General features: G+C 34.8%; 1 protein-coding gene across 1 annotated transcript; it reads left to right on the top strand.

The window, feature by feature from the left end:
* Positions 1-31608: 31608 nt before the first annotated feature.
* Positions 31609-38553, top strand: LOC110663870 (glutamine synthetase nodule isozyme). The gene is made up of 13 exons (XM_021823325.2): positions 31609-31786; positions 31866-31905; positions 32022-32125; positions 32301-32349; positions 32496-32602; positions 36678-36765; positions 36878-37006; positions 37093-37167; positions 37265-37318; positions 37397-37434; positions 37520-37679; positions 37815-37875; positions 38235-38553. Exons 1-13 carry the CDS (start codon positions 31713-31715, stop codon positions 38324-38326), a joined length of 1071 nt encoding a protein of 356 aa, XP_021679017.2. The 5' UTR covers positions 31609-31712; the 3' UTR covers positions 38327-38553.
* The last annotated feature ends 33536 nt before the right edge of the window (positions 38554-72089 follow it).

The following is a 72089-nucleotide window of genomic DNA, read 5'->3' as shown; positions in this document are numbered from 1 at the left end:
TCAACTCCTTCAATTCAGTGGATGCCATCCTATAAGGAGCAATAGAAATGGGTGTTGTACCCGGCATTACCTCAATAGCAAACTCGACTTCCCTTTCTGGTGGTAAACCAGGCAACTCTTCAGGAAATACATCTGGGAAGTCTCTTACTGTGGGTATATCACACAAGCTTGGCTTAACTTGCCTAGTATCAACCACATGTGCTAGGTAAGCTTCACAGCCTTTTCTCATCAATCTTCTTGCAACTGTGGCTGAGATAACATTGGACAGGAAATCTGTCCTTTCACCCACAACAGTGATCTCATTACCCTCAGAAGTTTTTAGAGAAATCCTATTCAATTTGCAATCAACTATTGCCTGATGATGTGACAACCAATCCATTCCCAAAATCACGTTAAACTCGTGGAAGGGCAATTCAATTAGGTCTGTCGAGAATTCATACCCCTGAATCCTCAACGGGCAACCTTTATACACCTTATTCACCACCACACTGTGGCCTAGTGGATTTGTGACCAGAATGTCTTGATCACTCTCCTCTACTGGAACTCCCCTCTCTACGGGTAGTTTGATGCAAATGTAGGAATGAGTGGATCTTGGATCCATTAATGCATGCACAGAAGTGTTGTAGAGGGAAAACGTACCCCTGATGACATCCGGGGCATCGTGCTCCTCCTGAGCTATAATGGCATAGGCCCTAGTTGGTATTCTAGTGTTTAGCCCCTCAGCTGACTCAGATGTAGGCCTCAGTGATGGACCACCTGCCTCAGGTTTACCAGGCTTCCTACCCCTTTGTGGTGCAGGAGCAGGTCTGTCAGTTTGTGTTGGAGCAACTGTAGTAGTCCTCTTTAGACAATTCTTGATCTGATGTTCTGTTGATCTACACCGTAAGCATGCACTGGTCACTCACCAACAATCCCCCTTATGCCACTTTTAACAGTACTGACAAGCAGAAGATGCAGGGGCTGGTCCCCTACACACCGTTCCTGGAGAGCTGCCCACTGATGGTGTGGACTGGCCTCTCCTAGGTGTGAACTATGGTGCAGGCCTCGAGACCGACCACGACCTGTGGTGGTCCTGAACTCTGAGCAGGAGGACCCTTACTCTTCTTACTGGGAGCAGAAAATGCACTGGACTGACCCGAACCCCTCTTCTGCTGTCTTTCCCTTATATTTTGTTCATTGATTCGGACCCTTTCCACTTTTGATGCAGCATCTACCAATTTAGCAAAAATCCGTGATCTCCAATGCTGTGATCATGACTTTGATGTTGTCATTGAGCCCTTCTTTAAACCTTCTGCACCTCTCTGCCTCAGTAGGGACTATCTCCCTCCCATATCTACTCAGTCTGACAAACTCACGCTCATATTCCACCACTGACAATTGCCTCTGTCTCAGACTGATAAATTCTCTTCTTCGCTCTTCTAAATACACTTTGCTCACATATTTCTTCCTGAACTCTGTGAGGAAGAATTCCCAGGTGATCCGTTCAGGTTGCACCTCACTGGTTACTGTGTCCCACCACTGATATGCATCATCCTGAAGTAGGGACACAGCACCCACCAGGTTCTGCTCGGGGGTGCAGTTTAGTTGTTTCAACACTCTGATGGTGCTATCCAACCAGTTCTCTGTGGTCATGGGATCATCCTCTCTCTTCCCAAAGAAGTCTACAGCCCCATGCTTTCTTAATTTCACCATATGGGACTTCTGTGGTACTGGTGGAGGTTGTGGCTGTGGTTGTGGTGGTGGTATTGCCCCCATCATTTGCCGATAGAATTCAGTCATTTGCTGAAATAGAGCAAACTGAGGTTGGGCAGGTGCCTCACCGGTGGAGAGCGCTTTCCCCTACCCCCAGATTCAGCCCTGGGTGGAGCACGACTCTCCACCTCTTCTTCAACTGCTCTTTGTGAAGCAGGATCCATATCCTATTCAAAATAAGAAAACAAACAGATCTGCATCAGTGTCACCTCAACGCTTACAAATGCAATGCAATGGTATGCACTCTATCTAGGCTCAGAAATGCCTAAACCGATGCTCTGATACCACTAAATGTGACACCCCTTACTCGTCTACAGTGTAGCCGAGCAAGTTATGCCATTCAGTGTGCCGGAGCATCAATTTATGTTTCCATTTACAATTTATCCCTTTTTAATTCATTTATTTACAATTTTGATAAATCTGAATTTTTTCACAAATTTTATAGAAAATCCGGCAGAGTGTCGACTATAAATTGGAAAAACAGTTCTTCTGAACTTGTTTAAAAGCACTTCCAATATAATTTCTAGATCCAAACTCCATTATACACATTTCAAGTCAAACTCAAAATCTCAATCTCAAATCACAATACTATTTTCAAAACTTTTCTGTTCACTTCATCACTTGAAGCATATTCATAAATAATTCACAACATTTCAGTTATCAACATACATTATGCAGAAAATTTCAATAATATGAAATTTCATATATTTACATTAATGCATAATTACAGGAGTTTATAGTTACAATTCAAACTAATACAAAATGCAAAATACAAAAGGGCCACCCATAGTCCTAATGTCCTACCATATGCAGTGCAGATGTGAGGTGACTCTGGACCCCAGATGCAACTCTGAAGGCTCACCGTCGATGTCTCTGGCTCCCCACTATCCGAAGACTGCGTGGCAAAAGCAACGCGCTAAGCAATTCTGCTTAGTGGTGACAATATAAAATAAAATAAAATAGAATAGAATAATTATGCAGAATGTATGATTTCATTTTTGGGTAGACTTAATTTCTGGTATTTATTGCAGTATTATTCGATTAAAATTTGATAAAAATTTATTATCATTGCCCAAGTAAACCATACTAGTTGACTGGACTGGATAAACAGGTAAACTGGCACTAGGTACTAAGTACCTCGGACCATCACACCATCGACACATTGTGTCTCCCAGTGTGCAACAGAACAGCTAATAAGCTGTGATAATCATCAGGGTTACAACCTGAGTATAACAACTCAAATAACATAGCCAAAGGCTATTATTTCATAGAATGGAATGGGAAGCCATGAAAAACAGAATGGCATGAAGCCATATGCAGTACTGCTAACAGAGCCCTATTGGCATGCCAAGCTATCCAAACCAATCTTGTTAGGTATACTAAGACATATTACACTTTTAAATTTCACAATTTTTGCAATTCAAGTTTTAGTGTTACTATTCCATTCCCAAGTCAACAAAAAAGTTGACTTTTACATAGGCAATAGGTACATTGGTTCTAATATCATCAACATACCACATTTTACATTCATAATTTGTTGGTATTGGTTGCCAATACCATTTCTAAGCTTAACGTTAGTTGGGCAGAATTTTCAGTTTTTATGTTTGTCTTTATTGTTTCATTGGTCAATTTTGCAGTGGGAATTTGGCAAACTGATCACATGAAAGTTGTTCCTTATTTTGTCTAGTTGCATTTCCTTTTTTGAATCACTCCATTTGGAGTTTTGTAGCTCAAGTTATGGTCCAAAACCCACAACTGGCCGGATTGAAATTTTGTCCAGAATTTCTAGACTGACCATATCTACAGTGTAATGAACAGTAACTGCAACCCAAACCTGCTGGACTCATGTCCAATTCTGTAGGTCAACCAAGGCAGCAACACTAACTTCAATTTTCACTAATCAAACCATCTCATTTCTTATTTACACATAACCAAATGGTCACTAATTGATCATTAAAACTTACTTTCATCATTACATGATCAAAGTCTCCATTTTATACCCAAACCCTAACATCTCAAATCATGCATTTAACTTGCATTTCATCATCCTAAACAATAGGTTAGTGTTAAGGGCAGCTAGGGTACCATTTTAATTCAAGAAAATCTTCAAAACCCTACCAAGCCCAAGGCTACTGGAATTTTAAGAAAAGTTTACACATGGTATATTTTTAATTTTCATGCAAATTTACATTCCACTCCACTCCTTTAACATGAATCAAAAGAGAATGAGTGAGTTTAGTCACTAACCTTTAATGAAGTAAATTCCAAGCTTATCAAAGCTCCTCCTTTCTATTTCTTTTTATTGTCTTTAGCTTGCCCAAGATGTATGAACAATTTTTTTGTGAAGACAAAATTGAGTTTCAAGGTAATTTAGTGGGTGATTTCAAGCTTTCCTAAGCTTACATGGAGTTTCTCTTCTCTTTCTCTTTCTCTAATATTCCCGTTGGTTTTGGAAAGAAAATGGCTGCTGGAATTTTCTTCTTTGTTTTTATCTTATTTTGTCTTATTTTGTGTCCCTTTTATCTCTTTAGTCATTTTGTTAAGTGGTGATTGGGTGGAAACTCCTAATTACATAAGCATGACATCATAATTCCCAATTTAACTCCTTTTTCTTGCTTTTCTTTTCTCCAAATTTTAATTTAATTTTTAGCAATATTTATTCATATTTTTTATCATAATAATTATTTACTTAACTAGACAAGTCAGCCAAAAATCACCTCTGAAGGCAAAATGACCAAAATGCCCTCCGTTTGGCTTAACAAACTAAAATTGTCTATACCAATTGAAAAATTTTTCTAAGCATTTTCTTGGCATTCTAATGCCATAGGAACCTCAATGACCCTTCTCTGGAGTCTCAATAATTATTTTATAATTTTTCCCCCCGGTCTAGGACTCCTAGTTGCGAGAACCGCAACTTCTCACTAGGTTACCCATCACTAGGGCACCGACTCATTTAACTTGGTTGTATTTTATTACTAAAATTTTTCCTAAATTTTTCTTATTAATATTTGAGTTAATTATGGTTCCTCACTTTAGTTTAAATATTTTTTCAGACTTTCTAGCTGTCCGGACCGACACTGGTCACTGGAACAGTAGACTATACGGACTAGCTAAAGTGAGGATGTTACATGGAGCTTGATCAAACCTCAATTAATCCCCTTCAAATTACCATCAATATCTTCCTTGTGATGTGGGTATTAAAGTTAATGAAGTGAGCCTTAGGTTTTGAGTTGAAAATGGTGGAGTTATGGAAGCTCTTAACATTTGGCCATGGAGGTTTTATGGGAGGAGTAATTCAGCACAATGGAGTGAGGTTGAAGATGAAGTTGAATTCTATCCACTTTGGCTTATATGTGTCCACTAATATCCCACTTAATGCTCCACTAACTTAGTTTAATAGAGTTTAATCATTAATTTTCAATTATCCCAATTTTCACCCCTTAATTTCCCTTAATCACATTTTATCTTTAATCTCATTTTTCATTCAATTTTCAAAATGTAATACTACTTACTTTTCACGGATATTTAGGTCAAAAGGCAACTCGGGGTGTCAATTGACCACAATGCCCCTATTCGGATTGCATTCCCTATTTTTTGGTAACACCGAGTTTTGTCGTTTTCTCGATTTCTTGTTTTTCTTTGTTCTAATTAATTAATTTTTCTTTGATATTTCTAATGACATTTACACTTCAATAGATGTTTATTTAAGTCTTAAAAATATTTTTCAGGGTTCCCTGTGGTCCAGGGCTAGTCAACGGTCCACGCTGTAACTTCCCAGTGCGGTCACCCATCGCTATGGTTTTCGGCTCGTTTAACTTGGTTACATTTCATTGCTATTATTTTTCCTTTGTTTTTTTTGTGTTTTCCTTTCTTGTATTTCATTATTTTATGTCTCCCCACTAACATTTAGATGTAGTTCTAGGCATCCTAGCTGTCCGGACAGACACTGGTCACCAGAACAGTAGAACGCACTACCGAACATAGGGGTGTTACATTACCAGCCATCTGTTGGAATATCGTGGCCATCTACTGAGCAAATTGCGCAGGGAACTGCGATACAGAGGGGGCCGATGCGGCTGATCCACTCACATTTTGAAAGGGCTGTGTAACACTCCTATTTGCATAGCCTGGTATATTTTACTGTTTCGATGATCGGAGTCGGTCCGGACAATTAAGGGGATTGGAACCACACTTAAGACAACTAGAAAAGCCATAAACACAAATAATTAGTAATTGTCAATTAGTTAAGTATAAATAAGAAAAACAGAACATAAGAAGTTAAACGAGCCGAGAGTCACAGCGATGGGTGACCTTCTCGGGAAGGACTGCGAAGTCAATTTAAACTCAAATTTCGAACCGTAAAATGTGACACCGCGGTCCTTAGAACCATTACGAACACAGTGAAAAAGAAAAAATCATGAAAAAGAATTGTTAAGCCAGTCAAATAATTAGGTCAGGGAGCCGGAAGAAATATTGAATTATTTGCAAACCGGGTTGAACCGGCGAGGGGCAAATTGGTCAATTGACTCCGAGACCCGACTCCTGACCTAACTGTCAAATAAAATCAGAGAAAAGAAAATTTTGGAGTCGGGAATTAAATTAAAGAACTAATAGAAAAATAAATACAAAAAAAAAGAAAAAGAAAAAGGTGTAGGGAGATGACATCATGCATGATGCCATAAGTATTTGAATTAAAATTTTATTTAATTGGAATTTATGGTCTTCCATAAGATACATATACATAAAAAGGAAAAGAAAAGAAAAATAAAACAAAGTCTTCTTCTACCCAAGGTTGCCGCCTCTCTCTTCTCTCCCTCACAAAACCTCCATTCAAGCTCTATTGTGAGCTTGAAGAAACAAAAAATTCCACCATAAAAAAAATAGTCTACCATAGATAAAACTTGTTTGGGCAACTAGAAAACAAGATCTAAGAGAAAGAAAGAAAAGAAAACTTGAAGGAAAGAAAGAAGAAAATTCTGCACACAAGGTTAGTAAACTAAACTTGATTTGTTAGTTGATTTAGTTGTGTTTATAGCTTAACTAACTTAGAAATAAACTTAAAATGAAATGAAATTAATTATGGAGGACCAAACTGAAATTTTGGCCAGCTTGAAGGGGAGTATGACTTGCATGGTTTGATGGATTTGAATGAGTTTATGGACCTCCATTAGTTGAATGATTATAGTTGAGAGCTTTGAAATTATCTAAATGCAACAAGTAGTGTGAATTAGGGTTTTGGACATTAGGGTTTAGAGACAAAAATGTGAGGAAGTGGTAAATGATGTCTTTGACCTAATATGAAGTGAGAAATGGTCATTTGTGACCTAATGAAGAGTGTTAGAATCAAAGCCAAATTCGGATTGAGTATGGTCATGCTACCTCCTTTGAGGGACCAAAAATGAAATTTTACAAGTCCAATTGGTATGAGACCAATTGGGAATGAAAATAGACACTAAATGACACAATTTTCATTTAGGAAGCATGCCCAAAAAGTGACTAAAACCTAGTGAACAAATTGACCAAAGTTGGAAAATTGCAGTCTGCCCTGTACAAACTGACCAAATGAATAGTTTTTGTTCATTTGGCCATAACTTGAGATAGGCAGGTCAAAATGACCTGAAATTTTACTAGTGGTTAGGTGAGATATAGACCTAAAACTTTCATGAAGAACACAAACCCAAATTATGCCATTAACCAAGACATTTGGCCACCCAAAGTTGGTGACCTAAAACTGCTAGAACCAAAAATTGCCCAGAAAATTGGGTTGAGTCCAATCCGGCAGTCATGGTTCAAATGGCTATAACTTGAGCTAAAAAACTCCAATTGGAGTGATTCAAAAAGGAGAATAAACTTAAGACAATAGGGAACATTTCCTATGGAGAAAGTTTTATCAAATTCTAACAGTAAAGTAACTAATGGAACAATGCAACTTAGGACACAAAAATTGAAAAATTGCAAATTTACCTAAAAGACTTAGAATTTGAGAAAATGACCAAAACCAACAAGTTTAGTAACCAAAGTAGGGTATGTGGGTGAAGTTGGAGTTCCCATACATATTAAGCCTTAGAAAGTCAACAAATTGACTTGAATAGTACCATGAATAGTAACTCCAAAATGAAAATTTCTAGGAATGTTAGTTTAAGCATATTTGGGCTAGAATTAAGTATTTATGAATTAATTATTGCATTTACTGTGAAATAAGGTACTGAAACACTATAAATTTTGTGTTTCAGCTGAAAAAGACCCGGAAGGCCTAGAGGCGATTAAGTCCAGGTTTGTGCACAATAACTTTACCATTGAAAACTTGATTTGTATGTATTGTGTTAATTATGGGTTTTGAGAACTATGCTATTGCCATTTGTTAATGGAAATTTGATTTTGAAAATTGATTGTGTTTGTGCACAAAAATTTTTAAATTATAGTTTTCATAATGGAAATTGATTTGTTATACATTGTGAATGTTTTTGTTCATTATGAATTTCGAGAGTGTTGTGTCGCCTATTTTACAATGGAAATTTGGAATGAAAATTAATTATTGATTTGTATGAAATATTTGAACAATATGGTTTTGAATTAAGTTATGGCTTTGAAAATCTTATTTGAAAAATAGTGTGTTGCCTACTTTGTAAATGAAAAGTTTAAAATGAAATATGATTTGTGAATTGTATAAAATATTTGAATAACTTAATTTAAATTGTTTTAATTCACACTTAGCATGGCAATACTAATATGTTCCTCCTCCACTTGTGGGGTGAGTATGATATTTGATCAGTTTCCTCCCTCTCTGGCTTCCCAGTCTGAGGAGTGAGTGTGGATGAGTACTCATTAGCTAGCTAGCCACCTCCCTCATTGATTTCGATTAGTGAGGGTGTTTGTCTTGTCGTGATGTACACACGGCATGTTCAGAAATTTTGTGTCATGGCCTAAGTTGTGTTATTGTTTGGCAACACTATGTTTGTTAAATTGTTTGATCAGGTTGTGCTCTAGATTAAGCTTTGATAATTATGATTTGTTATAAATGTGATTTGAGAAAAAAAAATTGTGAAATGCAATTACGAGATTTTTGAATGATGATTTATTCGTAAATGTTTTATATTATGCATTTTATGCTTTATTGTGCACCACTGAGTATTTATATACTCAGCGATAGCTTTAATTTGCTGTCGCAGATAGAGAAAAGGACATAGCAGCAGAGCGAGCTGCTACAATTAGAGAGGAGCATAACTGAAGAATTTTTGTACAGGTATTTATCTATACCCTGGTAGTTTAGTTTAATGTAAATATGATAATATGCATATGTATCTCTGTAATTTGAGCAGTTGTACAGGTAAAATTGTAATAATATTATTTTTGAGATTTTGCATTTGTAAATTAGTTTATGATTGTAAATTAATTATTTAAAATGCAATATGCATGAGTTATGAAATGTTTTGAGATATTAATTCTTGATTTGAAATTTAGATTTTGAGTTGAAGTGTTGCCATTGTTGTTGATTTGAAGTTTGGTGGTTGCAAATGGAGTTGTGAATTGAGAAATTTATTGGGAATATTTTTATTTTTAGGTTTTGAAGAACTGTTTTCTCAAAATACAAACGGCACTCTGCCGAAATTTTTATAAAATTGCAGAGATTTTAAATATCCAAAAATTTTATTTATGTTTGGACTCTAAATGAATGTTTTTAATATTTGAAAAAAAAATTTTACCCATCAATTCCAAAATGAACGAAAATTGTTTTAAAATCCCTTGTAGTATATTTAATGGGTTACCGGTAGGTGAAGTACGGTAATTCATTGGGTGTACTATGGGAACATGTTACATCTTACGAGGAGTAGGGTGTGACATGTTTAGTGGTATCAGAGCAAGGTTTAAAAATAAATTTTGAACTGTGAATTTGAAATATTTTGTCGGTAAATACAACTGCTCAAATGTTTGATATATATGACATATTTACATCATGAACATGCACTAACGGAGGTCAACCTCCTTGTGTTTGTTGTCAGAGAGTAGAAAATTTCTAGAAAACGGAATGGAAGAGGGAGATCATTCCGTAGAGCAATCAGTGTCACACCCTACCCCTCTGTAAGGCATAACATGATCCCGTAGTATACCTAATGAATTACCAACTCCGTCTACTGATAACCCATTAAATACACTACAAGGGATTTTAAAAACTTTTCTTACTTTTTTTGCAGTGGTGAGCACTATTTACAGGTGTTAAAGACTTTGGTGAACTGAAGTGAAATAACTAACTTATTTGGTTTATTTGGAATTTCTGTAAAAATTTTGGCAGAGTGCCATCTGTATTTTGGATAAAACAGTTCTTCAGAAAACCTGTAAAACAAAGCACTTCAATAATTTTCCAAATCTCAACTCCACATTTTTCTCAACACAATATATTTCTCAACACAACAATTTATCAACTCAATTTCATAGAAATTTTTCAAAGTCTGAGATAAGGAAATATAATATAGCTTTTACAAGTCAAAACAGCTCATAATTATTTTACAACTTCAAGGTACAATTTGAATTTACAACTGCTCAAAACCAAAAACAATATGTACATACAGTGTCATACATTACAGTACAAAATGCAAAATATTGGTATACTCATTATACAGAAAAATCATCATTTGGAGGTATATGCGGCCTAGTCTGCACATCTGTCTCTCTACTGCGATGACAATTAAAAGCTATCATTTGAGACAATGTCTCAGTGGTGCACAACATTAACCAAATACAATTTAAATCACAATTCATAAGTCATGTAAATAGTGGATACTTAAAATCATAGTTAAATTCAAGACAATAATGTCAACAAGAATTTAAACTCCATTTGTCAATATCACAATAATTTTCCATAAGTCAGATCATGTTTGAATTCAAAAGACAGTATATGTCAATGAGAGTTTAAATCAATTTCACAATCTCACAATACATAATAATGCAATTTAGTCGAATAATTTAAGAATACAATGTTGCCAATTCATTCACAACTTAAGCCATGACACAATTTTCCGATCAATGCCGTGTTGTACACCACGACAAAGCAATCACAACCTCACTAATAGAAATCAATGAGGAAGGGGAGCTAGCTATATAATGAGTACTCATCCGATCACCTCAACTGGTAAACCAGAGAGGGAAAAATAAATGATCACGACTCCATAAATGGAGAAGGAAATAAACGATCACAACCCCATAATTGGAGAAGGAATGATACGATACTATCATGCTAAGTGTGAACACAAAATCAATTCCAAACATTTTATTCAAATGATTCGTGAGAATCCAATAAATTTCCAAAGTCATAATTTCATTCACAAAATGGCAACACAATTCATAATTAACTTCGATTTTCACAAATCACACTAAACTAATTTTCCCACAATTTCAAACCATTTACAATGCTTTTAAGCAATAAGTATCCAACAATATCAATCAAACAATTTCTCACAGATAAAAATCATTTACAATGCTTTTAAAGCAATAAATACACACACAAAGACATATCAACAATTTAAAACAAAAAAGTACAAATACTCAATATTTATTACAATTGAAAAATTCAAAAGAAATATTCCTTGTGCACAAACCTCTGATGACTGTCTCACAGTCCGGACTCGGTGTTTCCTTCTCTTTTCACGAGTCTTTAGTAATCGAGAAACACAATTTGAAGTGTTTAAGTACTAATTTTAATTGTCTCTTACGATAATGTTTGGTAAATAATGCTGTGAACTCAATTTTTCACTTAATCACCTAATATACCGACCCTCGTTGCGTTTTAGGTAAATTAGGTTTTAGTGTCATTAATATGTCACATTCGATAGGGTTTTAGGTTTGGTATGTTTTACCAAAGTCATTTCCTTGCTTAGTGCATTTTAATGCAAATTCTTTGGATTAGGGACACTGGTTTGACCTAACCGGACGACCTAGTTTCCTCTGTTTTCGGGTCTCAGTCGAAACTACAAACTTGTAGATCTAGGTCTTATGGACCGCGGTGCAAAATTTCAGATCAATCCGAGTTAAGTAGACCGAGTTATGGTCATTATACTATTGCTGGTCAAATGGTACCATTTTAGGTCAATTTTAGGTCAAATTGGTCAATTCTGGTTCGGCCAGTTTTTGGACCCGAACTTGTGCAAGCTTTTTGACTTGCTTATGGTCATTTCTGGGCTTTGGTGTCTTCATAAGACTTGTAGGTATGGGTCTTAACTATTCATGGTTAAAATTTCAGGTCAATTGGACCTGGTTTGAGTGAGTTATGGCCTAAACACTCACTGCTGCCCAATTGGTCATTTTTCAGGTCCTAATTGCACCTAATCCGAATTGGTCATTTTCTTAGGTCACCTTGCAAGCAGAATTTTGGTATGGTTTCTCAATGAAAGTTGGCACATTTTGTGCCTAGTTTCACCTCAAATTGGTCTCATACCAATTGAGGTTACACATTTAAGGTTATAGGCTAAATTGTACACTGCCCTCACTATGCCTTTCACACCCCACTTCAAACACATATTTACCTTGCAAAGTTTACTTCCATACCCTACCAATCTGTTTTGGTACATTACCAAAAGCATTTTCTACATTACATTAACATGACTTTGGGCAGATTACCATTACCCTCAACACACCAAATATAATTCACATTTACAATTTCTAAGTACCATTACATACACACCTAACCATTACAAATTTTACATACACTTTACATCATCAATCTACATACATGTCCATCAATCCTTCTAGGTCAATATTCTGCCTATACTTCCATCAATACATACAATTATGCAAGGGTTCCCAAGCTACCGAAATTGTCCTTCAACACCGCATTGCCCTACAATCCATCAATTCTCATCCTAGTGCCAAAATCACCATATATATGTGAAACAATTCATTAGGATATTAATTTACCATGATCAACATTATTTCTCATCAATTATATGCATAATAAATCATCAAATGTGTGACCCCATGGCTGTCCAAAAATGGCTATCTCAATAACTATTTAAACTTCAAAATTTCCTTCACAAAACTAACACCCATAACATAAACAAAAAGTTTAACAAGGAAAATCTCAAAAATGTAAACTTACCTTTATTTGTAACTTGCTAAACCTTCACCAAACTTCTCAAAATTGGTATCAATATCTTCCTTGTGATGTGTAGACCATTTTTTTGTGAAGGAACTTAAAGGATTGGAGTTGAAATGGAGAGAGGAAATCAAGCTTTACACAACACGTCCATGGAGGTTTCAAGGTTCTTCATTTCGGCAAGTTGAATGCAAATGAGGAAGATGAATTATTCAGCTGCATTTTAAGTGTACACATGTCCCACTATGTATTTAATTAATCCCCTTAGTGGTCCACTAAAAAATTAAATCATATTTTAAGCTAACTTCCCACTTATTCCACATTTAACCCATGATTTCCACTATTTATTTTAGGTACCACCAATTTAATTTTTCATTTTATTTTCTAAGTGTAATATTATTTATTTTTAATGGACATTTAGGTCAAAAGACACTTCGGGATGTCAAATGACTATAATGCCCCTGTTCGGGTTGCATTCTCGATTTTTCGGTAACACCGTATTTTGTTTGTTTTTCGATTTCTCACTTTTCTTTGTACTAATTATTTAATTTTTCTTTAATCTTTCTAATGAGATTTATACTTCAATAAGGGTCTATTTATGTCCTAAAAATGTTTTCCAGGGTTCCATGATCCGAGGCAGATCAACGGTCCACGCCGTGACTTCCCGGTGCGATCACCCATCGCTAGGTTTCCCGGCTCACTTACTCGGTTACATTTCTTTGCTATGATTTTTCCTTTGTTTTTCTTGTACTTTCTTTTCTTGTATTTCATTATTTTATGTCTCCTCACTCATATTGAAATGTAGTTCTAGGCATCCTAGCTGTCCGGACAGCACTGGTCACCGGAACAGCAGAACGCACTACCGAACTTAGGGGTGTTACAATCAGTCGAGGCTGAGGCCCGAGGAGAAGCCCCAGCACTCCAGATGTGAGTGGGTCAGCTACTCCAGCTCCTCCTCAAGTACCGCAGTTCCCTGCTCAGTTTGCACAGCAGATGGCTGCGTTCTTCCAACAAATGGCGGGAATTGTGTCACCTCAAGCACAGACACAAGCACCTGCAGCACAACCACAACCTCTGGCTCGACAATATGAGAAATTAATGAAATTTGGAGCTACAGAATTCAAAGGAACAGTGGATCCACTGGAAGCAGAACAGTGGTTAGAGAGGATGGAACGGGTTTTCAGAAAACTACAGTGTGCTGAAGAGTTGAAGTTCGAATATTCAGTATTACTATTGCAAGGGGATGCATATGAGTGGTGGAAGACCATCCCCTATAGTATGGTAGAGCCACCAGTCCTCACATGGGCAAACTTTTTAAGAGAATTTTAGCAAAAGTGGGTCCCCGATACTTATGTAAACATGAAGTTGCAAGAGTTTTTAAGGTTGAAGCAAGGGGATAGAATTGTAACAGAGTATGAGCAGGATTTCTCTCGACTAAGTCACTATGCCAGAAGCTTAGTCACCAACCACAGAGACCGGTGTAAGAGGTTTGAGGCTGGGTTGAGGCCTCGCTTAAGAATGCAAGTGGTAAGGTTCCGACACCAGAATTTTTCTGAATTGATTTCACAAGCTCTGGAACTAGAAAGGATAGAATCAGAATGGGCAGTGGAAAAGAGTACACAAGAGAAAGAGAAAACTAAAAAGGTTACTAGTCAAGCTACTGAGAGTGGCTCTAAGAAAAGAAAACATTTTAGAGGATCTAGCTCGCGCGATCGGGTAGAGGTATATCTTCTAGACAGAAACCATCCCAATCCGATCAGCAAACTCAACTGACACGCAGAAAAATGCTGTCAGATCGACTTTGTGAGACTTGTGGTAAACCACATAGTGGAGTATGTTATAGAGCTATAGGAGCATGTTTCAATTGTGGAGGGACTGGTCATTTTGCTAATGATTGCATAAGTCCACGCCGTTATGGATCATTCACCACATCAGAAGGATCAGCCCAAGTTTCTACCCCAAAGAGTTTACCAACAGTTGGTAGAGGCAGAGGCAGAGGTAGGGGTAGTACACCTGAAAGTCAAAGTACTGTGAATCAATCAGGACAAGATGATGCTCCAGTGAGAGTATACACTATGCGACAGAGGGACGAGAATGAGACTCCTAGTATGGTTGCTGGTATTTTCTCAATTCTTAACTGAGATATGCATAAAAAAAAAAATCAATTTTGATATGTTAGTGACTAGTCTTTTTAAAATTAATTTTGGAAGAGTTTGTCAGTGAAAAGTATTTGCTAGCACACAAGAATTTTTAAAGTTAATTAGTAAGCCTAATTAGGTAAGGCAAGAGAACCTAAAAGTAAGTTATAGTAATATAGTTGCCTTAGATGCGGGTAAAGGTATTACTGCTGATAGATGGCAGTGGGTACCATAATCAAAATAAGTTCAAGACATTAGTGAATTTAAAAGAAATAAGATATAGGGAAGTTTGTTCTATTGGGATGTATCGTAGTAACTATGCAATATTCTTGATGTTTGTGCTGTAAGCTACAGATTACAGTACTAACTTTGGATTTATTGTGTAGAGCTACGTACTATCCAATAATACACAAGAATAAGAATAGTTGCAAATGGAATATGTTTTGGTATAGTTATGATAAGATAAAGTTTTCTTATTGGAAAGGAGTTTGAAAATCCTAACCTGGGATTTAAAACTCTAAAGTTAGAATATTGAAAGGTTATAGTTCAGTACAAAAGAAAATAATGACTACACATCAGTGCGAAATAAGCTATGAAATATCGATAGATAAAAATAAATAGAATAGTAAGAAATGAGAAAAACACTAGATAAGGAATTGCCACCAAGGCAAGCAATTTACTTAAGATGCGTAATGATATTTCGAATTATTTTATCAAGAAAAAAATAAGTTAAACCAAAGCAAACAAGATAGTGCAAAATAGCACATAGGCCTTGGTCATAAATGGAGATAGTAAGATAATGGTTATGGACCTATGGCCAAAAAAGAAAAGACTACAAAAGAAAATAATTGCTAAAACAACAGCAAGAAAAAGAGTAAAACTAAGTTCTCACCCATAGGATCAAACGAGGTCCTAGAAAAGCAGATCCACTAGCACACAGATATGCTTACCTTTAAAATTGAAATGAATTTGAATCTAACTTATGACAGAAGCTCATAAGGAAACTTGGCACTCGAGGTAAGCAATCGATGAGTAAATAATATTGGTTAAAGTACTAAGGAACCATCATTCAGGCCAGGAAGCTGCTTAGGAGCGTGAATAGGAAATGAGGAGACAGCACCCATAACTGTTCAGAGACTGATACTAGGTAAAATTTCGAGGAAGAAATTATTTTAAGGGGGGGAGAATTGTAACACCCCTATTTGCATAGCCTGGTATATTTCACTGTTCCGATGACCGGAGTCAGTCCGGACAATTAAGGGGATTGGAACCACACTTAAGACAACTAGATAAGTCATAAACACAAATAATTAGTAATTGTCAATTAGTTAAGTATAAATAAGAAAAACAGAACGTAAGAAGTTAAACGAGCCGAGAGTCACAGTGATGAGTGACCTTCTCGGGAACGATTATGAAGTCAATTTAAACTCAAATTTGGAACCATAAAATGTGACGCCGCGGTCCTTAAGACCATTACGAACACAGTGGAAAAGAGAAAATCACGAAAAAGAACTGTTAAGCCAGTCAAATAATTAGGTCAAGGAGCCGGAAGAAATATTGAATTATTTACAAACCGGGTTGAACCGGCGAGGGGCAATTTGGTCAATTGACCCCAAGAGCTGACTCCTGACCTAACTGTCAAATAAAATCGGAGAAAAGAAAATTTCGGAGTTGGGAATTAAATTAAATAACTAATAGAAAAATAAATAAATAAAAAGAAAAAGAAAAAGGTATAGGGAGATGACATCATGCATGACATCATGCATTATGCCATAAATATGTTAATTAAAATTTTATTTAATTGGAATTTATGGTCTTCCATAAGATAAATATACATAAAAAGGAAAAGAAAAGAAAAATAAAACAAAGTCTTCTTCTACCCAAGGTTGCCGCCTCTCTCTTCTCTCCCTCACAAAACCTCCATTCAAGCTCTATTGTGAGCTTGAAGAAACAAAAAATTCCACCATAAATTTTTTACCATAGATAAAACTTATTTGGGCAACTAGAAAACAAGATCTAAGAGAAAGAAAGAAAAGAAAACTTGAAGGAAAGGAAGAAGAAAATTCTGCACACAGGGTTAGTAAACTAAACTTGATTTGTTAGTTGATTTAGTTGTGTTTATAGCTTAACTAACTTAGAAATAAACTTAAAATGAAATGAAATTAACTGTGAAGGACCAAACTGAAATTTTGGCCAGCTTGAAGGGGAGTATGATTTGCATGGTTTGATGGATTTGAATGAGTTTATGGACCTCCATTAGTTGAATGATTATAGTTGAGAGCTTTGAAATTATCTAAATGCAATAAGTAGTGTGAATTAAGGTTTTGGACATTAGGGTTTAGAGACAAAAATGTGAGGAAGTGGTAAATGATGTCTTTGACCTAATGTAAAGTGAGAAATGGTCATTTGTGACCTAATGAAGAGTGTTAGAGGTGTTTGAATCAAAACCAAATTCGGATTGAGTATGGTCATGCTGCTGGTAGCATGACCAAATTTCCTTTGAGGGACTAAAAATGAAATTTTACAAGTCCAATTGGTATGAGACCAATTGAAAATGAAAATAGACACTAAATGACACAATTTTCATTTAGAAAACATGCCCAAAAAGTGACTAAAACCTAGTGAACAAATTGACCAAAGTTGAAAAATTGCAGTCTGCCCTGTACAAACTGACCAAATAAACATTGTTTGTTCATTTGGCCATAACTTGAGCTAGACAGGTCAAAATGACCTGAAATTTTACCAGTGGTTAGGTGAGATATAGACCTAAAACTTTTATGAAGAACACAAACTCAAATTATGCCATTAACCAAGTCATTTGGCCACCCAAAGTTGGTGACCTAAAACTGCCAGAACCAAAAATTGCCCAGAAAACTGGGTTGAGTCTAATCCGGCAGTCATGATTCAAATGGCTATAACTTGAGCTACAAAACTCCAATTGGAGTGATTCAAAAATTAGAATAAACTTAAGATAATAGGGAACATTTCCTATGAAGAAAGTTTTGCCAAATTCTAACAGTAAAGTGACTAATGGAACAGTGCAACTTACAACACAAAAACTGAAAAATTGCAAATTTACCTAAAAGACTTAGAATTTGAGAAAATGACCAAAACCAACATGTTTGGTAACCAAAATATGGTATGTGGGTGAAGTTGGAGTTCCCATACCTATTAAGCCTTAGAAAGTCAACAAATTAACTTGAATAGTATCATGAATAGTAACTCCTAAATGAAAATTTCCAAGAATGTTAGTTTAAGCATATTTGGGCTAGAATTAAGTATTTATGAATTAATTATTGAATTAACTTTGAAATAAGGTACTGAAACACTATAAATTTTTTATTTCAGCTGAAAAAGACTCGGAAGGCCTAGAGGCGATTAAGTCTAGGTTTGTGTACAATAACTTTAAATTATTGTTTTCCACTGAAAACTTGATTTGTATGCATTGTGTTAATTATGGGTTTTGAGAACTATAGTTTTGCCACTTGTTAATGGAAATTTGATTTTGAAAATTGATTGTGTTTGTGCACAAAAATTTTTAAATTATAGTTTTCATAATGGAAATTGATTTGTTATACATTGTGAATGTTTTTGTTCATTATGAATTTCGAGAATGTTGTGTCGCCTATTTTATAATGGAAATTTGGAATGAAAATTAATTATTGATTTGTATGAAATATTTGAACAATATGGTTTTAAATTAAGTTATAGCTTTGAAAATCTTATTTGAAAAATAGTGTGTTGCCTACTTTGTAAATGAAAAGTTTAGAATGATATATGATTTGTGAATTGTATAAAATATTTGAATAACTTGATTTAAATTGTTTTAATTCACACTTGGCATGGCAATACTAATATGTTCCTCCTCCACTTGTGGGGTGAGTATGATATTTGATCAGTTTCCTCCCTCTCTGGCTTCCCATTCTAAGGGGTGAGTGTGGATGAGTACTCATTAACTAGCTAGCCACCTCCCTCATTGATTTCGATTAGTGAGGGTGTTTGCCTTGTCGTGATGTACACACGACATGTTCGAAAATTTTGTGTCATGGCCTAAGTTGTGTTATTGTTTGGCAACACTATGTTTATTAAATTGTTTGATCAGGTTGTGCTCTATATTAAGCTTTGAAAATTATGATTTGTTATAAATGTGATTTGAGAAAAAAAAAATTGTGAAATGCGATTACGAGATTTTTTAATGATGATTTATTCGTAAATGTTTTATATTATGCATTTTATGCTTTATTGTGCACCATTGAGTATTTATATACTCAGCGATAGCTTTAATTTGCTGTCGCAGATAGAGAAAAGGATATAGCAGCAGAGCGAGCTGCTACAGTTAGAGAGGGGCATAATTGAAGAATTTTTGTATGGGTATTTGTCTATACCCTGGTAGTTTAGTTTGATGTAAATATGATAGTATGTATATGTATCTCTGTAATTTGAGCAGTTGTACAAATAAAATTGTAATAATATTATTTTTTAGATTTTGCATTTGTAAATTAGTTTATGATTGTAAATTAATTATTTAAAATGCAATATGCATGAGTTATGAAATGTTTTGAGATATTAATTCTTGATTTGAAATTTGGATTTTGAGTTAAAGTATTGCCATTGTTGTTGATTTGAAGTTTGGTGGTTGCAAATGGAGTTGTGAATTGAGAAATTTATTGGGAGTGTTTTTATTTTCAGGTTTTGAAGAACTGTTTTCTCAAAATACAAACGGCACTCTGTCGAAATTTTTGTAAAAATTACGGAGATTTTAAATATTCAAAAATTTGATTTATATTTGGACTCTAAATGAAGGTTTTTAATATTTGAAAAAAAAATTTTACCCACCAATTCCAAAATGAACGAAAATTGTTTTAAAATCCCTTGTAGTATATTTAATGGGTTACCGTTAGGTGAAGTACTATAATTCATTAGGTGTACTATGGGAACATGTTACATCTTACGAGGAGTAAGGTGTGACAGGCTGGGGCTTCCCCTTATACCTCAGCCTCTACTGATAGATCGACTGAACGGTCCCCTTCTTCCATAGTCAATTAGAGGATATTATACCTCTTGAACAAATAAAACAAGGAGATTTCCTCCCGTTAGTGCATATTTATAATGCAATGTACTGTATGTATCAAACCATGACATTATGAAGAAAGAATATTCAAATTACAGGTCAAAACAGAATTTAAAAACAAGCTCTGATATCACCAAAACATGTCACACATTATCCTTCCGTAGGGCATAACATGTTTCCGTAGTATACATAATGAATTATCGAACTCCACCTACTGATAATCCATTAAATACACTATAAGGGATTTTAATTAATTTCTTATGTCTTTTTACAGTAGTGAGCACTTTTGACAGGTTTTAAAAACTTCTACTCAAAGTTAAATTACATAACAAATCTGCAATATCAATAGATTCCATAAAAATTTTGGCAGAGTGCCGTCTGTATTTTGAACAAAATAGTTCTTCAAAAACCTGTAAAAAGCACTACCAATATATTTGTTTCATTCCCAAACTCCAATATGGTTCAACACAAATCAATTTTCTCAACATTTGTCAAACTCAATTCAACCTCATTTTCAGTAGTTCCAAAAATAGAATGCAAAATGACTGAGTAGTTCAAAAGCTGAGATAAGAGAAGTATAATACAACATTTTTACAGACCAAAATAATTTACAACTTTAGTTTACAAATGCTCAAGATCAAGTACAATATATACATACAGTTGACATACATTACAACAAAAAATACAAGGAAGTGGTATACTCAATATACCCGGCAACATCCCAAAAGTGTAGCATAAGCAGCCTACTCTGCTACTTTATCTGTCTGTCTACTTGCAATAGCAATGAAAAAGCTATCGCTGAGCCAATGTCTCAGTGGTGCACAACATTAAGAAAATGCAATTTAAAACCATAAATCATAAATCATATAAACTGTGGATACCTAAAATCATAGTTAATTTCAAAAGACAGAGAATGTCATAAAGAATTAAATTCCATTTCACAATGTCTCAATAAATACCAATAAATCACACACACAGCTTAATCATGATTCCAAAGTCCAATTCATCCCAAAAGCCAATGGCTAATGAGGAATAACATAGCTAGCTATCAATTATATGAGTACTCATCCTATTCGTCCTCAACTGGCACACACCTCAACACTTCAGCCAGAGAGGGAATTCAAAGCCATTTCATCCCACTAGACAAGTTAGTGAGGAATTCAATCAAATATTCATGATAGCTGTGGTTTCAAACCATTTTGTAATTTTTTCCAAGCATTAAGTATCCATCAAATTACATTCAAACAAATTTCCAAGATTTAAAATAATAACATACAAATTGTCATAATTTATTTCAATTGAAAATCAAAAGAAAATAACTATTGTGCACAAACCTCTAATAAGTAGCCTCTTGGCCTTGACTCAGTGGTTCTTTCCCCTTCCCTGAGTCGTTGCTAACTAAAACACACAATTTAAAGTGTTTTAGTACTCATTTAAATTGTTTCTAATTTATCACATTTTATAGTCTCTAAGTGTTGGTATATGTTACCAATTTTCATTTTCAAGTGTATTACATTTTATTGCAATTTATCGAATTTTAGTATGTTGTTTTGACCTAACCGGATGACCTAGTTTCCTCAGTTTTTGGGTCCTAGTCAGAATTACAAACTTGTAGGTTTATGTCTTATTGAACTTTTGCCACAAATTTTAGGTCATTTGGAGTTTACTAGACCAAGTTATGGTCATTTTACCAACGCTGAACAGGTTGCACTAAAATGACAAACTTAGGTCATTTTTAGGTCACTTATAATTCTAGCAGGTTTTATATCCGAACTTGTGTAAGCATTTTGACTTGCTTATGGTCATTTCTGGGTTTTGTAATCTCTACAAAAGATGTAGCCCTATATCTAAGCTTTTCAACGGTATAAATTTCAGGTCATTTGGACCTGTTTTAAGTGAGTTATGGCCAAAAGACTGATTACTGGTCAAATGGTCAATTTTTGGGTTACCAAATTTGCAATTCTGGATTAGGTCAGTTTTAGTGTCACTTTCTGGACAGAATTTTGGTAGGCTTTCAACATGAAAGTTGACACATTTTGTGCCTAGTTTCACCTCTAATTGGCCTCATACTAATTGGAGTCACAATTCCATTTATAGCCAAAAATATATACTGCCCTTAACACATTTTTGAAGTACCAACCAATCACACATTTAACTAGATATAACTTCACTTCCCAAACCTAATTCTGCATTTGTATCATACCACAACCATTCATCACTTTACATTATAGTCACTTTGGGCAGAATATAACCAATTAACAATGAACCAATTACACTTCCAATTCATAATATCTAATTCTAAACAATATATACACATAACACTCCTAACCATTACATATAAATTCACTATTAAATTACATACATACTTAGCAATCTTTACGATCACATTTCATCAAATATCTTCATGAATTCAAGCATTCACCAAGAAGTCTCAAGGCTGCCAAAATGCTCCAAATTGCCAAAGTTTCCCATAATTTCTTCAACTTCAATATCAAATGCACAATCACCACATACACATGGAAATAACTTACTAGGACATTAAATCACCTTAATCAACATGAATTCCCAACAAATATATGTAAGAATAATTCATTAACCATGAGGTTCCATGGCTGTCCAAAATTGGATATATCAATAACTCCTCAAAACTTTAAAATTTCTTCACCAAATCACCTATCTCAAACTAAACATAAACTTTAACAAAGAAAGGATGAAGAAATGGTTACTTACCTCTTATGGACTCTCTCAAAACTCCACCAAAACTTTCCTTTCTTGCTCCCAAAATGTTGCCCAAGTTGTATAGAACAACTTTAGTGAAAAAGACTAGAGGATTCCATGGTTGAATCAAGGTGGTATGAAGCTTTAAGTTTGGCCGACCATGGAGTTTTGAGAGGAAAATGGATTCGGCAACTTTGAAGGAATTTGTGGAAGAAGAAGATGTACTTACTAGTGCTTCACTAATCTGTTCCTTAGTAATTTTTTAAGGTGTCCATAGTGCTCCACTAACCCATTTTAATCTTATTATAATTTAAAGTTTTCATAATTGCATTTAATCCCCCCACATTTCCCTAAATTTTATTACACATTTAATTTCCTTTTTCATGGGGTCCCTAAATTTTAATACTATTTATTTTTAATGGACGTTTAGGTCAAAAGCCAACTCTAGGTGTCAATTGCCCAAAATGCCCATATTTGGTTTGCATTCCCGATTTTTCGGTAACACCAATTTTTATCGGTTTCTCGATTTTTTTGTTTTTCTTTGTACTAATTTATTAATTTTTTTTGACATTTTCTAAGTCAATTATACCTCAATAAATGTTTATTTAAGTCTTAAAAATATTTCCCAGAGTTTCCTGCTGTCTAGGACTAGTCAACGGTCCACGTCATAACTTGCCAATGCGGTCACCCATCGCTACGGTTTTTGGCTCGTTTAACTTAGTCACATTTCATTGCTCTTATTTTTCCTTTATTTTTCTTGTATTTTTCTCTATTGTATTTTATTATTTTATGTCTCCTCACTAACATTTAAATATAATTTCAGGCATTCTAGCTGTCCGGACAAACACTAGTCATCGGAACAGTAGAACGCACTACCGAATATAGGGGTGTTACAATTAGACACGCAGAAATTCATTTATAACTCTTTATTCACAAAGTGTTTAAAAAGGTGAGTTATTATTCCAGGATGGACACCTATTTGGTACCTAATTTTCTATCAATTATTTGGGCACCCTAAAGACAGAATTTGCTCATATGGTCTTCATATAATTTATAGCTTGGTGTGTAACACCCCTAAGTTCGGTAGTGCGTTCTGCTGCTCCAGTGACCAGTGTTGTCCGGACAGCTAGGATGCCTAGAACCACACTTCAATGAGAGTGAGGAGACATAAAATAATGAAATAAAAGAAAAGAAAGTACAAGAAAAACAAAGGAAAAATGATTGCAAAGAAATGTGATCAAGTTAAACGAGTGAAACCTAACGATGGGTGACCTTTGAAGTCACGGCGTGGACCGTTGACTGGCCCTGGACTGCGGGGAACCCTGGAAAATATTTTTGGGACATAAATAGACCCTTGTTGAAGAATAAATATCATTAGAAATATCAAAGAAAAATTAAATAATTAGTACAAAGAAAAGTGAGAAATCGAAAAACAGACAAAACCCGTGTCTGAAAATCAGGAATGCCACCCGAACAGGGCATTATGGTCATTTGACATCGAAGTGTCTTTTGACCTAAATGTCCATTAAAAATAAATAGTATTACACTTAGAAAATAAAATGAAAAATTAAATTGGTGGTACCTAAAATAAATAGTGGAAATTATGGGTTAAATGTGGAATAAATGAATAATTACTTTATTATATGATTAAGTGACTAAGTGGACCACTAAGGGGATTAATTAAATACATAGTGGGACATGTGTACACTTAAAATGCAGCTGAATAAGTCATCTTCCTCATTTGCATTCAAATTGCCGAATTGAAGAGTGAAGGAAACTCCATAGCCATTTTTCATGCAAGCTTTCTTAACTCTCCATTTTCAACTCCAACCTCTTAGTGTTCTTCATTAAACTTTGTCTACACATCACAAGGAAGATATTGATACTAATTTTGAGAAGTTTGATGAAGGTTTAGCAAGTTACAATTAAAGGTAAGTTTGCATTTTTGAGAATTTCTTTGTTAAAGTTTATGTTCATGTTATGGGTGTTAGTTTGGTGAAAGAAAATTTTGAGTTTGAAGGGTTATTGTTGTTTTCATTTTGGACAGCCATGAGTCACGTTTTTGATGAGATATTTGTGCATATAATTGATGAGAAATGGTGTTGATCATGATGAATTAGTAACCTAGTGAATTATTTCATGTTTATGTGGTGATTTATGCACTTGGATGGGAAATTGTAAAATGGACGGCACTTTGATGTTGAAGAATGGTTTGTGGCAGCTTGGGGACACTTGAGTAATGGTATATATTGAAGGAAATGTATGCAGAATATTAACCTAGAAGGATTGATGATATGTATGTAGATTGATCTTGTAAAGTGTGTGTAAAGTTTGTAATGTTTAGGTGTGTTTGTAATGGTACTTAGAAATTGTAATTGTGAATGATATTTGGTGTGTTGAGGGTGATTGGAATCTGCCCAAAATAATGCTAATGTAATGTAGAAAATGCTTTTGGTAATGTGCCAAAACAGTTTGGTAGGTAAGTAAACAAATGGCAAAGGTAAGTGTGTGTTTGAAGTTGGGGTGTGAAATGCATATTGAGGGCAGTGTATATTTTAGCCTATAACCTTGAATGTGTAACCTCAATTGGTATGAGACCAATTTGAGGTGAAACTAGGCACAAAATGTGCCAACTTTCATTGAGAAACCATGCCAAAATTCTGCTTGCAAGGTGACCTAAAAAAATGACCAATTCGGATTAGGTGCAATTAGGACCTGAAAAATGACCAATTGGGCAGCAGTGAGTGTTTAGGCCATAACTCACTCAAACCAGGTCCAATTGACCTGAAATTTTGACCAAGAATAGTTAAGACCCATACCTACAAGTCTTATGAAGACACCAAAGCCCAGAAATGACCATAAGCAAGTCAAACAACTTTCACAAGTTCGGGTCCAAAAAATGGCCGAACCAGAATTGACCAATTTGACCTAAAATTGACCTAAAATGGTACCATTTGACCAGCAAGAGTGTAATGACCATAACTTGGTCTACTTAACTCGGATTGACCTAAAATTTTGCACGCATGGTCCATAAGACCTAAATCTACAAGTTTGTAGTTTCGACCGAGACCGAAAACCGAGGGAACTAGATCGTCCGGTTAGGTCAAACCAGTGTTCCGGAATCCAGCAATTTGCATTAAAATGCACTAAGCAAGGAAATGACTTTGGTAAAACATACCAAACCTAAAACCCTATCAAATGTGACATATTAACGACACTAAAACCTAATTTACCTAAAACGCAATGAGGGTCGGTATATTAGGTGATTAAGTGAATAATTGAGTTCAGTGCATTATTTACCAAACACCATCGATAGAGACAGTTTAAATTAGTCTTGAAACACTTCAAATTGTGTTTCTCGATTACCAAAGACTCGGGAAAAGGGAAGGAAACACCGAGTCGGATCGGGACAGTCATCGAGGTTTGTGCACAACAACTGTGTCTTTTGAATTATTTTCAATGGAAATAAATATTGACTATTTGCATATCATTGTTTTAAATTGTGGAAATGTGTTTGGTGGACACTTATTGATTGAAAAACATTGTGAATGGTTTGAAACTGTGAAAAATTGTTTGAATGGTATTTGATGGATACTTATTGATTGAAAAGCAACGTAAATGGTTTTGTGGAAATTGAAGTGAATTACGAATGTGTTGCCATTTTGTGAATGAAATTATAACTTTGGAAATTTATTGGATTCTTACGGATCATTTGAATAAAATGTTTGGAATTGTTTTGACTCACAATTGGCATGACATCGATAATATGTTCCTCCTCCATTAATGGGGTGAGTGTGATTATTCCTCCCTCTTTGACTTATTAGTGCAGGGTGAGTATGATTATGTTCCTCCTCTTTGACTTCCCATCGAGGTGAGTATGGATGAGTTCTCATTATATAGCTAGCTTCCTCCTCATTGATTTCGATTATTGGGGTGAGCATTTAGTGTCGTGGTGTACAACACGGCATATATGGAAAAATTGTGTCATGGCCTAAATTGTGTTATAGATTGGCAAAACTTTATTCTTCAATTATTTGATCGAATTGTGTTATTATGTATTGTGAGATTGTGAAATTGATGTAAAGTCTTATTGACCTATCCTGTCTATTGAATTCAACCATGATCGACTTATTGAAAATTATTGTGATATTAACAAATGGAGTTTAAATTCTTGTTGACATTTATTGTCTTGAATTTAACTATGGTTTTAAGTATCCACTATAGATATGATTTATGAATTGTGATTTAAAATTTGTATTTGGATAATGTTGTGAACCATCTGAGACATTGTCTCGTGATAGCTTTATTCTTTGTCGCAGTAGAGAGACAGAGCAGGCTAAATTGCTAGTAGTATCGCCATGAGAGATTTTTGGGTATAGTGAGTATACCACATGTGGCATTTTGTACTGTAATGTATATTCACTGTATGTATATCTTGTTCTTGGTTTTGAGCAGTTGTAAATTTAAGTTGTACAGTAAAGTTGTAAAATAATTATGAGTTATTTGGCTTGTAAAAATTGTGTTATATCTTTGTATCTTAGTCTTTGAAAATCACTGTGGATTTGACTTGAGAAATGTGTTGTGTTGATAAAAATATTGGAGTTGAGATTTTAAAATATATTGAAGTGCTTTTTACAGGTTTTCTGAAGAACTGTTTTGTCCAAAATACAAATGGCACCTTGCCAAAATTTTTACAGATATTCCAAATAAATCAAATGAGTTAGTTGTTTCACTTCAGTTCACCAAAGTCTTTCACACCTGTAAATAGTGCTCACCACTGTAAAAGAAGTAAGAAAAGTTTTTAAAATCCCTGGTAGTGTATTTAATGAATTATCAGTAGACGGAGTTGGTAATTCATTAGGTATACTACGGGATCATGTTATGCCTTATAGAGGGGTAGGGTGTGACATGGTGTCTTACCTTTCATTTAAATTAAGAATCACCCCATTTCAAGGTCTAGATCTCAATTTCTTCTTATTTTTCTATATACTATCCAGTTTCTACCTAATCAGGTCTGGCTATAATCAGAATTCATGATTCTTGTTCATAGGCCAATTTGACCATTCTAAAGACAGATTCCATCAAAGTAGTCTTCACAAGAAATGTTCCTACATGGTTTAAGTTTCCAATGGTTCAAGAATCATCTAATTTGGAGTCCTAGATCATGAGTTATGGCTAAATTATCAATTACTATTCACATATGCATTGTCCTGAGAATTCCAGGTTTCCAGATTTTCAATTCAAGTTTGCACTCAACATTCAAGCACTTTACACCCAGAATTTGTACAGGGTCTCTAAAAAAAAATTTTAAGCCTATGTGTTAGATTTTTAAAGCATCTTATTGTACCTCAATTGGAGATATACAGAGGAAGATATGCCCTATTTACTACACAAAGGTCACAAGACTAATTGCTGAAATTTCAGGAATTTCAGTTTTGCAAATTCAAATTACTCTAAAATTTCAACCACTTTGCCCTAAGAATTAGGTATGGGTTAAAACATAAAAATTATAGGTCTATGTCTTAAGAAAATTTTGGTATAAATTACATCTCAATTGTAGCTCTACAACTCAACTTATAGCCAAATAAGTACGGACTATTCACTTGATATACTATCTTGGTAGTCACCGTTCAAGGATGCATAAAGTAACAATTTTTGCTAATAAGCTTTGACAAACACTTACCTCAACTTAGTTCCAGCAACTTACTCCCAATAGCAACCACTTTTCATTAAAAACCCCCAAGCCAAATCAGTGTTTAGCCTTAGTTCTACCCTAGCAATTTTGCCCCCTTGAATCAGCTCACCAATCTTGAATTTTTTCTTCACTTTCACTTTGATTTCATGGCTTATTCTTCAATTCCTTCAATTCAATCATAAAATAGCATCTTAGATTATTGAATTAGGGGTTCTATTTGAGTTTGGGTGAGAGAAAATGGAGTACAGAGAGAGAAGGGCGGCTGACCTTGAAGAAGAAGAAGACACCAAGTTTTGTTTTATATGCTTTTAGATATTTATCTTCTTTTAAACATATGTCTCCTTGCCATTGGTCTCCTTTATTTAGTAATTAATTAATTTAATTAATCACACTTAATTATCTTAATTAAACTCAATTAGATGTTCACCCCCTGAAGGAACGGAAGCGTGAAAAACACAAGTTTATACCATTGAATTCAAAAATTTTCACCTAGGGTCACATGCATCATGCAAGATTTATTTTTATCTATTTGATTTCAATGATAAACAACATATTAAAACTCTTTTAATATGTTTTTGGATCTGTATTTGCCATTTAAGATTTTAAAATTAATCAGATTAATTTTAGAACCCTAGATTAAATCAAGAACGATTACACTAACCTCTTGATGCCTTCGCAAATGTCTGCGCCTTTGAGATTCGTCTTCAGGACACCAGATGTTGTCCCTCTAGCTTGTCCACACCAAGAACACCTATGGCAGCCCTTGAATAGCTTCTAAAGCTTTTTCTATTAATTAAAAATTCAAGTTCTGTCTTTTAAGAGATTAGAGATGTAAACAGGACACTAGAAACAATTTCTAGTGTTCTTAATTCAAGAGATTGATGGCTAATCTCTTTGAATTGATAAGAGATGAAGAAGAAGAGATAAAAACCCTCAAAGTGGTGTGACAAAGGAGTATGGCTGCTGGTTGTCTTTTATTTTCTCATAACAACACTTAAATAGCTAGGTTAACACATTAAACCCTTGCCACATGTCACCCTTTGATTAGCTCTAGGTTTAAGTGACCCAATCACATTGTGCCAAGTGTCAAACCTATATTTAATCTTGATTTTAATCATCTTACATGATTAAAAAATATTTGGCAAGCTTATGTGTTATGCCATGTGTCACCATCTCATGGTGCCACGTGTCACACTGCAAAATGACCAAAATGCCCCTGTGTCTTAATTTTGAGTTCTTAACCCAAAATAATTATTTTCTTCTTCTAATTAATTTATATCAAATATAAATTAATTAATTAATCTCTATTAATTAATTTCTCATTAATTAAATTCATATTTAAACACTTTAAATATAAATTTAACTTATATTATACATCCAATAATCTAGATTTGGTTTCAAGTCATGCTAGGGACTTTGCAATCTAATTGCAAACCAAACCTATTTAATTAATCAATTAAACTCTTTAATTAATTAATTAAATCATATTTAATTAGGTGATAACTTGTGTATGTGTGTGACTTACTAGGCTCATCACTAATTGGCAATGAGACATGATATCAACTCTTAATATCATCAGAACTCTTTCTTACCATAAATAATTTCTCTAAATCATTTTATGAACCTCATAGACCATGGTTAACACCTAGCATAGCATGCCATAGCCACCCAATTAGTAATAAGGTTTACCTTAAATGAACCTATAATCATATGTTACCATGCACTAGAATCTCTGTTACAAAATCCCAACTCAAGCTGGAGTCATGGTTTATGTCAAACTCCATTTGCTATGAATATTATGTTCTCTTTTAATTCCAGTTCTTGATTAAAAAGATTTTCTCATCAGAAACTCTTTTCTGAATAAATCTATCTGTCCTGGCCTGCAACTTGAAACATCAAGAACAATTAAATGAACATAGGATTTTATCTCTATTTACTTAGAGGAACAAATTCCATCTTGATCAACACCTACCTCCATATATAACTAGTAGGAGCCAACACATGCCCATATACCCATACACAGTACAAGTATGAAAGCAGTATCAAACTCAAACTACCTATATACAAGATAACTGTGTTATCTCAGGTCTAAAGATTATATGCACTGATATGATTTATGACAAAACATTGACAAGAGTAAACTCCATGTGCTTGTCATAAGTGTCACTGGTTCGGCCTACTTATCATTTATAAGTGCCTATCATGTTTGTTATATGGTATGAGACTCACCATTCCATCTTATTTATATCTCATATAAATAACTTGGGAACAAACATGAATACAATCTTTTCTGTATAAGTCATGTCTTTATTATGAAGTATCTTTGATTGTGAACCTATTTATGATACTTTGTGCTAGAAATATTGTCACTCATATTCTTAACAACTTAAGAATAATATTTCTAACAAAATATCAATGGACCTTTTCTATTACACATAAATATATTATGTAAACGGAAAAGTGAAAATGCCTTTTATTAATAAAATATGTACAAGATACGTACTAAATGATATGCTCTAGGACATACTACTAACACCCCCCCCCTCCAAGCTCCATTAATTTTGCAACAAAATCCATTAGTATCTTTTTCAAATTTTTAATTTAACCCCCATTTAATCTAATTTACATAGCATATTCAATATTTGATTTTTCACTAAAATATATTGAATACGGTCTATAAATTTAGGGTGTTACAATAATGGTAAGCTCTAATTAGTTAAAGGGATGATGTGATATTTTGATTAATTGAATAATTAGTGAAAGATGATAGGTTAAAGAGTTAATAATATCTGAAAATTTCATAAATAACTGAATAGATATTACACATATGACAAGTGATTTGAATTTATTAAAGTACCCCTAGTTCTATATTTTTGTACACCAAATCAGGTCCTATTTTAAAAGAATTTCATTGATTTATAAATTAACATTACTTTCCCAAGTGTAAAAGCAGACGGATAAAAACTGGAAACCTGAATGTCAAAAAACAAAAAAAAGACTAATCACATAGTATGAAACCACCCAATCACTTCGTAGATTCCGGGTTGGAATCCATTTTCTTGTTGAATATTCTTCCACAAACTTTCCTACGTCACATTTTTGCTTCCTTATTTATTTAAAAAATTAGGTGGCGATGACAGGTTAGCACATCACCTATATTTAATCACCTAACCTAAACCCCTTATTCTCAGCAACCCCCTCGCTCTGTCTCTCTCTCTCTGTGCTCATCACTGTCCCTCTGAGTGCGTAGCCATGTCTCTACTTAGCGATCTAATCAACCTCAATCTTTCTGAGACCACCGAGAAGATCATAGCTGAATACATCTGGTATGGTTTATTTCTGAAACTGTGCATCAATTTTCTTTACTTTACACTTTCTGTAACTTTTCATTCTCTTTTCTTTCAGGATCGGGGGTTCTGGTTTGGACTTGAGAAGCAAAGCAAGGGTGGGTTTGCTCCCTCAAGAACTTAACTTTCTTGGATTTAATGATCTGGGCAGTAGTCTTTTCCTTTCCAATGTTCTGTTCCAGCTTGATCAGATTCATGTATGTGTTGTTCACAGACTCTGCCAGGACCAGCGACTGATCCTTCCAAACTTCCCAAATGGAACTACGATGGCTCAAGCACAGACCAAGCCCCTGGAGATGACAGTGAAGTCATTCTATAGTATGTTTCCACTTCCCTGTAGGAAATTAACTTGGATTTCTTGATCTATCATTTGTTGTTTTACTTATCAACTAGTTTGGATATTTATCAAGAAATTCTGATTAATTTTGATCATATGATTAATTCTAATTACATACATGTATTTTGATTTTTTTTTTAATTTTTTAATGATCAGCCCTCAAGCAATCTTTAAGGATCCCTTCAGAAGAGGAAACAATATCCTGGTAAATAGTGATTGGGTGTTTTGAGGATTCTGTGCTGTATCTCATTTTATTCTTGTGATCGTTTGAATTTTGGAAGATATGCATTAAATTTTACAACTAAAATACAAGGGTATTAATGTCTTTTTATGCACAATGGACAATTGTAGGTGATGTGCGATGCTTACACCCCAGCCGGCGAGCCTATTCCTACCAACAAGAGGCACAATGCAGCCAAGATCTTTAGACACCCCGACGTTGTTGCCGAGGAGCCTTGGTAATTATTTTATTACTCCTTTTTTTAATTAATATTATCTGAAAAAAATATATTTTATATTTTAATTATAAATATATTTATATTTCACTTTTTCTACTTATGGATTATACTTGTAGTATGCATTTACTCTCTGTTTGTTGGGTAAATTATCACTTGTTATATGAGATTTGATGTAATGCAATAATTAATTATTGTAATATATATTAATAAGTTTTAATTTAATTTTAAATAAAGTTAAATAAAAAATATTATAATTTAAAAATTGAATAAATTAATCTTTTAAATTTAAAATCTATTAACCAAATATCTTATCACAAAAGATATTTAACTCATCTCAAAATTATATGTTTTTAAATTTGAGTCTCATAGAGAATTAATTATACTAGAAAATTTTAAATACTTTAATTTAATTTTAAATAAATATACATAATAAAAAAATGATAATTCTAAAAGTACATAATTTAATGTTTAAATTGAAAACCTAATAATTGAATACTTTTATCTACTCAAAATTGATGTACTTTATGTTTAGTTAATAAAAGAATTTTCATGAAAAATGTTGGGAAAATATTTTTGTTTGAAAAAAAAAGGTGTCTTGGAAAAGTGGTAGCCTAGCGTGGGTCGAAATTTTCAACCAGCATGTGATTGTGAATCGGAGTTGGTAGTTATTGACATAACTTTTTTTTTTTATTTTAAAAATATATTTAATAGAATATTGGAATTATTTTTTAATATATTGCCTTTTCTTTTTCATGTAAGAGAGAGGAAGAAATAAAAATAAATAAAAAAATAAATAATAAATAAAAAAGGTGTTGTAATAGTGCCAAAATAATTTGGCGGTGATGGGAAATAAATTAAAATCTTACTGAAATTGACGATTTAGAATGTCGTTTTTGGTTCTTTGGTGTTTATCTGTCCAAATCATAAAGCAACCCTTCTGTGACTTTCTTCTTGTCCTAAAAGTGATTTGGACCGAAGCAATTCTTATGCATTTATAATTTATAATTTCATTTTTATAAATTTACCCTAACGGTTTTCTTATAATTGAATTCTTCTTTTTTTCTTTTTTTTTTTTAAATACTTTTAGACTTGAATAGGCTTAAAGTTTTTAAAAAGAAAATTAAGAAGCATAATGTTCAAACTATATATATGTATATTATCCAATTTTGCAAGAAGAAATAGAAAATGTATTTATATAAACCTCTTCTGAATGTAAGAAATTATATGTTTATAATGCTGTTTAATATAAAATATTTATTTTCAAAAATAATTATATAATTTTTCAATATTTGATAGATAAAAGTTAGTAATTTTATGTAAAGAAAAATTATAAGAAAATAATATTTTAGTAGTTTTGAAAGTAGTAAAAATTATTATTATTATTATTATTATTATTATTATTATTATTATTAAGGTGATTTCGTAGGTTTTATACATGCATTTGAATTTTAATCAATTAATAAAATAATATTATTAATATTAAATTAAAAATAGAATAAATTGTAAAAGTCAAAGATTTTTTTTTGGTTATTTTTAGACAAAAGAAAATCCACTCATAACTTGGACCGAACGAAAAAGATGGGGCAATGCTTTGGAAATTTAGGCAATTTAGGCCAAAATACATTGAATGGGATAAGAATAAAAGGAATTTTATAATTTGAATCTTGAGTTTTGTTTTATATTATATTTTAATTTTTAAATTTTAAAAAATTATTATTTAATTTTTAAATTTTATATAATATTATATTTTATTTTTAAATTTTTTAAAAATTAATTATTTAGTTTTTAAATTTTACTCTATATTACGGTTGATTTATGTAATTTTAATTTATAAAATAATTTAATTTTTTTGTAAATAGATAAAATTATTATAAATATTAAAATTATTATGATTAAATTATTTTATATTAAAATTAAAGTGATTAAATTATTTATTTTTAAAATTTAAAGATTAAAATATAATATATATAAAAGTTAAAAAATTAAAAAATTAATTTTTTAAAATATAAAGATGGGAGTATAATATAAAATAGGATTAGGAGTCAAATTATAAAATTTTCAAAGTAAAACGCGTGAAGGATTGCTTGGGTTGACCTACTTCCAGAATCGACTAATTGCCAGCTGTTAGGTAATACTGAAAAGAATAAAGGCATTAGGTCTCTTATGACCAAGTCCGCTGCTTACCTACCCTTTTTAATTATTATTATTATTTTTGTAATCAAGCCCTTTTTAATTAATTATTTTCTAATTCATATGATATCATTATCGATAAAAACTTTCCATAACAAAATAGATAATTAAACTTATTAACAAATCCACCCACAATATATATTAAAATTTAATTAGCACACTAGTAAATCACTTAATATTTAAGATAAATAATTATTTAATCTTAATATATTAATTTTCTTTTAAAAAATTAATTAATTAATCTCTTTATTTTAAAAATTATATCAATAAATCTCTAATTATTGATTTCACTAGCAAATTCATGTCTTCATTCAAAAACAATTATTATGCTACCGTTCTTTTCTCCTTTTTTTATCCATTTAAGACTCTCTCTGTATCTCTCCCTCTCATCTCTCTCTTTCCCTATTTTCTACCCTCTTATTCTCCTCTCTCTCTCTCTCTCTCTCCCTGTTTTCTGCTCTCTTTCCCTCAACAAATGTAAAATCAATTAAAAAAAAAAATTCAAAAGTCAATCCCAAAATCAAAAGAAAAATATAAGACAACTTCCTAAACCCATCTAAAAAAAAGTATATTACTCTAGCAGTCCAAAACTTCACCAATTTTTCTTAAAATGCTTCTTTTTTTTTTCCCTATTTAGAAGCAAATGAACAAGAAATTCTTTTGACTATGGAGGGTTGTTTTTAAAAGATATTTGGTTTGATTTAAAAATCGATCAAATTCATTTAATAGTAAAAAGTTATAAATAAATTAATATTTAATTTTTTTATAATTAAATAAATTATTTAAAATAAATCAAAAGTCATTAATTACCTTTTACCTATAATTTATTTATTTATTTTGAAACAGTTTTTTGATCAAATAAATTATTATTTTATCATAATAATTTTTAAAATATCAATATTATTCTTATTTTAATAATAACAATCAATTATATATTTTTTTATTATTTTGACAAATTAGAAATTACTTTTTAAGAACTTTTTAACTAAATATTTAAATTATTTAAAAGTTAATTCTAAATAGTTTTACTAAACAATTAACTACTTATTTTTATGTTAATTTATAACTTAAAAAAATACGTTTTAATTCAAAAATTAAAATTTAATAACAAAATCAAACGCTCTCTTAGACTCTATTTGTTTCGCTAAAGATAATTTTTGAAAAGTAGTTTTCATATAAATTACTTTCTAAAAAAATGTTTTTCATAAATATTTTTCATTATTTGGTTGTAATGTTAAATTAATAGCACGCATTTATGTCATGTATATATAAGTGTTTCACATTATAATAATATTGTCAATGTTCAGAAAATGAGTTTCTTTTTTGAAAAGAGTCTTAAAAATGACTTAGTTTTTCATTTAATAAAAAAATATTTTTTATTGATAGTATTGTGAGTGTCCATAAATTAGAAAATATAAAAAATATTTTCTATTAAAATATTTTTCATACCTCAGTATTAAAAAGATTTCTCTCACTTTTGACTTGTTTTTTCCTTGATTAATAAAAAAAGCATTTTAATTAATCAAATGAATAATTATGAATTAGGAAATGTAATTTTAAAATAAAAGAAATAACTAATTAATATACATAAAATTTAAGGACTAAATTACCTAATTCTCTTTTATTAATCAACCATAAATTATAATTAAGAATATAATCATTCACTTATTAACAGTGTTTTCAGTATCAAACTGAATAGTGGTTTAGACTGATTAACTGAAAATGAAATTTTAATTTAATAGAATAAATTTTTTTTATTAATTTTTTACCAAAATAAATCAATTGAACAGCACACCAATTCTGATTTTAAAAACACAGCGTACAAATGTGGTAGTGAAGTGACTAAATATCATATCATATAATAGCATATATGTGTTGTGATCAGGTATGGGATTGAGCAAGAGTACACCCTTCTCCAAAAGGATGTTAAATGGCCTATTGGATGGCCAGTTGGTGGCTTCCCCGGCCCCCAGGTTTGTATCTGTGACTTGTTCCCTCTAGAACTTTCCATGATTAATAACTACAGCTTGCTATCCTTTATCACTTTAAAAATAAAATAAAATAAAATAAAATCGTTGTGTGCAGGGTCCCTACTACTGTGGAGCTGGGGCTGACAAGGCCTTTGGCAGGGATATCGTGAATTCCCACTACAAGGCATGCTTGTATGCTGGTATCAATATTAGTGGCATCAACGGTGAAGTTATGCCTGGCCAGGTATCTAATTGGTGTTAAAATATATTTCCTTTTACTTGATTTTCTTTCACGCTAGCTTATTTTCATGTTTTTATACATTGAAACAGTGGGAATTTCAAGTTGGCCCTGCTGTTGGTATTTCTGCTGGTGATGAATTGTGGGTTGCTCGATACATTCTTGAGGTTTGTCGATGAAATTCCCACACTTTCTCGTTTCACTTTCTCCTTTTTCTTTCTTGTCCTATTTTCTGATGATATCTTATTCTCCTTGTTCAAATAGCGAATAACCGAAATTGCAGGGGTCGTCCTTTCTTTTGACCCAAAACCAATTCAGGTCTGTATAGATTCAGTCACTTTCCTTTACGTTTTCCCTTTTCTCTTCTCGTGCTTTGATTGATATTAATAATTCCAGGGTGATTGGAATGGAGCTGGTGCACACACAAACTACAGGTATGTGTGGACATAGGCAAGACATCTTAAAGAATATGCCACAAATTACATTTCTGATTGTTCGGTTTTGATATTTTCTTGACAGCACCAAGTCAATGAGAAATGATGGTGGAATACATGTGATCAAGAAGGCTATTGAGAAGTTGGGTCTGCGTCACAAGGAGCACATAGCTGCTTATGGAGAGGGTAATGAGAGGCGATTGACAGGTCGCCATGAGACTGCTGATATCAACACTTTCTCTTGGGTATTTTACTTTTCTTCTTCTGTATCCTTTTGTTTTTCCGTAAAATTATTTACTCAGGTAGTATATTAGTATTTGCCTTTTATTCTAAAATTAATCAGCAGTTTGAATAAAATTTTACTGCATCTAAAATTGCAGGGGGTTGCAAACAGGGGTGCATCTATCCGTGTTGGCCGTGACACTGAGAAAAATGGAAAAGGTAATCATACCTTTAAGGTGCAAACAATTAGATCCCATTGGGGACCAGATCAAAATTGGTCAAATTCATGGTTGACTTGAACTGTGATTGAATTACTTGAAATCATATTAGAATTAAAATCGTAGGAAGACCTTAGAAATCAATTTAGATTCATACATTTGGGAACTGGAACCAACGTTTTCGAGCCATTTTTTAGCTGATTGTGAATCAGAACAGCGCCGCGGCCAGGCCTAAAAATAAGTGCACTAATGGTGTACATTTTTCGATTAGCCTAGTCTAGAGAGATATTGTCCATTTTAGCACAGCGGACTTGCAGTTTTGTCTAATTCAACCCTTTTTTTATTGTTTATAATTGGCAGGTTATTTTGAAGATAGGAGGCCAGCATCTAACATGGATCCATATGTTGTCACTTCAAAGATAGCTGAAACCACCATTGTCTGGAAGCCTTAGAGAGAAAAGAAACTGGTGCTCACTGCTCAGAATATGATTGAAAGAAATGGATTCAAATTGTGAAGGTCCAAATTAATAAGATTTTAATGTCGGTTTGATGTGGTTGCTTTAGTTGGCCTGCTTTGCATTGATCATTTGCTTTGCTTTGCTTTGATTTCAGTTTGTGGAGGTTTCTAGTTTCTTGACTATTGATTCGTTTAAAAGCATTGCAATTTAGCTGTGTCTCATCCCAAAGATATTTTATTTTTTGTTGGCTATGTTTCCATGAAGTTCGTGATTGATCAGATATTTAATTAGGTAATTAGCGGTTTAAACTCCAAGTGTGGATCACACAAAATTGGCATTCTTTTTTAGCAAATCTTTTAGAAAACAATAACGAAATTGCTTTTTGAATCGCCCGTCTCCCCGAAAAAAAAAAATGTTGAACTTCATGATGCCACAGGTGATGGATGCCTTCTAGAGAAGAAAATATTTACTGGCATTCCGGTGTATATACCCTTCTAATTTATAAATGTTAATCGAGTGAAAATCATGTTCGCTCTTATTTAAAACTAATCGAATTCTCGCAACTATAAAGTAGTTGTATTTTTTTAATAAATGTATATTACTAAAATTTAATGTGAAATGAAATTAGCCAAAAATGTTCAGGTTTTTATTTAATAATAATTGAATACTTTTATTAAATTGAAAATGTCCACATTGAAATGATGTTTTATTGCAGTAAAAAAAAAAAGTAAAAAAGCAAAATAAGAAAAGAAAAGAAAAATTGCATAGGTAACAATAGAATATACTATTTTAACATGTGTTTGAGTTTCGTTGTCTCAGTTTCAATTGCACAAAACGAACATTTAACATGGAACTCATCATCATGAACTACAGTTTTTTTTTTTTTTTCTTTGTTCTTTGGATAGCAGTAGATGGAATTTGTAAGGTGACTAATATTTGTACTATAAATATTATTTTTTTTGGTTTGGCGCTAACATCGTTTGGAAGTTGTCTCTACCTAGAGGTTTATATATATATATATATATATATATATATATATATATATATATATATATATATATATATATATCTTCATTCGATCCAAATAAAAACTACAAGATATGGACTCTTAGTATTATTTTGTTGATATCAAAGTAATACCATAATTATAAATACCTTGACTAAGAGTAGGATTATTAACCTTTTGCAGATATAGTAGGCAAGTAAGTTTCATACCAATATTGAAAAAAAGATGAATTCCGAATAGTACTTTTGTCTTGAGATTTACTGCAATGTATAACTTCCTTAAGAAAATCATGTTGAATCTAAAGGAGAGAAAGCATTGGGGTTGGACAATTAGGTAATTTTAATTTTAATTAACCTAAGTTTCATGTATCACTTGAAACCATTTTTCATTTCTATGTTAAATGCCCAACATCAGGTTACAACATGTAACACTGATTGGCCTTTTAGCCTATTTTGTCATTAGGAAACTTAAGACAAATAACAACCCTTGAAAACCTAAACATAGGTTTAGGAATTTGTTACCTGATGGAGTGCAGAATCAAATTTAACCATCCAAGAAGCTAGATCTCCAAGTGTAAGTCCTCTGGTCCATCTACATGAACCATGTGATCTTAACTCAACCCTTGAACCAATTTCTCCCATGATGCACTGTCACGACCCAACCTATGGGTCGGACCGTTACTAGGACCTGGGCTGGCATAAAGCCCCTGAGGCCTATAGTAAAGCTTACTGTTCTCAATCCATAACTGTAACACCCCTATGTTCGGTAGTGCGTTCTACTGTTCCGGTGACCAGTATTGTCCGGACAGCTAGGATGCCTAGAACTACACTTAGACATTGATGAGGAGACATAAAATAATGAAATATAAGAAAAGAAAATACAAGAAAAACAAAGGAAAAATAATAGCAATGAAATGTAACCAAGTTAAACGAGCCGAGAATCCTAGCGATGGGTGACCGCACCGGGAAGTTGCGGCGAGGACCGTTGACTAGCCCTGGACTGCGGGGAACCCTGGAAAATATTTTTAGGACTTAAATAAATGCCTATTGAAGTATAAATACCATTAGAAATATCAAAGAAAAATTAATTAATTAGTATAAAGAAAAATCAGAAATCGAAAAAATGACAAAACCCGGTGTTACCGAAAAATCGGGAATGCAATCCGAACAGGGGCATTGTGGTCATTTGACACCCCGAGTTATCTTTTGACCTAAATGTCCATTAAAAATACATGATATTACACTTGGAAATTGTCATGAAAAATTAAATTGGTGGTACATAGTTTAAATAGCAAAAATTGGGAGTTAAATGTGGAATTTAAAATCTTTAGAATATTAACTACTTAAATCTCCACTTAGTGGTCCACTAACACCCGAAGTGGACCATTAATCTTCATTTTGGACAGTAGAAATTCACTTTCTTCAACCTCTTAAAATCCAGCCAAAAATGGAAGAGAGAAATTCCTCCATGGCCGAAGTTGAAGAACCTTCATGCAAGCATGATCCAAGCCATTTTTCCAATAGCTCTCTTCACTAAAATTGCTCTACACCACTTGGGCAATAGATAGGCAGTAAGAAGATCAAGTTTAGTCAAGGTTTTAAAGAGTTTCCAAAGTGATAAGTAGGTATTTTTGATGCTTGCTTCATTAAAGTTTGTGTGGATGTTATGGGTAGTTGAATTGTGGAAAGATTTTTGGAGTTTGATATTTTAAAAGAGACGTATATTTTTTGCAGCCATGGAAACTCCATAAGAACAGTTTATCTTTGCATGTAAATGGTAGATTAAAGTGTTGATGAAGTGTTTATGTGTGTAGGAATAAATTGGGTGATGTATACTAAATGAATATGTGAATGTACACTTGACTTTGGAAGCTTGGAAAGCTAAGTGAAGAAGATTACAATTTGGCAATTTGAAGCGTGGACCAAAATATGTTGCTTTATGGTTTGGTTTATGGAATATTATTGTTGAATTATGGTACTTGTTATGGCATGTGACACCCCTTACCCGTCTACAGTATATCCGAGTAAGTTATGTCACACGGTGTACCGGAACACTCTATTTTATCTTAATTAATTTTTATCATAGTTTTGAATATAACTTGTGAAATATAATTCATTTAAGTCATTTATTGAAATTATAATTTATTTGAGGTTCCGAAAATTTTATAGAAAATCCGGCAGAGTACCGGCTAAAAATGGAGAAAACAGTTTGTTATGGAAAGTCAATCATTATATTATTTCTGTGTATATTATGTATTCTGTATTCCTATTTAGGATTTCTTATTTAGGATTTCTTCCTAATTAGTATAACACAATTATAGGAATCAATTGTATATAAATACCCATGTACAGATTAATTGAAATCAACGAGAATCATCTCTTTCTACATGGTATCAGAGCAAGTCATCTAGGGTGACTATTTGTTCTCACCACCCAGCTCAGGAGAGACCTTGGCCGCCGACCGGCCGTTTCGACTCTGATCAACATTGCCAACGTCGCCTCAATCCCCTCATTCCACCACCGTGTCTTTGTTGCACGATCCAAGACACCATTAAAGGACTTCCGAGGTTTGGCTCTCGGATCCTATTTCGTATTTGCTTGATTTGTGATTTTGGATTATTTTGTTGTCACAAGACTTTGGATTAGCGTTTCGGTTAGTTTTCTTTGTCTCAACAAATGGCAGACAATAAGAATGTTATTTCTGATGTGATTCCGATGATGACTAAGATCACGGAATACAAACTTAATGGTTCGAATTACCTGGAGTGGAGTAAGACTGTTAGGGTCTATTTGCGTAGCATTGATAAGGATGATCATCTTACTAAAGATCCACCTACTGATGATACACAACAAACTTGGCTAAGGGAGGATGCTCGGTTGTTTTTGCAGCTTGACTTCGATTCACAAAGTGAGGTAATTAGTTTAATTAATCACTTTGTGAATTTGTTAAGGAATTGATGGATTACTTAGATTTTCTCAGATTCAGTAAAGGAAATATCTCCCGTATTTATGATGTTTGTAAGGCATTCTACCGTGCTGAGAAAGAGAATAAGTCTCTCACGGCTTATTTTATGGATTTTAAACGGGTATATGAGGAACTTAATGTATTGTTGCCTTTTAGTTCTGATGTGAAAGTTCAAGAGCCCAACGGAGCAATCGGTCTGTTATGAGTTTTCTTGTGCCTTCCTTCGAATATGAGATCGCTAAATCTCGATTCTTTCGATTCTGAGATTTCCTCTTTGCATGAAACATTCACACGGGTCCTTCTGCATGCAGAGTACCCAATCTTCACACCACAAGAGTGCTCTTATTAGCCATAATCCAAATGGACAACAGGTAATAGAAGAGGAAGTAGAGGAGGAATTACAGCAAATGTAAGTAATCAACGTAATGGAGAGGCTAGTTCTAATCAGGACTCAAGAGGAGTCATTTGTTATTATTGTCATGAGCCTGGCCATACAAAATATAATTGTCCGCAACTTCAGAGGAAAAATCAGCGATCACAGATGGCAAATATGGCAGCAGAGGATTCTACAGTATCTTCCTCTGAGAAAACTGTTTTGGTATCTGCAGAGGATTTTGCACAGTTTTCCTAGTATCAGGCATATCTAAAGCCTACCAGTTCCCCTATCACTGTGATCGCTGAGTCAGGTAAATCCACTACATGCCTTGTGTCTTCCTCGTCCAAATGGGTTATTGATTACGTGCAGCATCACATGACAGGTAATTCTAGTCTTCTATCTGCTTTTCAGTCTAATCCCACTTCCTCTACTGTTACTTTAGCTGATGGTTCTACTTCTTGTGTCATGGGTTCTGGAACTGCGAATCCGACTTCGTCAATTTCTTTGTCATCTGTTTTGTGTCTACCAAATTTCTCTTTTAATCTACTTTCTGTTAGTAAACTTACTCGTACCTTAAATTGTTTTATTTCCTTTTTTCCTGATCAGTGTTTGTTTCAGGATCTTACGATGAAGCAGATTATTGGTAGAGGACGTGAGTCAGGTGGTCTCTACATTCTGGAAAATCATGTACTGCGGTCGCTTGTTTGCTCCAGTACCGTAACACCTCTTGAAGCTCATTGTAGATTGGGTCATCCTTCTTTGTCTACCATGAAGAAGTTGTGTCCTCAGTTTCAGTCTTTATCAGTACTAGAATGTGAGTCGTGTCAGTTTGCAAAACATCATCGTTTGCCTTCTGTGTCTAGAGTCAATAAACGGGCTTCATCCCCTTTTGAGTTAGTTCATTCTGATGTTTGGGGTCCTTGTTCTGTTACTTCTAAAACTGGATTTCGTTATTTTGTTACTTTTGTTGATGATTACTCTCGTGTTACTTGGTTATATTTAATGAAGAATCGTTCTGAGTTGTTTTCTATCTTTTGTGCCTTTTGTAATGAAATCAAAACTCAATTTAATATTTCTGTGCGCATATTAAGAAGTGACAATGATAAAGAATATTTTTCAGCACAATTTCAGTCTTATATGACACAAAATGGCATTCTTCATCAGTCTTCCTGTGTGGATACCCCATCCCAAAATGGCGTGGCCGAAAGAAAAAATCGACATCTTCTTGAGGTAACTCGTGCTCTTCTTTTTCAGATGAAAGTTCCTAAACACTTTTGGGCGGATGCAGTTTCTACGGCATGTTTTTTTATCAATCGTATGCCGTCTTCTGTCCTTAATGGGGATATTCCTTATACTACTTTGTTCCCTACAAAATCTTTGTTTCCTGTTGAACCCCGTATTTTTGGTTGTACTTGTTTTGTACGTGATGTTCGTCCGCAGGTTACTAAATTGGATCCAAAGTCTCTCAAATGTGTCTTCCTTGGGTACTCCCGGATCCAAAAAGGGTACCGCTGTTTCTCTCCTACTCTTAATCGTTATCTTGTTTCTGCAGATGTCACATTTTTTTAGTCCACTCCATTTTTTTCTCAATCATCTGTGTATGAGAGTCAAGGGGAGGAGGATGATATCTTAATATATACTATCCAATCAATGTCTAGTCCTCTCTCACAGCCTGTTTCTTCTGTCTCTAGACCTACTCGGCCTCCCGTTGTTCATGTTTATTCCAGGAGATTGGAGATTACTGACTCAGATCCTCCACCAGCTACTTCGTTGGGAGATCCTGTACCTCATACTGATCATGATTCTGATCTAGACTTACCCATTGCTCTTCGTAAAGGTAAACGTTCATGTACTTACCCTATCTCTTCTTTTGTTTCTTATAATCAATTGTCTTCTTGTTCTCGGTGTTTTGTTACTTCTTTAGACTCTGTTCCTATCCCTAATACTGTTGGTGAGGCACTGTCTCATCCGGGCCGGTGTCTTTGCTATGAATGAGGAAATGGTCGCTTAAGATGCTAATGGTACATGGGAATCCTTTTGCCCACCGGGTAAGAAAGCTATTGGTTGCAAATGGGTATTTACATGAAAGGTAAATCCCGATGGTTACGTGGCTAGGTTAAAAGCACGCCTTGTAGCAAAAGGATATGCTCGGACATATGGGGTTGATTACTCGACACTTTTTCTCCCGTAGCTAAACTTACTGCTCGCTTGTTTATCTCTTTAGCACTACATATGATTGGCCCTGTACCAATTGGATATCAAGAATGCTTTCCTTCATGGTGATCTTCAGAGGAGGAGGTATATGGAGCAACCACCGGGTTTGTTGCTCAGGGGGAGTTGGGTAAAGTTTGTAGACTTCGGAAGTCTCTTTATGGCTTGAAACAAAGTCCTAGGGCCTGGTTTGGGAGATTCAGTGAAGCAGTACAGGAATTTGATATGCAAAAGAGTAAGTGTGATCACTCAGTATTTTATAAGCAATCTGAGGCTGGTCTAATTCTCCTGATAGTCTATGTGGATGACATTATCATCACTGGGAGTGACTCTGCATGTATCTCATCTCTTAAAACCTTCCTCCAAACCCAGTTTCAGACCAAAGACTTGGGATTATTAAAGTATTTTTTGGGTATTGAAGTTATGAGAAGTAAGAAGGGTATTTTCTTGTCTCAAAGAAAATATGTCCTCGATCTATTGACAGAGACAGGAAAATTAGGTGCTAAGCCTTGTAGTGCACCAATGACTCCAAATTTACAAATCAAGTAGTGGGATAGTGAGTTGTTTGAAGATCCAGAGAGATACAGGAGATTGGTAGGAAAATTGAACTACCTTACTGTCACTCGTCCTGACATTGCTTATGCCGTTAGTGTGGTAAGTCAGTTTATGTCTTCCCCAACTGTTGCTCATTGGGAAGCCTTGGGACAAATCTTGTGCTATCTGAAGGGAGCTCCAGGAAGAGGTTTGTTATATGGTAATCATGGGCATTTGAATGTTGAATGTTTTTCAGATGCCGACTGGGCTGGATCTAAGGTTGATAGGAGGTCAACTACTGGATATTGCATTTTTGTTGGAGGAAATTTGGTGTCTTGGAAAAGCAAGAAGCAGAGTGTAGTTTCTCGATCTAGTGCTGAATCCGAATACAGAGCCATGGCACAATCAGTATGTGAGGTAATGTGGATATTTCAATTACTAGATGAGACAGGTTTTAAGATCCCCCTGCCTGCGAAATTGTGGTGTGATAATCAAGCTGCTCTCCATATTGCTTCTAATCCGGTATTTCATGAGCGGACCAAACATATTGAGATTGATTGTCACTTTGTTCGTGAAAAGATTCAACAACAGATCATCTCAACAGGACATATCAAAACTGGAGAGCAGTTAGGAGATATTTTCACAAAAGCTCTGAATGGAGCTAGGATTGACTACATTTGTAACAAGTTGGGCATGATTAACATCTATGCTCCAACTTGAGGGGGAGTGTTATGGAAAGTCAATCATTATATTATTTCTGTGTATATTCTGTATTTTGTATTCCTATTTAGGATTTCTTATTTAGGATTTCTTCCTAATTAGTATAACACAATTATAGGAATCAATTGTATATAAATACCCATGTACAGATTAATTGAAATGAACGAGAATCATCTCTTTCTACACAGTTCTTCGGAACCTGTGAAAAACACTTCCAAAAATCATATTCAATCATCTCAAACTCCAATATCAAAATCTCAACATTTTTCAATTTCATTTCTCAATCATTCAACTCATGTGATAATCATGTATAAATCACAGATGAACATTCACTTTTTCATTCACAAACACAATTCTCATTATTTACATGAACATCAAAATACATTTCATAAGTTCAATTACATATGAGAAAATAAAAATTAGTTACAAAATATCAAAATGAAACCTAGTGTCCTACCAATGCACTGAAGATGGTGAGGTGACACGGACACTATGCAGAGCTGCAGGATGGACTCACCCAGTCTGTGGTCTACTGGGCTCTCGATCAGTATCTCCAGAACCTACGCGTGGCAAAAGCAACGCGCTAAGCAATAATACTTAGTGGTGCAATAATAAAATAAAAAGAATAGCAGAAAATAAATATGTATTGAATGTATCGATGTTTTACTGGTTTTATACTTGTTATAATCATTTATTTTGTTAACTTTATCCACTTTCATTCTTTTGGTTGCCCAAGTAACCTATACCGACGATCGAATCGATAAACGGGTAACCGCACCGGGTATCTAGTACCTCGCCGTCACACCATCGGTCACATATGTATCTCCCGGTGTACAACAGAATAGCTAATAAGCTGTAATGACCATAGGCACAAGGCCAAATATCAACACAATGTCAGAATGGCCAAAAGCCATGAAATCACAAAATGGCATAATGCCATATGCAGTACTGTTAGCTGGACCCTATTGGCATACCAAACTATCCAAACCAATCTTGTTAGGTATACTAGGGCATTTGATACTTTTGAATTCTTCAATTTTTGAATTTCAATTTTTGGTGTCACTATTCACTTCATCGGTCAACAAAAATGTTGACTTTTGGATAGAAAATAGGTACATTGGTTTTAACACCCCCAATGTACCACATTTTGCATTCAAAACTTGTTGGAATTAATCACCAATACCATTTCTAAGCTTAGAACTAAGGGAGCAGAATTTTCAGTTTTTGTACCCTAACTTTACTGTTCCATTAGTGAACATTCAGTTTCATTTTCAGTTTCAGAATTAATCACCAATATCAAAATCTCAACATTTTTCAATTTCATTTCTCAATCATTCAACTCATGTGATAATCATGTATAAATCACAGATGAACATTCACTTTTCCATTCACAAACACAATTCTCATTATTTACATGAACATCAAAATACATTTCATAAGTTCAATTACATATGAGAAAATAAAAATTAGTTACAAAATATCAAAATGAAACCTAGTGTCCTACCAATGCACTGAAGATGGTGAGGTGACACGAACACTATGCAGAGCTGCAGGATGGACTCACCCAGTCTGTGGTCTACTGGGCTCTCGATCAGTATCTCCAGAACCTACGCATGGCAAAAGCAACGCGCTAAGCAATAATGCTTAGTGGTGCAATAATAAAATAAAAAGAATAGCAGAAAATAAATATGTATTGAATGTATCGATGTTTTACTGGTTTTATACTTGTTATAATCATTTATTTTGTTAACTTTATCCACTTTCATTCTTTTGGTTGCCCAAGTAACCTATACTGGACGACTGAACTGGATAAACGGGTAAACTGGCACTGGGTATCTAGTACCTCGGGCCGTCACACCATCGGTCACATATGTATCTCCCGGTGTACAACAGAATAGCTAATAAGCTGTAATGACCATAGGCACAAGGCCAAATATCAACACAATGTCAGAATGGCCAAAAGCCATGAAATCACAAAATGGCATAATGCCATATGCAGTACTACTAGCTAGACCCTATTGGCATACCAAACTATCCAAACCAATCTTGTTAGGTATACTAGGGCATTTGATACTTTTGAATTCTTCAATTTTTGAATTTCAATTTTTGGTGTCACTATTCACTTCATCGGTCAACAAAAATGTTGACTTTTGGATAGAAAATAGGTACATTGGTTTTAACACCCCCAATGTACCACATTTTTCATTCAAAACTTGTTGGAATTAATCACCAATACCATTTCTAAGCTTAGAACTAAGGGAGCAGAATTTTCAGTTTTTGTACCCTAACTTTACTGTTCCATTAGTGATTGTTACAGTGGGAATTTGAGGAAATAGTAAACATGAAAGTTGTTCCTTATTTTGTCTAGTAGAATTTCTTTTTTTGAATCACTTCATTTGGAGTTTTGTAGCTCCAGTTATGGTCCAAAAACCACAGCTGGTCGGATTGAAAAACTGTAGAATTGACCATATCTACAGTGCAGTGAATAGTGACTGCCACTGCCTTGTTGGATAGGTTCTGGTCATAATTTGGGGTAGGTTTCTTCATGAAAGTTGTTTTTATATATCTTAACTTGTTGCTGTAAAAATTTCAGGTCAATTGACCCATTCTACAATGAGTTATGGCCAAATGAACAATTACTGTTCATTTGGTCATTCTGCAGATTCTGGTTGCAGGGTATCCGGATTGGGGCCAGTTTTTGGTCCACTTGCTTTGGTCTTTTGGGCATGGTTTCTTCAGCAAAATTGTGCCATTATGTGTCTAGTTTCATGTCCAATTGTCCAAATACCAATTTAACCTACACATCCAAAGATATGGCAGTCCAAACAGGCTGGACTCACAGCCTCACCTGCTGCTGTCACTAGGCAGCCTACCAATTTGGTTTGTAACACTCTAGTTCACTTCAAATTATGGTCAACTTACCTCAAATGGTCACTAATTGACCATTAGAATGTTCACTCATCATTTCATAAGCCAAGTCCAAATTTCACTCCCAAAACCCTAATTTCCCATTATGATTCACACCACACACCTTAGTTAACACTTTCATTTCTTATATATATATATATATACACTTTAAACACCCTCTCTAATCCACTCTAAGCCCATCTAAACCATCAAAGTCATAACCCTCACTAAGCAGCCGAATTCCATGGTATACATACACATGAGTTTTAGTCCATTTAATTCACAATTTCATATTAATTTCAAGTCCCTAACATGGAATAAAAGAAATATATGCATAAATAGGCACTAACCTCTTGTAGGGCAGAATTTTCCAAACTTAAACTTCACTTTCTTTCCTTTTCTAGGCTGCCAAACACTTTCCCAAGAGGTATGGACAAGTTTTAATGAAAGGTGTCTAGGGTTTAGTAGTGAAACAAAGAGAGAAAGGGAGCTTTGGTTGAGAATCAATGGAGGGAGAGGGGAGAAGGGTTTCGGCTGGCTGAAGGAGAAGAAGAAGACCAGAATTTTTTTGGTCTATTTTGACTCTTTTAAGTGTTTTAAGAATGCTTGTTAACTTGTGATTGGTTGGGAGTAAGATAATGACATCATGTGATGTCATTATCCCTAATTTTCTTTATTTTTCTTTTCTTTTCATCTCTACTCATTTTCAATTTAATTTTTTGTAATTTTTATTCATATTTTAGATCATAATAATTATTTACTTAACTAGACAAGTCGGCCAAAAATCACCTCTGAAGGCAAAATGACCAAAATGCCCTCCGTTTGGCTTAACGGGTCAAAATTGTCTGTACAGATTGAAAAATTTTTCTAAATATTTTCTTGGCATTCTAATGCTAGAGGAACCTCAATGACCCTTTTCTGGAGTCCCAAAAATTATTTTATGAATTTTTCCCCAGCTCTAGGGCTCCTAGTTGCGAGAACCGCAACTTCCCTCTGGGTTACCCATCGCTTAGGCACCGGCTCATTTGACTTAGTTGTATTCTATTTCTAAAATTTTTACTAAATTTTTCTTATTAATATTTGAGTTAATTATAGTCCCTCACTTTAGTTTAAATATTTTTCCGATCGTTCTAGCTGTCCGGACCAACACTGGTCACCGGAACAGTAGAATGTACGGAGTTGCTACAGGGAGGGTGTTACATGGCAACTTGTACATGTGTATAAAGGTGTGAGTGTGGACATGTAAATGAGCTAGGTTATGTGGCTAAATTGTTTATAATTTGGACTTGGTAAATTCTGGACTATAATGTGCATATTGAGAGTGGTTATAAGCTGCCAAAATGACAAAAAATGTGTTAAGAAATGTTTTTATGTGGTACAAAATAGAAATAGCATGAATGTATAACTTGGTAAGTGTTAAATGTGTAATTGATGAGTGATGAACAATGTGCAATAGGGCAGTGTATATTTTGGCTTAGAACCTTAAGTGTATGGCTCCAATTGGTATGAGACCAATTGGAGGTGAAACTAGGCACAAAAAGTGCCAACTTTCATGAAAGAAGCTTACCAAAATTCTGCTTGGAAAGTAACTTGAAAAATGACCAAATCCGGATTAGTGCATTTAAGGCCTGAAAATTGACCATTTGGGCAGCAGTTGATGTTTTGGCCATAACTCACTCAAAACAGGTCCAATTGACTTGAAATTTTTACCATGAATAGTTGAGACACATATCTACAATTCTTATGAAGACACCAAAGCCCAGAAATGACCATAAGCAATTCAAATAGCTTGCACAAGTTCGGGTCCAAAAATTGGCCAAACCAAAAGTGACATAAAGTGACCAATTTTGGTACATTCTGACCAGCAATAGTAAAATGACCATAACTTGGTCTACATAACTCAGAATGACCTGAAATTTTGTCCCGCGTGCAATAAGACATAGATCTACAAGTTTGTAGTTTTGATCAAAACCTGAAAACTGAGGAAACTAGGTCATTCGGCTAGGTCAAATTAGTATACGGAAATCCGACAAATTGCAATAAAACGCAATATACATGGAAATGAATTGGGTAACATGTACCAATGCTAAAAGGCTACAAATGTGACATATTAGTAACATTAAAAATTAATTCACCTAAACTGCATTGAGGGTCAACATCTTAGGTTGACTAAGAAAATAATAGAATTCAATGAATAAAGTATTAAGCCTTATTCTTAGAGACAGTTTAAATGAGTACTGAAACACGTCAAATTGTGTTTCTCAGTTAGCAAAGACTCAGGGAAGGGGAAGGAAATGCTGAGTCAGAGCCAAGAGACAGTTATCAGAGGTTTGTGCACAACAGTTATTTCTTTTGAATTTTCAATTGAAATAAATTATGACTATTTGTATATTATTGTTTTAAATTGTGGAAATGTGTTTGAATGGATACTTATTGCTTGGAAAGCATTGTAAATGGTTTGAAACTGTGAAAAATTATTTGAATGATATTTGATGGATACTTATTGATTGAAAAGCATTGTAAATGGTTTGAAACCACAGCTATCATGTATATTGATTGAATTCCTCGCTAGCTTGTCTAGTGGGACGAATTGAATTCCTTCTCTGGCTAAAGTGTTGATGTCTGTGCTTGTTGAGGACGAATAGAATGAGTACTCATATTTTTTGCTAGCTAGCTATGTTATTCCTCATTAGCCATCAGCTTTTGGGACGAATTGAATTCCTCATTAGCCATTGGCTTTTGGGACGAATTGAACTTTGGAACATGATTAAGCTATGTGTGATTTATTGATATGTATTGTGAGATTGTGAAATGGAGTTTAAATTCTTATTAACATTCACTATTTTTTGAATTTAACCATGTTTTGATTTATTGAGATTTATTGTGATATTGTGAAATGGAGTTTAAATTCTTTATGACATTCATTATCTTTGAATTTAACTATAGTTTTAAGTATCCACTATTTATATGACTTATGATTTATGATTTAAAGTTGTATTTGATTAATGTTGTGCACCACTGAGACAATGTTTCAGCGATAGCTTTTCATCGCTGTCGCAAGTAGACAGATTGACAAGGCAGCAGACTAGGCTGCTAGTGCTTCAGTGAGAGATTATCGGGTATATTGAGTATACCATATTCTGCATTTTGTATTGTAATGTATGTTCACTGTATGTATATAGTGTTTTTGATTTTGAGCAGTTATAAATTAAAATTGTACATTGAAGTTGTAAAATAAATTGTGAATTATTTTGGCTTGTAAAATTTGTACTATATTTCTTTTATCTCAGCCTTTGAAAATACAGAAAAATTATTGTGGATTTGAGTTGAGAAACATATTGTGTTGATTAAATGTTGGAGTTTGAGATTGAGAAATATATTTGAAGTGCTTTTTACAGGTTTTTGAAGAACTATTTTATTCAAAATGCAAAGGGCACTCCGCCAAAATTTTTACAGAAATTCCTAATAATTAAAATGTGTTAGCTATTTCACTTCAGTTCGAAAAATTTTAACACCTGTAAATAGTGCTCACCACTGTAAAAAGAAGTAAGAAAAGTTTTAAAATCCCTTGTAGTGTATTTAGTAGATTATTAGTAGACGAAGTTGGTAATTCATTAGGTATACTACGGGATCATGTTATACCTTACAGAGGGGTAGGGTATGACATGTTTTAGTGGTATCAGAGCTAGTTTTTAAATTCTGTTTTCATCTGTAATTTGAATATTCTTTCTTCATAGTACAACTGCTCAATGTCATTGTTTGATACATACAGTACATTACATTATAAATATGCACTAACGGGAGGAAATCTCCTTGTGTTAATTGTTCAGGAGGTCTAAGATCCTCGCATTAACTATGGAAGAGGGTGATCGTTTAGTCGATCAATCTGTAGAGGTTGAGGTGCAAGGAGATGCCCCAGCCCTTCACAATGTCAGTGGATCAGCAGCACCAGCCCCCTCAGTACCGTAGTTTCCTGCTCAGTTTGCTGAGCAGATGGCTGCAATGTTCCAATAAATGGCTGGTAATATGCCTACTCAAGTCCCACTACAGACACCAGTGGTACAACCACAGTCTTTTGCTAGGCAGTATGACAAATTAATGAAATATGGGGCCACAGAGCTCAAGGGGACAATAGATCCTCTAGAGGCAAAATAGTGGTTAGAGAGAATGGATAGGGTATTCAAGAAGCTACATTGTATAGAGGAGCTCAGATTTGATTATTCAGTATCTCTGCTACAGGGGGATGCATATGACTGGTGGAAAACCATTCCCCACAGTCTGGTAGAACCTACAGTGCTAACATGGAATGATTTTCTACGGGAGTTCAGACAAAAATATGTCCCTGATGCTTATGTAGACCAGAAGCTGTAAGAGTTCCTAAGTCTAAAACAGGGGAGTAGATCAGTGGCTGAATATGAAAGGGAATTTTCTCGCCTAAGCCATTATGCAGTAAGTCTACTTGCTACCATCAGGGAGAGATGTAAAAGGTTTGAAACCGGCTTGAAGCCTAGTATCAGATTACAAGTGGTCGGATTCAAACATAACAACTTCTCTGAACTTGTTTCTCAAGCACTAGAGTTAGAAAGAATTGAATCTGAAGCGGGCCTTGAGAAAAAGAAATCAGAGAAGACAAAGAAAGAGGTAAAGTCAATAGATTAGAGTTCCAGTGGTCCTACTGGAAAGAGGAAGAACCATGGGGGACACAGTAGAAGTGGTAAGAAGTCTGGTAGGGGAAAATATTCAGGACAGAAACCTCCTCTGTCTAGTCAGCAGAGTACCAGAACTTCCTACCCTCCCCGCCAATGTGAAACTTGTGGAAGAAATCATGGTGGGGTATGCTACAAGGCTATTGGAGCCTGTTATAACTGTGGAGGCACAGGACACTTTGCCAAGGACTGCACCAGTACTCGCAGAGTTGGACCACCTCCTACTACTGCAGAAGGGTCGATTGAGCCACTGTCACGAGTTCACAACCACCCAGCAGGTAGAGGCGGGGGTAGAGGTAGCCAGCAGTGACCAAGGCACAGTGAAACAATCAGAGCAAGATAGTGCTCCAGTCAGAGTCTGTGCAATGAGACAGAGAGAAGAGGCCGAGACATCTGATGTTGTGGCTGGTACCTTCTCAACCTTTAATCAAGATGTGTTTGTGTTATTTGATCCGGGTTCTACCCATTCTTATGTGAGTGCTAGCATCATTGATTGCATTGCTGTTCCATGTACAAAAATGGACTTTGAGGTGCTAGTAACAAGTCCATTAGGACAAGAGATCAGGGTTAATAAAATGTATAGGGATTATCCTTTGGTGATCCAAGGACACACTTTTCTATCTGATCTCATTGAAATGCCCTTCAGAGATTATGATATCATCTTGGGCATGGATTGGTTAGCCAGGCATCACGCCATGATTGACTGTAGACTGAAGACAGTCACTTTTGGCCTTCCTCAGTACAGTGATGTTGTAATACATGGGGAGAGGCAGCTATTGCCATCAAACATCATTTCGGCTGCACTAGTTAGAAAAATGATCAGAAAGGGGTGTGAAGCATACTTGGCACATGTGGTAGACACCCAAGTGGGGAATCTAGCATTGAGGGACATCCCTACAGTATATGACTTTCCAGATGTGTTTTCTGATGAATTGCCAGGATTACCTCCAGAAAGAGAGGTGCAGTTTGAAATTAATGTTATGCCTGGTGTGGATCCAATCTCCATAACACCATACAGAATGGCACCAGCAGAGTTGAAGGAGTTGAAGGTACAGTTGCAAGAACTACTTGAAAAGGGCTTTATCTGCCCTAGTGTGTCACCTTGGGGAGCGCTAGTATTGTTTGTTAAGAAGAAAGATGGTACTCTCCGCTTATGTATTGACTACCGGCAGTTGAAAAAGGTGACAATAAAGAACAGATATCCATTGCCTCGCATTGATGATTTGTTTGATCAATTGAAGGGTGCAGCTGTATTCTCCAAAATTGATTTGTGATCTGGTTATTATCAGTTGAAAGTGAAAGAGCAGAGTATTCCAAAAACTGCTTTCAGAACTCGGTATGGCCACTATGAGTTTCTGGTAATGCCATTCGGGTTAACTAATGCTCCAGCTGCTTTTATGGATTTGATGAACACTATTTTCAGATCATATCTCGACCAATTTGTGGTGGTGTTTATTGATGACATTTTGATATATTTGAGGAATGCAGAGGAGCATGACAGACATCTATGGATTGTACTGCAAACTTTAAGGGAGAAATAGCTATACGCCAAATTGTCGAAATGTGAATTTTGGCTAAAAGAAATCTCCTTCTTAGGACATGTTGTGTTGGCTGAAGGGATCAAGGTAGATTCTAGCAAGGTAGAAGCTATACTTAATTGGAAGCAGCCCAGGAATATCATAGAAATTCACAGTTTTCTGGGTTTAGCTGGATATTACCGTCGATTTATGAAAGGGTTTTCTATGTTATCTTCTCCACTGACCAAGCTGCTTCAGAAGGATGTAAAATTTCAGTGGACAGATAAATGTTAGCAGAGTTTTGATGAGTTGAAGAGGCGTTTGACTGAAGCTCCAGTCCTTACTTTACCTACACCGGGTAAAGAATACACAGTTTATAGTGATGCTTCTCACAATGGGTTAGGCTGTGTACTGATGCAAGATCGGAATGTTATTGCTTATGCATCACGCTAACTGAAACAGCATGAGAGGAACTACCCAACACATGATTTGGAGCTAGCAGCTATTGTTTTTTGCTTTGAAGATCTGGAGACACTATTTGTATGGGGAGAAATGTTACATTTACACAGATCACAAGAGCTTGAAGTACTTAGGCACCCAGAAGGAATTGAATTTGAGGCAGAAGAGATGGTTAGAACTGATTAAAGACTATGATTGCTTAATAGACTATCAGCCAGGGAAAGTAAATATGGTGGCTGACGCCTTAAGTCGTAAGACTATGGTAAGTCTCAGAGTTTCTTCTTTGTCCATGGTACATGAGTTGAAAGCACAACATGCTAGTTTAGAGATTGATGATGAGGGACAGATAGTAGTTGCATGGCATGTACAGCCAGTGTTGATTGATCAGATCAGAATGGCTTCTCAGAATGATGAAAAATATCAGAAGCTACTAAAAGAAGTCCAGCAAGGCAAGAAACCTAAATTCTCTGTGAGAGATGATGGTTTATTGCTACATCTGGGCAAAATGTGCGTTCTTAATGATGTTGAATTGAGACAGATCATTATGAAGGAAGCACATGAGTCTCCTTTTGCTATGCACCCTAGTGGAACTAAAATGTACAGAGGGTTGAAAGAGCATTACTGGTGGATGGGTATGAAGAGAGATATAGCTGAATTTGTTTCCAAATGTCTAACTTGTCAGCAAGTAAAGGCAAAACATCAAGTTCCAGCTGGTTTGTTACATCCATTGCTAGTACCAGAGTGGAAATGGGAACGGATAACCTTGGATTTTGTGATAGGACTTCTGATAACACAGAATAGTCATGATGCAGTATGGGTTATAATTGACAGACTGATCAAGTCTGCTCACTTTTTGCCAGTTCGGATGGACTATAGCCTGGAAAGATTGGCCAGACTGTACATATATGAGATTATAAAACTGCATGGAGTGCTAGTATCGATTATATCAGATAGAGATCCTAGGTTCACTTCTAGATTCTAGAGTAGTCTTCAGAGAGCCCTAGGAACTAGATTGAACTTCAGCATAGCATTCCACCCACAGACAGATGGCCAGTCTGAGAGGGTTATTCAGATATTAGAGGATATGCTACGGGCTTGTGTGATTGAGTCTGAAGGTAGTTGGGATACACACTTGCCTTTGATTGAGTTTGCTTATAACAATAGCTACCAATCAAGCATTGGGTTGCTTCCATATGAAGCTTTGTATGGCAGAAAGTGCAGAACTCCCCTATGTTGGGATGAAGTTGGTGAAAGGAAAATGATTGGGCCAGAAATTGTTCAGTAGACAGCGGAAAAGATCAGATTGATCAGAGATCGACTCAAGGCTGCATCAGACCGTCAGAAGTCATATGTTGATCTGAAGAGAAGAGACATTGAATATGCAGTGGGTGATAAGGTATTCCTCAAAGTTTCTCCTTGGAAGAGGATTATGAGATTTGGCAGAAAGGGGAAACTGAGTCCTCGTTTCATTGTACCATATGAGGTTCTGGAAAGAGTGGGTCCTTTGGCATATCGGTTGGCATTACCTCCGGAGCTAGAAAGGATACACAGTGTCTTCCATGTGTCCATGTTAAGGAGGTACAGATCTGACCCATCTCATGTACTATTAATTGAAGAGATTAAGGTAAATCCAGACCTCTCATATGAGGAAGAACCCATAGAAATTCTGGCTTATGAGGCGAAGTAGCTGAGGAATAAACAGATACACCTGGTTAAAGTGCTGTGGAACCATCATTCAGGACAAGAAGCTACTTGTGAATGTGAAGAGGATATGAGGAGACAGCACCCACAGCTATTCAGAGATTAAATCTAGGTAAAATTTCAAGATGAAATTTATTTTAAGGGGGGGAGAATTGTAACACCCCTATGTTCGGTAGTGCGTTCTACTGTTCCGGTGAACAGTATTGTCCGGACAGCTAGGATGCCTAGAACTACATTTAGATATTGATGAGGAGACAAAAAATAATGAAATACAAGAAAAGAAAATACTAGAAAAATAAAGGAAAAATAATAGCAATGAAATGTAACCAAGTTAAACGAGCCGAGAACCCTAGTGATGGTTGACCGCAACGGGAAGTTACGGCGTGGACCGTTGACTAGCCCTGGACAGCGGGGAACCCTGGAAAATATTTTCAGGACTTAAATAAATGTTTATTGAAGTATAAATACCATTAGAAATATAAAAATAAGTAATTAATTAGTACAAAGAAAAATGAGAAATCGAGAAAATGACAAAACCCGGTGTTACCGAAAAATCGGGAATACAACCCGAACAGGGGCATTGTGGTCATTTGACACCCCGAGTTTCCTTTTGACCTAAATGTCCATTAAAAATACATGATATTACACTTGGAAAATATCATGAAAAATTAAATTGGTGGTACATAGTTTAAATAGTTTAAATAGCAAAAATTGAGAGTTAAATGTGGAATTTGAAATCTTTAGAATATTAAATACTTAAATCTCCACTTAGTGGTCTACTAACACCTAAAGTGGACCATTAATCTTCATTTTGGACAGCAGAAATTCACTTTCTTCAACCTCTCAAAATCCAGCCGAAAATGGAAGAGAGAAATTCCTCCATTGCCGAAGTTGAAAAACCTTTATGCAAGCATGATCCAAGCCATTTTTCCACTAGCTCTCTTCACTAAAATTGCTCTACACCACTTGGGCAGTGGATAGGCAGCAAGAAGATCAAGTTTAGTCAAGGTTTTGAAGAGTTTCCAAAGTAGTAAGTAGGTATTTTTGATGCTTGCTTTATTAAAGTTTGCGTGGATGTTATGGGTAGTTGAATTGTAGAAAGATTTTTGGAGTTTGATGTTTTAAGGGAGATGTATATTTTTGGCAGCCATGAAAACTCTATAAGAGCAGTTTATCTTTGCATGTAAATGGTATATTAAAGTGTCAAAGAAGTGTTTATGTGTGTAGGAATAAATTGGGTGATGTATACTAAATGAATATGTGAATGTGCACTTGACTTTGGAAGCTTGGAAAGCTAAGTGAAGAAGATTACAATTCGGCAATTTGAAGTGTGGACCAAAATATGTTGCTTTATGGTTTGGTTTATGGAATATTATTGTTGAATTATGGTACTTGTTATGGCAGCTTGTACATGTGTATAAAGGTGTGAGTGTGGACATGTAAATGAGCTAGGTTATGTGGCTAAATTGTTTATAATTTGGACTTGGTAAGTTCTAGACTATAATGTGCATATTGAGAGTGGTTATAAGCTGCCAAAATGACCAAAAATGTGTTGTGAAATGTATTTATGTTATGGTACAAAACAGAAATGGCATGAATGTATAACTTGGTAAGTGTTAAATGTGTAATTGATGAGTGATGAACAATGTGCAATAGGGCAGTGTGTATTTTGGCTTAGAACCTTAAGTGTGTGGCTCCAATTGGTATGAGACCAATTGGAGGTGAAACTAGGCACAAAAAGTGCCAACTTTCATGAAAGAAGGTTACCAAAATTCTACTTGGAAGGTAACTTGAAAAATGACCAAATCCGGATTAGTGCATTTAAGGCCTGAAAATTGACCATTTGGGTAGTAGTTGATGTTTTGGCTATAACTCACTCAAAACAGGTCCAAATGACTTGAAATTTTTACCATGAATAGTCGAGACACATATCTACAATTCTTATGAAGACACCAAAGCCCATAAATGACCATAAGTAAGTCAAATAGCTTGCACAAGTTCGGGTCCAAAAACTGGCTGAACCAAAAGTGACCTAAAATGACCTAAAGTGACCAATTTTGGTGCATTCTGACCAGCAATAGTAAAATGACCATAACTTGGTCTACATAACTCAGAATGACCTGAAATTTTGCCCCGCATGCAATAAGACATAGATCTACAAGTTTTTAGTTTTGACCAAAACCCGAAAACCGAGGGAACTAGGTCATCCGGCTAGGTCAAAGGGTATACTGAAATTTAGCAAATTGCAATAAAACGCAATATACATGGAAAAGAATTGGGTAACATGTACCAACCCTAAAAGGCTACAAATGTGACATATTAGTAACATTAAAACCTAATTCACCTAAACTGCATCGAGGGTCAACATCTTAGGTTGACTAAAGAAATAATAGAATTCAATGAATTAAGTATTAAGCCTTATTCTTAGAGACAGTTTAAATGAGTACTGAAACACTTCAAATTGTGTTTCTCAGTTAGCAAAGACTCAGGGAAGGGAAAGGAAACACTGAGTTAGAGCCAAGAGACAGTTATCAGAGGTTTGTGCACAACAGTTATTTCTTTTGAATTTTCAATTGAAATAAATTATGGCTATTTGTATATTATTATTTTAAATTGTGGAAATGTGTTTGAATGGGTACTTATTGCTTGGAAAGCATTGTAAATGGTTTGAAACTGTGAAAAATTGTTTGAATGATATTTGATGGATACTTATTGATTGAAAAACATTGTAAATGGTTTGAAACCACAGCTATCATGTATATTGATTGAATTCCTCGCTAGCTTGTCTAGTGGGACGAATTGAATTCCCTCTCTGGCTGAAGTGTTGAGGTCTGTGCTTGTTGAGGACGAATAGAATGAGTACTCATATTTTTTGCTAGCTAGCTATGTTATTCCTCATTAGCCATCGGCTTTTGGACGAATTAAATTCCTCATTAGCCATCGGCTTTTGGGACGAATTGAACTTTGGAATATGATTAAGCTGTGTGTGATTTATTGATATGTATTGTGAGATTGTGAAATGGAGTTTAAATTCTTATTGACATTCACTGTCTTTTGAATTTAACCATTTTTTGATTTATTGAGATTTGTTATGATATTGTGAAATGGAGTTTAAATTCTTTATGACATTCATTGTCTTTGAATTTAACTATAGTTTTAAGTATCCACTATTTATATGACTTATGATTTATGATTTAAAGTTGTATTTGATTAATGTTGTGCACCACTGAGACAATGTTTCAGCGATAGCTTTTCATCGCTGTCGCAAGTAGACAGATTGACAAGGCAGCAGACTAGGCTGCTAGTGCTTCAGTGAGAGATTATCGGGTATATTGAGTATACCATATTCTGCATTTTGTATTGTAATGTATGTTCACTGTATGTATATAGTGTTTTTGGTTTTGAGCAGTTATAAATTAAAATTGTACATTGAAGTTGTAAAATAAATTGTGAATTATTTTGGCTTGTAAAATTTGTACTATATTTCTTTTATCTCAGCCTTTGAAAATACAGAAAAATTATTGTGGATTTGAGTTGAGAAACATATTGTGTTGATTAAATGTTGGAGTTTGAGATTGAGAAATATATTTGAAGTGCTTTTTACAGGTTTTTGAAGAACTATTTTATTCAAAATGCAAAGGGCACTCCGCCAAAATTTTTACAGAAATTCCTAATAATTAAAATGTGTTAGCTGTTTCACTTCAGTTTGAAAAATTTTAACACCTGTAAATAGTGCTCACCACTGTAAAAAGAAGTAAGAAAAGTTTTAAAATCCCTTATAGTGTATTTAGTGGATTATCAGTAGACGAAGTTAGTAATTCATTAGGTATACTACGGGATCATGTTATACCTTACAGAGGGGTAGCGTGTGACAATAACCAAGGCCCAAAAACTTAGGCCCAACATATAAATAAAATAAAATATTTTTATTCGAGTCAACCCAATCCGATAACCATCAAAAACTGAAATCAGAGGAGCCTCACTCAACCCTGATACCATCACTTATAAATTATTTAAATACCATACAAATTTTCATTTATTAATCTCAAGAATTTAAATTAATAATATTTTTAACAAGGTCTATACTACTACTAACACATACGGAGTTCTAGATTTTAAATTTAGAAAAAATAATAAAACAATTGAATAACTGACGCTAAACCTGCAAGGAAGAAAACAGGTTGCTCTATAAAATAACTCCTCCTGTAGTTTGGAAAAAATAGGTGAACAGGAGTGAGCGTTCGATTCAGAGAGTAAAATACCAATTTTTACCACAATTTCTATAGCTATCTAAAGCTAATGCATCCTAAAGGGTGGAATGCAACACCTTCACAGTTTTCATACAAATCACATCATAACAGTAAAAAGGCAATTTGGAGCACTCACTCACTCAACACTGTTCAAACAGTACATATATGGGAGCTGATTCCCTGTACAGCTCTCTTAATCTAACCTCTGCTAGCGAGTGTCTCTCGAGCCGGACTTTCGCTTAATAAACCAAATGTGGGATCCCAGCGAGTGTCTCTCAAGTCATATTTACCCTGACTTATCCACAAAGGACCAAGTTCCAGCGAGTGTCTCTCAAGCCGTGTCTACCCGTCCTGTCCATATCCAATACCATACCACACGCACGCCAACGCACGCACATTGCTCCAAATTACCACAAACAATATCCATGGCACTTCATCAATTATGAATGCAAAATAAAACGTGCCTATTGTTTAAGTACATAGACACATATTTATAAGTGATGCATGAGCATGCTTGAATATATAATAATATCGAAATTATAATTAAAATTAATATTTTACTCACAGTACACTAGAGACGATTGTAGAGGTTGGGTGAAGGAAGATGGTCGACCCTGATCACCTATATAATTTTATTGTGAATTCATTAATGCTAATTCAAATAAAAATAAATCTAAAGAGGCAATTCTAATTTATGCCGAAAATTCAACAGAGTTTCCCCTATACTTAGGACCTACCCAACCTGCAAAAAGATTCAAATAACACTTCTAAATTCTCAATTTTCACAATCACATCTCATCAACATTATATGGCTCCTTTTGGGCCCTCCAAATTAGACAATAGTCATAAACTTGAAAAATTACGTTTTAGTCCCTATAATTGATATTTTGTTAAAATCCACTCAAACAAGCTATAAAAATTCTAAAATTTTACCCTGCGGTCCTTAATAAAGTTATAAAGCTATTGTAAAAGGAATTATAATTTTTTAATCACCCATGAATATTTTATTTAAGAATATTACTCAATTCCATAAGTTTTCAATAGTTAACATATTCTTAATTCAAACTAATTCAATATTCACATATTTAAACCTCTATTCTCAAGCTTCAACCAATCATATAAAATTTAAATATCATAATCTCAGATAATCTTATATGCCCATATGCTAAAAATCTAACTAAAATCCATCTATATTTTTCAAAAATATTCTACAATTATTCAAAAATTCAATAAACACCATAGAATATCTCCAAATAATTTTAATTTCATCATATATTTTTCTTAGAATTTTTCTCCAATTTTTCCTGTTTAAGAAACACTGTATTTATGCTCCACAGTCTGAGAAATAATGAAAATAATCTTATCCGAAGCTTATTTATGTCTCAAAAATTTCAAAATTTATGAGGAAGTCTCTGGAAGTTGAATTATCCCCAAAGCTCAATGGAGCCACCACCAGAACCACCACGAACGGTGGTTAGCTGTCGGTCGTCGGTGACATCTGCCGGATCTGATTATATCATAATGTTCCTCTCCTCTTTCTTAGTCCATAGGTGGCCTCGGATTGTCAATCCAACGGTCGGATCGTCCTAGATCTGACCAAAAGACTTTAAAAACCCGAAATTTCTCTCCTCCATATCTCACTCATCCGACCTCCATTTGCTGCAAAATTGGTATCAAAAGAAAGCTCTCAGAACAAGCTTTCCAATGCCACCTAAATCGCCTCGATCGAACGTCGGATGAAGCCGGAATCTCGCCTGAAAGTTGGACCACCTGCGCGTGTGTTTCTCTCTCTTTTCCCTCTCTTACCGCCACGTCTAGTGGGTGCTACTGGCTGGTTGGTGGTGCATCGGTGACGTCCAAGGTGGGGGGACCTCTCACCGTCCAGCCATGGTGGCTGGAGGCTCATCGGTTGGAAGAAAAAGGGAGGGGGAGAGAGAGAGAGAGAGAGAGAGAGAGAGAGAGAGAGAGAGAGAGAGTTTTGGGGGGGAGGGGCTGTTGTTAAATTTTTTTTTTTGAATTTCTGGGAATGAACCTGGACAGACATGTTGTCCAGATTCATTCCTTGAAAATTTTTAATTTTTTATTTAATTTTTAATTTTTAATTTATCTATTCTAATTATCTTCCTTTATTTTAAAATTAATTCAAATAAATCCTATAATATTAATAACATAATATTTTCTTTTTATTTTATTTAAATTTGGGTTATTACATGCACTCCCTTTGGTTCAGCCAATTAAGTACAGAGGATGGAGGTTTTGGATCTTTTATTTTCTTTGGTAATTAGAGAAACAATTTCTCTAACTTTGATTCAAGAGTAAAACTTCTAATTTCTCTTAGATCAATTAGAAGAAAAATGAAGAAGAAAGGTCTTGACTCTTCTTGAGAGAAGAAGAAGCCTTCTTTAAACTCTATTATCTTTACATGTGGATTGTTTTTATAATTTAGGGATATGAGAATTACTAAACTTAGTGGAATCTCTCAAATTTAGAGATTTCCAGTCTATAAACTTGATTAGTGAATATTAGTTATCTTTCACTAATAAGAAGATATTTCCAAGTGTCATCCTCTTATCTAATCAATTAAATGAGTTGTCACCATCTCATCATGTCACTTGGCATTTTATGCCATATCACCACCAAGCCACTAAGCCACACTAGCATAATGTCCATGCGATGCATGGATAATTTATAATTTTTATTTTTTACTTTAATTTTTAATTACATTATAAATAAGACAAATTATTATTATTAAATTAACTTTTGTAACATCCATATTTGTATAGCCTGGTATATTTTACTGTTCCGGTGACCGGTATTGGTTCGGATAAATAAGGGGATTAGAACCACATCTAAGACAACTAGATAATTCTTGAAAAAAAAAAATTAGTAATTGTCAAATGGTTAAGTAAAAATAAGAAAAACAAAAGATAATAGGTTAAATGAGCCGAGAGTCACAGCACTGGGTGACCTTCTCGGGAAAGACTACGAGGTCAATTTAAACTCAAATTTCGAATCGTAAAATATGATGCCGCGGTCTTTAGGACTATTGCGAACACAGTGGAAAAGAGAAAATCACGAAAAGAATTGTTAAACTGATCAAATAATTAGGTCAGAGATCCGAAAGAAATATTGAATTATTTACAAACCGAGTCGAACCGGCGAGGGGCAATTTGATCAATTGACCCCGAGAGCTGACTCCAGACCTAATTGTCAAATAAAATTGGAGAAAAGAAAATTTTAGAATCGGAAATTAAATTAAAGAACTAATGGAAAAATAAATAGAAAAAAAAAAGAAAAAGGAAAAGTGAAAAGTGATGACATCATGCATGACGTCATGCATGATGCAATAAATATTATAATTAAAATTTAATTAATTTAATTTATGGTCTTCCTAAAGGATAATTCATAAAAAGAAAAGAAAAAAAAAGGTCCATCTTCTTCAAAGTTGCCATCCTCCCTCTCTCAACTCTCCATCTCCACAAAACTCCATTGAAGCTCATTGTTTGAGCTTGAAGAACCAAAAATTCCACCATAGAAAAGTTATCTACCATAGATAAAACTTATTTGGGCAACTAGAAAAGAAGGTCCAAGGGAAAGAAAGAAGAAACAAATTAAAGGAAAGGAAGATTAAAATTCTGCATTCAAGGTTAGTGATTCAACTTCAAATTTTTAGTTTAATTAATGTATTTATAGCATAAAGAACTTAGAAATATGATTAAAATGAAATAAAAGCAAGTGTGGAGGACTAGAAGTAAATTCGGTCAGCTAGGGTTTGCCATGGTAATGTATGAATTTGCTTGAATTAATAGTGTAGATAAACTTGTATGAGTGTGGAAGTGATGTTGATATGCTTTGATTTAGTTAAATGTAACAATTAGTGTAGTTAGGGTTTTGGCACCTAGGGTTTAGAAGACAAAAATTTGGAGAAGTGGTCAAATGGTGTGTTTGATCTTGTTTGAGGTGATAAATGGTCATTTATGACCAATTGGGGTATGTTGGAAGTGTTGGAATTGAGTGGAGATTCGGATTGGATGTGGGCAGTATGCAGGCAGCATGACCAAGGTCCCTTTTAGGGACCAAAACTGAAAATTTACCAACCCAATTGGTGTGAGGCTAATTCAGAATGAAACTAGACACAAAATGGAACATTTTTCATTTAGGAATCATGCCCAGAAAGTGATCATAGCATAGTGAACAAATTAGACAAACCCAGAATTAGGCACACTGCCCTATACAAAAATGACCAAATGAACCAAATGAACATTTGGCCATAACTTGGGCTAGGCAGGTCTAAATGACTTGAAATTTTACCAGTGGACAACTGAGATATAGACCTAAAACTTTTATGAAGAACACAAACCCAAATTATGCCCTTAACCAAGTCATTTGGCCACCCAAAATTGGTGACCTAAAATTGCCAGAACCAGTTTGGTGCCTAGAAATCTGGGTTAAGTCCAATCCGGCAGCCATGATTCAAATGGCTATAACTTGAGCTAAAAAACTCCAAATGGAGTGATTCAAAAAGGAGAATAAAGTTAAGATAATAGGGAACATTTTCTATGAAGAAAGTTTTACTAAATTCTAACAGAAAAATGACTAATGGAAGAGTGCAACATAAGACACAAAAACTGAAAATTTGCAAATTGGCTTAAAAGACATAGAATTTGAGTAAACAACCAAAACCAAAAAATTTAGTAACCAAAATGTGGTATGTGGGTGAAGTTGGAATTCCATACCTATTAAGCCTTAGAAAGTCAACAAATTGACTTGAATAGTGTAGTGAATAGTAACCCCAAAACACAAATTTTAAAAAACATCAAGTTTAGCATATATAAGCTAGATAAAAGTGAATTTGAATTTATTTTTTAGATTTATGCTAGGTTATGGTACTGAAACACTGTGACACTGTGTGTTTCAGTGGAAAAGAACACCGCGAAAGAACCCGAGGAATCGAGTCAAGGCCAAGAGGCGACTCGCTTAAGGTTTGTGCACAACGTAGAATTTCTGTAAATTTTCTTTTGCATATTTTTTTAAATAAATTGAAATATTGAATTGTGACATCATTGTGATGAAATATTTATTATGCTTTTGATTTAAATTGTTGAAAGTTATGTGTGCATATTTGAGATGGCATAACTGTTTAGTAAATTATTAAGATAAGTTTTGAAACCATAGTGTCATGACTATATATTTGAATACCTCACTAGCATGACTAGTGGGGGAGATTAGTTTCGAATTTTGATTCCTTCTCTGGCTAAAGTGTTGAGGTGTGTGCCAATAGAAGAAGAAAAAGAATGGATTCCCATATATTTGAGCTAGCTAGCCTTGTGATGTGACTTCTCATAAGCCTCTGGCTATTGAGATGATATTTGTTTCGAATGGCATGATATAACTATGTGTTTTTATGTAAATGGTTTTGAGACTTTTGAAATAAAATTGTTTGAACTAAAATCTTGTAAATCATGTTTTGTATTGATATTGCATGTTCAGTTTAGTTTTTGAATAAATATGTTTTAAATTCTGCATAAAGATTATTTTAGTATGTTGTGCACCATTGAGTCCTAGTACTCAGCGATGGCTGCTATTGCTGTCGCAGATATAGAGATTAGAGGAGCAGCAGAGTAAATTGCTGAGGATTGAGGAGCTACCTGCCTTGAAGTCTATCAGGTATATTTTATACCTTGATTGTAAAAATTATTTTGATGTAGGAAAATGTATGTAACTGTATGAACATGTAAAATTGGTTATGAGCAGTTGTATAAAGTGGTATAAAGTTGTATAAAGCTTGTGATAAATTTTGGTTTGGATTTCTCTTAATGTAAATTTTTGTAATGATGTATATAAATTGTTTTATCTTTAATGAAATATGAATGGAATTATTTTGTTTTAAATTGAATGAAATTGATTAATGGTATTTTGATGATTTTTGAATTTTGGAAATTGAGAAATGATGTTGAAATTGGTTGGGATGGTTGTGGAATTGATGAAGTTGTTGAGATAAATCATTGGAAGTGCATTTTACAGATATTTGAAGAACTGTTTTCTCAAAATACAGACGGCACTCTGCCAAAATTTTTATAAAATTTGCGAAAAAACAAAATGGAACAAAAATTTTTACTAGTTTTAAACTTTGAATAAATGATTTTAATATCTATTAGAAAATGCTCACCGCTTATAAAAGTAAGAAGATTGTTTTAAAATCCCTTGTAGGGTACTTAATGAGTTGTGGGTAGGTGAAGTTCGGTAGTTCATTAGGTATTCTACGGGATCATGTTATGCCTTATAGAGGGGTAAGGTGTGACATGTTTTAGTGGTATCAGAGCAAAATTTTTGAAATATATTTTAACTTGTGAATTTGTGTCTTTTCTTTGCTAAGTACAACTGCTCAATGTCCTTATTTGTTACATACAGTGTATTACATCATAAATATGAACTAACGGAGGGAAATCTCCTTATGTTCTTTGTTCAGGAGATACCCTAACTTCAGATTGATATGGAAGAAGGGGATCGCTCAGTTGTGCAATCTGTTAAAGCTGAGGCACAAGAGGAAGCCCCAGCTCTATAGAATGTCAGTCGGTCGATGCACCGCCTACAAATACCGTGATTTCTTTGCCTGATTCGCATGACAAATGGCGACAATGTTTCAACAAATGGCTGGGGGTATGCCTGCTCAAGCTCCACCCCAGACACCTGTGGTACAACTACAACCTCTAGCCAGACAGTATGACAAGCTGTTGAAATATGGGGCTACGGAAGTCAAGGGTACAGTGGACCCTTTAGAGGCAGAGCAATGGCTTGAAAGGATGGATAGAGTGTTTAAGAAGCTGCACTGCCCAAATGAGTTGAAGTTTGAATATTCTATGTCACTACTGTAAGGGGATGCGTATGATTGGTGGAAAAACATCCCCCACAGCTTAGCTGAACCACCAGTATTGACCTGGGATGACTTCATCAGAGAATTTAGACAAAAATAAGCCCCAAATGCATATGTGGATCAAAAGTTACAAGAATTTCTGAGTTTAAAACAAGGCAACAGAACAGTGGCAGAATATGAGAGGGAGTTCTCCCGCTTAAGCCACTATGTTGGGAGTCTCCTTTCTACCAGCAAGGAAAGGTGCAAGAGATTTGAGACGGGTTTGAAGCCTAGTTTGAGGATGCAAGTAGTGGGATTCAGACACAGCAACTTCTCTGAGCTTATCTCTCAAGCACTTGAGCTAGAATGGATTGAATCAGAAGCGACACCTGCAAAAGAAAAATAAAAAAAAGACTGAGAAAATAGAGAAAGATAAAGGGGAAAAGTCAGTAGAGCCAAGTTCTGGTGGTACTTCTGGGAAGAGGAAGAAATTTGGGGCACCTAGCAGAGGTTGAGGTGGAAGGTTTGGAAGGGGCAGATTCTCTGGACAAAGACCCCCTAGGTCTGGTTAGTAGTCGAACAGGGGTTTATATCCTGCCCACCCCTGTGAGACTTGTGGCAAGATTCATGGGGGAGAATGCTATTGGGCTACAGGAGCCTGTTTTAACTGTGGAAGCAAGGGCCATCTTGCTAAAGACTGCACCAGTGCTCCTAGATATGGTCCAACTCCTATTACTGCTGAAGGATCTATTCAGAGTCCTGCTCCTAGAGGTTCACAACCAGTTGGCAGAGGAAGAGGCGGTAGTAGAGCACTACTTACGGTCGAGTGCTTGTTGGTCGATCGGACAAGGAAGTGCTTCAGCTAGAGTTTACACGATGAGACAGCGAGAAGAGCCTGAGACTTTTGATGTTGTAGCTGGTACATTCTCTTTCTCTGATCAAGAAGTATTTGTGTTGTTTGATCCGAGTTCAACCCACTCGTATGTTAGTGTTAGCATAGTCATTTCACTTGCTGTTCCATGTGTCCAAATGGGTTTTGAAGTGCTAGTAACTAGTCCATTAGGACAAGAGGTTCGGGTCAATAGAATCTATAGAAACTGTCCTTTGGTGATCTAAGAACATGTATTTCTATCAGATTTGATTGAAATGCCCTTTAGAGATTATGATATCATCTTGGGCATGGATTGGTTAGCCAGGCATCATGCCATGATTGACTGTAAACTGAAGATAGTCACTTTTGGTCTCCCTCTGTATGGTGATGTGGTAATACATGGGGAGAGGCATTTACTGCCATCAAACATCATTTCGGCTGCACTAGCCAGAAGGATGATCAGAAAGGGGTGTGAAGCATACTTGGCACATGTGATAGACACCCAAGTGGGGAGCCCAGCACTGAGGGACATCCCTACAGTATGTGACTTTCCGGATGTGTTTCCTGATGAATTGTCAGGATTACCTCTAGAAAGAGAGGTGCAGTTTGAGATTGATGTTATTCCTGGTGTGGACCCAATCTCCATAACACCATATAGAATGGCACCTGCAGAATTGAAAGAGTTGGAAGTGCAGTTGCAAAAGCTTCTTGACAAGGGCTTTATCTGCCCTAATGTGTCACCTTGGAGAGCGCCAGTGTTGTTTGTTAAGAAGAAAAATGGCACTCTCTGCTTATGTATTTATTATCGGCAGTTGAATAAGGTGACAATAAAGAATAGATATCCATTGCCCCGCATTGGTGACTTGTTTGATCAGTTGAGGCGTGCAGCTGTGTTCTCCAAAATTGACCTGAGATCAGGTTATTATCAGCTGAAAGTACAAGAGCAGAGTATTCCTAAAACTGCCTTCAGAACCCGCTATGGCCATTATGAGTTCTTGGTAATGCCATTCGGGTTGACTAATGCTCCGGCTGCTTTTATGGATCTGATGAACACTATTTTCAGACCATACCTCAACCAGTTTGTTGTGGTATTCATAAATGATATATTGGTCTATTCGAGGAATACAGAATAGCATGATAGACATCTGCAGATTGTACTGTAAACTTTGAGGGAGAAATAGCTATATGCCAAATTGTCAAAATGTGAATTTGGCTGAAAGAAATATCTTTCTTGGGGCATGTAGTATCGGTAGAGGGCATCAACGTAGATCCAAGTAAGATAGAAGCTGTCCTTAATTGGAGGCTACCTAAAAATATCACGGAGATTCGCAGTTTTCTGGGTTTAGCTGGATACTACCATCAATTTGTGAAGGGATTTTCTATGTTGGCATCTCCACTGACTAAGTTACTTTAAAAAGATGTGAAATTTCAGTGGACGGATAAATGCTAGCAGAGTTTTGATGAATTGAAGAGGTGTTTGACTGAGGCTCCAGTTCTGACTTTACCTACTCCAGATAAAGAATACACAGTTTACAGTGATGCTTCTCACAATGGGTTAGGCTGTGTATTGATGCAAGATCGAAATGTCATTGCCTATGCATCACGCCAGCTGAAACCGCACGAGAAGAATTATCCGACACATGATTTGGAGCTTGCAGCTATTGTGTTTGCTCTTAAGATCTGGAGACACTATTTGTATGGGGAGAAGTGCTACATCTACATAGATCATAATAGTTTGAAGTACTTGGGCACTCAGAAAGAGTTGAATTTGAGACAGAGGAGATGGTTAGAGTTAATCAAAGACTATGATTGTCTGATAGACTATCAGCCAGGGAAAGCTAACGTTGTGGCTGACGCTTTATGTCGCAAGACTATGGCAAGTCTACGGGTTACTCCTTTGTCTATGGTACATGAGTTGAGATCATTACATGCCAGCTTAGAGATTAATGATGAGGGGCAGACAGCAGTTGCATGGCATGTACAGCTAGAGTTGATTGATCAAAACAGAATGGCTGCTCAGAATGATCAGAAGTATCAGAGGCTGTTGGAAGAAGTCCAATAGGGAAAAAAACTAGAATTCTCAATAAGAGATGATCTCTGTTGCTACACCAGGGCAGAATGTGTGTTCCTAATGATGTTGATTTGAGGAAGATCATTTTAAAGGAAGCACATGAGTCTCCTTTTGCCATGCACCTTGGTGGCATAAAAATGTATAGAGGGCTAAATGAGCATTACTGGTGGATGGGTATGAAAAGAGATGTGGCAGAATTTGTTTCCAAATACCTAACTTGTCAGCAAGTGAAGGCAGAGCATCAAGTGCCAGCTAGTTTGTTACATCCACTATTAGTACCAGAATGGAAATGAGAGAGAATAACTATGGATTTTGTGATGGGACTTTCGAGGACACAGAAGAGTAATGATGCAGTTTGGGTCATTGTTGACACACTAACCAAGTCTTCTCACTTTCTGCCAGTTCGGATGGACTACAGTATAGAAAGATTGGCCAAGTTATACATTAATGAGATAGTAAGACTGCATGGGATGCCAGTAACCATTGTATCAGATAGAGATCCTAGGTTCACTTCTAGATTCTGGGGTAGTCTTCAGAGAGCCCTAGGAACTAGATTGAACTTTAGTACGGCATTCCACTCATAGACAGATGGCCAGTCTGAAAGGGTAATT

The sequence above is a fragment of the Hevea brasiliensis genome, chromosome 1 (assembly GCF_030052815.1).
Source record: "Hevea brasiliensis isolate MT/VB/25A 57/8 chromosome 1, ASM3005281v1, whole genome shotgun sequence".
Taxonomy (NCBI): domain Eukaryota; kingdom Viridiplantae; phylum Streptophyta; class Magnoliopsida; order Malpighiales; family Euphorbiaceae; genus Hevea; species Hevea brasiliensis.
Note: the sequence above shows the minus strand (reverse complement) of the source record. Positions and strands in the feature narration are given on the sequence as shown.

Bases quoted from the DNA above. Each gene is read 5' to 3' on its own strand.
- LOC110663870 (XM_021823325.2), top strand. From the start codon at position 31,713: ATGTCTCTACTTAGCGATCTAATCAACCTCAATCTTTCTGAGACCACC. The intron at 32,603-36,677 runs GTAATTATTTTA...TGTTGTGATCAG, and splicing joins GTTGTTGCCGAGGAGCCTTG to GTATGGGATTGAGCAAGAGT. The intron at 37,007-37,092 runs GTATCTAATTGG...ACATTGAAACAG, and splicing joins GTGAAGTTATGCCTGGCCAG to TGGGAATTTCAAGTTGGCCC.